Genomic DNA, 72,089 nt, shown 5'->3' with positions numbered 1-72,089 from the left:
TATTTTCCCTAAACATACTCCTCACATCGTAACAACGAGAGTTGCATTAATGTCCAAACTCATGACATCTCTCAACATACTTACACTCATGAGAAGAAGTTGTCGATGAGATCTTGACACAAGTCAGCTCCTTCCTCTTCACCACTATCCTCATCATTTTGTATTTCAGGATCCTCACCTGGTGGCTCATCATAGGCTTCATCCTGTGCAATATAAGGGATGTTCCGTTGTAGGGCAATTCTGTGGAGCATGCACTAGGCCTATGTGATTTGGCACACCTTCCTGGGTGAGTAGAGGAGGGCTCCCCCAGTCTTGTTCAAATATCTGAATCTGGTCTTCCGGAGCTCAAAAGCCTGCTCCACTGGTTCCTGTGTTCTTCTATGAGCCTCATTGAATCAGACTTCCACTGGCATAGTTGGATTCCTCAGCGAAACTAACAATCATTGATGGTTAGGACACATTGAGTCTCCTAGATGGAAGATAGACAGAAGTGCAACAATACGTTACACACATTCAGATTCTACTGTCTGACATCACCCATCCACAGTTAGGACAGATAAAATTTACCAACAAATCAGGCCCTCTCTGGTAGTAGTTGTGCCATCAGCTGGGGCATGTTGCTGTTCCACTGTAGGATGGAATCGTGAAGGCCCTAAGAACTGGGCACAGACGTTTGAGATGTGCCAAAGAGGTAGGCAGACAACATGCATATTGATAGAATGGAAGGGCTTCCTGTTACAGTAAACTTGTTCCCTGGCTTGAGGTGGTACTAAGGCCAAATGGGTGCCATCTATGGCTCCCACCGCATGTGGGATGTGACCAAATCTTTAGAAATCACCCTTTACACTGGCTAAATCCTCACTTCTGGGGAACTGGATGTAGGTGTCCATGTGTCTCATTATTGCTGAAAGCACGTCTCGTATTGCACCACTGAACATTGGTTGTGACATACCACCAGATGTACTTAAGAAACCTGTGGCCAGAAAGTGCGATACTGCCATAAGTTTCACAATCGGTGTGATACATGTAGGATAAATGATTTGAGGTAGGAGGCCACACTCCAACTGATGACATAAATTCTGTATTGTTTGCCTATTCAAGTGACATTTCTTGATAACGTCTCTTTCTTCCACTGTCTGAAGGTATGGAAATGGGTGGTACACTGAAGGTTGTCTTCTCCTCCCTTTCCCAGGTTACCTATGAGGAGAGTGAAAACAATTTTTAGCATTGAGCCAAAAGGCATGTGACAAAACTTGACTGCTTCATAAAGCATTTCACATATTTGACATATTTATTGTTTTCTGTTCAACATCCACCAATAATCCCTATTGTGGCCTTCACCTGCATCTGTAACAGAAATGTGCACATTATCCATTCAGAAATATAAACTTTGCACAATAATGAAAATTCATTAAATGTAGGCAAAAGCCATCAAACATAATATACAGTGCCCTGTGCATATTTTGCCTTGGTGCACCTTAATGCACTACACAGATGGTTTTTGTGCTGGAAATTACATGGGAATGGAGTATTTCAAATGTAAACATGTTAGCCCTCATTTGTAGTGGTGGTGATGCACTTAACAGTCATCAATACTATAGTTGCAACCACTAAGATGACAGATGCCTGACCTCGCATTTAGGACATTTCGAACGTCCGCCGCTAACGGAAGTGGACTGCGCAGTGGGCAGTTGCATCCATGGCAGACACAGCCATAGGCTAACATTGGTGATTGTGACTGTCGCAATTCAATGGATATGTGCATCTACGCTGATGGCCATGTACCATGCAGTATGAAAAATAACTTACTTGCTTCCTGACACTACTGCCATCAACACCTCTTCCATTTTAACTGCTGTTTTACACCTCTGACAGCAATCATGCCAGGCGAAGCTGTTGAGAGGGACCTGCTCTCTCCAGAGGTGCTGGAGAAACTTGTAGAAAAGGTCCTCCCCCTGTATGGTTAGCTTTATGTCTCTCATTCAAAAAGCCAAAAGGGGGAGTGAAGAGGTTTTGCTCAGAAGAGCGATGGAGGTGGAACGGCCTCCTCTAGTCAATGTATAAAAAACAAAAAGATCCACCCTCAAGCTGATACATAACCGTGTCCTCCCAGACTATGCATGTTTCCTACAGTGGTGGAAAGCACACAGCTTTGTGTGTGAGGGGTATTTTAACAAAGCTGTGTGCTTTCCAGCTTTATGGCTCACCAGAGCAGCAGATAAATAACCCACATACATATTTTACTCATTTCAACTCCATTCATTCCATTTCCGCAAGCTACAATGTGCCTCTGAGTCCCGGAGTGAAATCTCACTACTATTTTTGATGGCTAGATAGGACATGTCATGAGATGTGTGTACTTAACATCACCATAGTGATGTGAGTTATGTGGTAAGGCCTAGATTCTGCTTGTGGTGCTTTCACAGGTCTATGCATGTATACCTTTCATGGTACCTATGATTGATTTGCTTATTAGATCATACTAAATGTGCATCCAAATGTTTGGAGTTTATTGCATGAGTTGTGTATGCATACTCTAAAAAGCAGATGAGGATGATGCTAGTTAAATGTACAGTCCCACAGCTCATTCAGCTCAGATCAGGGCTCGGCGAACTGTTGTCTGCGAGCTAACTATACCTCACAAACCCCTTCAGAGTGCAACACTATGCCTATAGTTCTGGGCAGTAAATGTGCAAGGGCACACATACAAGATAGCCGCAAGTTCTATCAACCTTTTGTCCTTTGCCTATTTTCATGCTCATTCTGCCACAGTCTGAGTGAACAACTCTGGCTTGGAGTTATCTATGCCCCTCTTATTTGGAATTTGAGCAGTGAGCTCATTACTGTACACTACTTGCTCCCAGGCCTTACTGGGTGGAGGGAGGCTGTGATGTCACTGCTTGAGCTCTACCTCTGATGTTGGGCTGGCTGTGGTGATCACACCCAGAAGCCACGGCAGCACACTTCAGTTACTGGCACCGATAAACTGGGGAACCCATTGCCAGCCACCCATTGTAATCAAACCACAAGTCCCCTGACTCCACCACTGGAGCTACAGTACAGGTGCAGGGAGGAGGAGACCTATCACTCCCAGTGCCAGTAGTAGTACCTGTATCATGATAGGCAGCCCGCCAGGCAGAAATTAGCAGCGGGGAAAGCCTCGACACAGGCACTTTGTAGGGAGAGGAGCACAGCCCCCGACACCATCCCACTGCACAGGCATCTGGATGTCGCTGTTATGTAAGAGGAGCTGGAGCAGCTTGGGAGTAACACCAGTAAGCACAGCAACCTCCACAGAATACTGGCTTGTATATATCATTCTTTCTCAAAGCAGCCATACCCAAGCCATATACTCCAAGATCTGTCCCAGTGGTTATTTTTGTGTAGGGGTGGGTGAAACTCTGAGGAATCTTGCTGAGTTTTTATTTAACTCTGCAAGATTCCACAGAGTAAACTCTGCAAGTTCCACCCACTTCAAATTATTAGTTTAACCAAAGCAATTGTGAAGTTTTTGCACATGAATATACTGGGCCAATGGATATATAAGTAAAAATCTAATAAGCCTAGAGTTAACATTCATTTTTTATTCTCCCTCCCAACTGTGATGGGACCCTATCTTTGATATGTGAGTAGCCTCCAACACAGAATGTATTTGATGTGTTTTAGGTTGACTATGCTGCATTTTATGTGTCTTTTCCCCATTGAGGTGTTTGCTTTATGGAGCTTGTATTGTTCCCTGTAACTTGCAGTCAATGCAGAGCACATTGTACTTTACATTGTTTTGTAAATTTTATGTGGTACCCAGAACACGTTTTCTACTGTCAATCTTGGATCTGTTAAACATGGGACAATGTAGACCAGCATTTGAATATTGCAGAAACTTGACTCTGAAGCTATATGTTGGACTGTAATAATATTATATAGAATGCACTTAACCATTAAACTGCTGAGGCTTTTCCACCACAGTGCTGCGCCCCTTTTCACAATTTTGGGGTACTTGACAATTATGCTCACATAACAGTTTTTTCCAAATGAGGTATCCACCCCAAATTTAAGGCGTTTTTCCTCAACATCCTGGGATTCTAAAGGTACTGGGGATGGTGGGTTTCCCTGGATGCAGCCAAGAAAATAGAGAAATATACCTATATTTGGGTATTTTTGGGAACAATAGGAAATACCCTTTTTTCCAAAAACTGCATCTACAAAATGTTTGCTGTACTAGGATCATCATCATCCCAGATTTCATTAAAAAGGGCATTCATATAAAATAAAAAAATTACAACAGCTATAAAAAAAATTAAGAGGTAGTCCTTTTTTCATTATATTTGTGGTTTCAACCTACTTTTTGCTTGTGGTGGAAACAGGTGCTAGACCATGGGTGATCTCAACACTTTCCTAAAACATGAGATACCCAGAGCCAACAATTCAGTGGCACCTTACAGTGATTTTTCAGTTTGTACCCACTAATTAGCAATTCACATGGTAAAATATACAGAATGAAACATTGGTATGAAGAAAACCTATGTATTTCTGAAATGTACACAAGATACTGAGTTTAGTAATAGTGGTTATTTGTTGATCTCTAAATCTGTGGTTCCCCATACAATCATGTGACTCAGAGAGCATTCTACACATTGTTCTCATTCTTGCTCATCACTGGTTTACATTTGGAAGGCACAAATGCAGTGAAATTCACTTGGTAATACCAGGTGCTCTACTATTCTGTGTGCTCACATGTATCCCGATGAAGACAGTACCCCACTTGTGTGACTCTGTTCAGCACCCGTGGCATGAAATACCCCAAAATGCAACCTGAAGACATCATAATTCACCCAGAAAAATCCACACTTTTTTGCAATGCGCATAACTGTGGATTTAGGACCCTAGCTCAGCCAGCACAAGGGGAAATGTGCCAAACCCACACATTTCTGAAAACTAGACACCCATTGGTGTTCAGGGCAGCCTGACGTGCATGAATCTAACAAGGTTTTCTTACCCAGAAGCCCTTGCAACCCTCAAACCTTTCCTCATATTTGCGTGAGGAAAATTTCTGGAATCTGCTTTCCTACCCCTTAATGTTCCCCTATGACTCACAATAACAATAGTACCTTACTTGTGAGGGTGTACCAGGCACTTTGGGTAAGAAAGGGGCAACATGCAATATAGACAGGTTACATTTATCCACTAAAAAATGACACTTTTATTTGCAATTTGGGTAGCTGTAGATTTTGGACCCTAGCTTAGCTTGAACTCAGAGAAACCTACCAAACACTCAGATTTCTGAAAAACAGTCACTTGGTGGTGGGATGACTTGCATGGATCCCACAAGGTTTTTTTTTACCCAGAAGCCCTTGGAAACCTCAAACGTTTTTTCACATTTCTATGAAGAACAGTTATGGAATCTGCAGGGAGCCACACATTTCCTACCACCTAGCATTCCCCCATGTTTGCCAGTAAAAGTAATACCTTACCTGTGTGGGTGGAGTTAGCACCCATGACAGAAAGGGACCCAAATCCAGTTTGAAGATATCAATATTTCCTGTAAAAAATTACATAATTTTGCAATGGGGGTAGCTGTGGTATTTGGACCCAGGCTCAGTGGCCATCCTGGGAAACCTACCAAACTCAGACATTTCTGAAAATTAAACACCCAGGGGAGTGTAGGATGATTTGCCTCCTGTGGAATCTACAAAGGTGTCTTAACCACAATGCCCTGAAATCCTCTAACTTTGTGTAAAATACTGCATTTTTTTGTATTTCTCCCAGATACATTTCTGGAATCTGCAGGGATCAAGAAAAATGTCCTACCTGGCATTCTCCCACTTGTCAAGATAAAAACACTACCCCATCCTGGCGAACTCCCATTGACCCTGGTTTGATCTGTTCTGTTGTGGGCACTATGTCCAGTCACACAGATGGGGCAACAATTTTATCACAACAAGCGGGGGAGCGCTTGGTGGTATGAATTTGATAAATGCAAAGGGCTGTGGATAGCACAATCTCTAATTAGGAAACGTTCACATTAGCCATTTGCATCTTTACAGCCAGTAGAAACTAACAGAAAAACATTGATTTTAGAGATTTTGTTAATTTATTTTTCTTTTACAAAAATAATTGTATATAGTAATTTGTTTGTATTTTAGTGTGATAAAATCTACTGATGGCAATACAATATTTTTATGTTTTTATGGCTAAAATATAGCTGAAAACATGTAAGAAGGAGGCTAATACTCCTGAGAAAATAATGCAAAATTAAAATTAATTTTTTTTTTTTACTTTAGTTGTTCACATACATATTAGTATATGTACAATAATGTAAAACGCTTTTGGATGTTGATATAAAAATGTAAACATATATTAAAAAGAACTATACATTTTCCCTAAAATGTAAGATAGTACTTTTTAATATATTAAAACATCTATCATTATAAAATGCATCAAATAAATTTTTGCTTTCAGAGTAAAAAAATAAACATGCCTGATAAAATATTGTATTAAAACATGTGTGCATTGAAAATTAAATAATGTTGAAAAATCAACATATATATTATGAAAATACTGATAAAAATATGTAATACAATATCTAAAAAGGTATGAAATACATATGTGTATGAACATTGTTCAGAACAATGCATTAAAATGTGTGTGAAAATAAAAATACAAATCCATATTGAGTTTGATAAATGCATACCAAATGCAGAGCAGCTTGAGTCACAAATATGATTGTATATAAAACTATAAACCTTACCTTACAAAAAGAATGTGTCCTTCTTACATTTCAACAGAATTTCTAAAATATGATGTAAAGCATATAAATACAATTTAAATTTAAACAAACATCTATGCACATGTATTACACATACGCAGCTATAAGTCACAACATAAAAAATAAACAATAATCATAAAATCCCAATTAAAAACAAAAAAATAGAAACTCAATGCAGAAAGCTTTGGACTTTGAGGGGTGTAGATTTTCTATTCCCATTCTCATCTGAACAACATTGAAAGGGTTGGACATTGAGAAGTGAAGATTTACTATTCCTACTTCACATTGGGGAACGAGGGAGACTTTGTAGGCATTCACTTAATATATCTACACCAATAAAACAACATTTTTAGATGTAACAAAATAAATTAACAACTTATAAGATTTCAAATTACAATTTAAAAATGTGAACAATCAAAACAAATAACTAATCATTTCAAAAATCAATACTGACAATTGTATATAAAATGTATTAAAATGTCCAAAATATAAAAAAAACTACACTTAAACTACCATTTAAAAACCTAAACTTAAATTTTCAAGAAAAAGATAATGTTAAATAAATTATTAAAAATACGAATTCAAAATATCATGAAAAATTATAACTACATTATCAACAACATATTAACATATATATACACCAACAAAAGAACACATTTCATAATAAATATGAAAACTGCAATAAAAGAAAAATTCTTGAACATCAAAATATTTGCGATTTTAAAATAATTCCAAAATAAAAAACAAATCTATATTGACTTATTTACAAATAAATATAAAAAAACTCAGAACCCCAAACGTTATGGATCAAAACATGAAAATGTAAATTAATCAAACAAATAATTAAACAAAAGTAATCTAAGAACAAATTGAGAATAATGTAGTGTAAAAACCTACCAAACCAAATTCCCCTACAAACTCTACATTACACTCCTAAAATCTTTTACATGCTTTACAAATTGCAGAAATAAAAACATTATAAAAAGCCAAATATGAAAATACATGTAATTAAAACATAATTACCAATATTGACACAAGTGCTAAAAAAACTAAATAATTTTAAAAAACAATCAAAATAATTATAACTTGAACCCCACCCAATTCCTTTGTAAATCACAGATGCACATTATTACAATATTTTTACAACAACATTAAAGAATCACTAAATAGATGCTATTCTTGCCTTCGATGTTATAAACAATTATATTTTTCTAATCAAGTATAAATGCAATGATTTTAAAGAACCACAATATTTTTTATTTGATATTATGGTAAAACACCACTTAGACATTGGTCCTACCACATTGTGGCTCAAGACTTTCAGGTTACAACCAAATTAAAAGTAACCAGTAATTAGACACAGTAACATTGTAAAATGACATGAACAATACCTGGTGAAATAACATTACCAAGCCATTTCCAGGCAATTGTAAGTTCTTACATATATCATAGAGAATAACGTAACACAACTGCTGTTACCCCACCAAATTCTACGTTTTCCCAAATTCCAGCCTATTTTCACAGGTATTTTAACATCTGCGTTTTGCTGGTGTAAGTGTGCCCAGAAACACCGGGCTACTTGCAACCCCTGAACCAGTTTACTCTCAATGAGTTCACAACACAGATATATTGTAGGTTGCTCACAGTTTAATGAGAACACTCCAAAATCGCATTCTAGCCTAGAGTTGAGTTGTTAAATTGAACAGCCTAGAGTCGCGGTATAGACCATGCTGTTTCTCATGCACCAGCCAAAATAATAAAACCTCTGCTGCTGTTTCATTTCACAGTGACAGTCTTGCAATTTCCATTTTTAATTACTTTATATTTAAATAATCAAGGTCAATCAAAACCCATACACATTTTGAACAATTTGGTGTCAAGGCTCACACATGGTGTTAAACATTGATACTATCAGAATAAATGTGTCATCCTACTGAAGAACCTCTATTTTTGCCAAAAAAGAAATGCTTACAAAAAACTTTTAATTAGGTCACATGCTGATTTATCTCAGTATAAATCAATCCACAATGAAAGGCTGAAGCATCTCCAGATTCCAACATATCCATGGTGGCGCTCCATCTTTTATTTTAACATTCCCTCCACCCAATTGGTCTCCTGCTGACATTTAGTAAACTTATTCAAATCGAAAGCTACAAACATACTTTCATTGCAAATTACCCTCTCAAGACCCATTCTGAGACATCAACCGAGAGTAATACTTTTATCTAAGTCGATGTGAAATTTATATTATGCTTGTGAAATTCATGAATTTCTCTTAATGCAAATTTGTATCGTTTATGTACTCGCTACAGACAGGTTCAATGAGAATATGCCTGGCTGATGCCCATTTTATGTTCAGTATGAGATACAGGAAAATCTAATGTCACATCATTTGCATTAGTTTTACATCCCTACTCTTAATCTTATGATAAAATTACTCTTATTCTTGTTGAAAGTGCATTTCAAGTTCCCATTATGAAGCAGACAGTTTCAATGACTTTTCTATTCAATGCATGTTTTTAATAAAATGCAGAAGCTCATGTGACAGCATTAGTCATGCGATATGACTCTTGAATATGTTGATTGCACTGGATTTTTTTAGATAAGTAAATTATAAAATTGGTCATTACAAACTTCAAAGAGACTTCAGCACTATTTATCATCATTATGCTTCACAGGCCATGCGAGCATGCAGGCACGTTCCTGCACTAAATGTAGATCTGCATAAGTAGAAAAAAGTTATTTTGAATTATACTGACTTTGCCTCAGCGTCATTTTTTGGAGTCTCCAAAGTCCCCTCTGTTGCCATAAGCTAGAGCTTAAGGGTCCATTAGGATGTCGGGCGGTGGCACCACCGCGGTGCTGGCGGTGTGGAAAAATGCTTTTTTCCACCCGCGAGCAGCGGTCCTCATGTCTGCCATATTAGTATGGCCAAACATAGCCCATTTCCCGACCGCTGCGGTGCGACGCGCCCCGCCATCAAAGTGCGCGGTGGGAGCCAATGGAGACTCTCTGCCATGCGGAATGACGTCCATCCCGCTTCACAAATTAGGATGCCCCAAACAAGCAGGCGCACCGCAGCGGAGATACCACCCAACCAGAGACGGCGGAAGCACGACAGCGGAGCGCGAAACCAGAGTCACGGTCCACACCACCCAGTCACGACCGCCATGGACCCAGCGCTACACGTCTTTCCGGTGCTGTACCTGCTACATCACCAGGAACTCATGGACAGCCACGGACGCCGCCCCAGGTACGCAATAACACAAACACAACACACAACACACGGGCAGACACAGGGTCCAAATCCACATCAAACACACTGGTGGGGACAGGGACACATCCACAACGGCACGCACACATCACCCACCTGCCACCAAGTCACCCCTCTGCAACCTGGACACACATCTTCTGCGACCATGCAGCAATGTCTCGGTCACGTCACCGCAGCGGTGAACACAACGGAATACATGTGCACAATGCAGAAGGCAGGGCCAGCGTCAGGCATGGGCAGGGCACAAAGACCACAGGACCACACCCCTTCCCACCACACACAAGCACACCCCATGAAGGCACCTACCATGTGCCCCTCTTGTGCACCCCATGCACAGCAACAAGCCAGGTCAATACATTCCATGCACCACACAACAAGCAACCAGGGAGACACTGCAGGAGTGGCTGCACAGGAACACACAGCAAAGTAGCACAGGGCCAGGGAACACACACACCACCACAACACCACACTCAGGGAACTAAAATGAGGACAAGCACCAAATGAACACATACAAGGAGCTAACATCCAAATTGACACACAGCCTGCATAGTCACACATACATACCACAGACTGACAAACAGACACATCAATGAAGCACAACAAATAGGAAAACCAAAGTGGGCTGCACACAAATAGAAGGCCATGGAGACACACAACAAGCATGTGTACATCACAGGCAAGACAAGGAACAGAGAACAACACCCTCAGACCATCAAAGCACACATGGCTGATACAGTCAGTGGGACAAATCACAGACATCACAGTGCAACAACACAGGGAGACAGCAAGGCAAACCACGTAGAGGCACAATGGTGAAAGGAAGGCCATGAAGTCAAACTGTGAACACCCACACATATGTATAAAACTACTTCACAGGAGTACGCCAGCAGCACTACACACAGGGCCCATTGACACACCCCATGACTGACAAACATCAGTAGGAATCTACACACATAACCCCTCACACCAGCAGCACACAACACCAGTGTCAAACACACTGAAGGGTGGCAATACTTGCCAGGCATCATACACACAAACAATCACACACTCTGGGGGTAGCCACAAACATAACACACACACAGGGATGCCACAACAAATGTCTGCCCAAAAACAACAGACAAACACATAACCCAACAGAACCACAAGAGCAGACATGCCCTGTGCAGCTAAACTGTGGAAAGGCAATGAGAGCACAGACACAACAGGAGGGCACAACATTATCACTCAGGAACAATGCACAGCCAACATACCACAACACACACAAGAAGTGCGCCATCACAGAACAACACAGCCACATCAAACAAACAACAGATGCACAGGTGAAAAAATCACATAGCAAACACAGCAGGACATCGGGGAATGCACACCAGGCAAAGACAAGGCAACAGACACACACAGCACTGGATGCATAACAAGCTGTGTGTGCACACCAAGCATACCAGCCACACACAGACATCAGTGACAGAACAGCAACCCACACAACACCATACAGCAGAGCACAAAGACAACGGCACACCCAGGAAGTGAAGCAATAACACAGACAACACACATACATCCAGCACAACACCAACAGATGCACGAGTCTGGGACACAAAGGTGGAAACAACTTGACCAGAGGCCTGGGCAGCACACACAGTTGGACTGCATAGGAGCAACCATGACTGCCAAACAGCACCAGCACATCACATACAACTCATTGGGGAAATGCCCTGAGTGACACATTGACCCTGGACACAGAACTGCACCACAAAGCACAGTGTCACAAATGAAGTGATGTGGAGGCACACACACATGGAAACCAAGGGGACAGCTGACACCAAAGTGAAGTGTACTGCATGTCAGTAGGGGACATGGCAGGAGTGTACCATACACAAAGAGAGGGAGTGCAGACCCACAATAGGTAGGCATCTGAAGCAGAGATAGGGGATGGTATGACAATACACACAACATGCCACACTGGAGTCAAGAAGGCACCATGTGACAGCAATGCATGAGAAAACACAACCACAATGACAGTGTGGAACAGCAGGTCTGCACAGTCCCCACAAACAGCCACAAGACACATGGATGTGCAACAGAACACAACAATGACTCGCCAGTCACACACTCTGCATACTCACAAGTGACAAAAACAACAAGTAGGAGTCAGACAGAACTGCAAGGACACACCAACACACTGCACAGTGCACTACATACAACACACACATGTGCATACAACCACATCCACAGGGCTGAACAATCAAAACAACAGGCATACAACTCCTGGGTGGCACATGTGTGTAGTTGACAATGCAAGGTCATGCACACATCAACACTCTCCACAAACTCACCCCCTTCACACTGCACACTACCTGACCATCCAAGAGCACACATGGAAAGTAAGCCATGGGACTAGGATGACTGGCCATCACAAGATGACCACACACATACACCACTGGGCACACATAAAGGAAGAACACACATACATGATGACCCTGGACAGCCTGCCTGCAAAACTGTGTGCAGAAACCCACTCTGTGCCGGCAGTGCCCCCCAACATGACATGTGTACAATATAGCCAACATGAACTAATTAAGTAAATGCCAACTGCTGCACATTGTAAAATTACACCATTGCCCCCACAAGTATCTGGGTTAGGAAGAACTGAAGACCCTGTCACCCCAGAAAACTGATTCGTAAGTGAGCCCAAACATTGACCATGTTGAAGTGGCACGCAGAGCATGTAGCACAGTAAACCATATACACAAAGCAAAATAACTTTTTTCAGTAAGCACACTGACAAAATAGACAACAGGAGCAACTGTCTTTATTCACATATTTCACAGATAGGCACAGGCACAAAATGCAGAGCATATCCATGAGAAGCTGAACAGGCAAGGCCAAAACAGTAGTGAACAACAAGGCCAGTGGCCAGGGCAGAGTGCAGAGTAGGTCCATGAGAAGCTGCATAGGCAAGGGCAAAACAGCAAGTCCAGTGGCCAGGGCAAAGTGCAGAATATGTCCATGAGAAGCTGCACATGTAAGGGCAAAACAGCAGTGAACAACAAGTCCAGTGGCCAGGGCAGAGTGCAGAGTAGGTCCATGAGAAGCTGCACAGGCAAGGGCAAAACAGCAAGTCCAGTGGCCAGGGCAAAGTGCAGAGTATATCCATGAGAAGCTGCACAGGTAAGGGCAAAACAGCAGTGAACAACAAGTCCAGTGGCCAGGGCAGAGTGCAGAGTAGGTCCATGAGAAGCTGCACAGGCAAGGGCAAACCAGCAAGTCCAGTGGCCAGGCCAAAGTGAAGAGTATGTCCATGAGAAGCTGCACAGGTAAGGGCAAAACAGCAGTGAACAACAAGTCCAGTTGCCAGGGCAGAGTGCAGAATAGGTCCATGAGAAGCTGCACAGGCAAGGTCAAAACAGTAGTGAACAACAAGTCCAGTGGCCAGAGCAAAGTGCAGAGTAGGTCCATGAGAAGCTGCACAGGCAAGGGAAAAGCAGCAAGTCCAGTGGCCAGGGCAAAGTGCAGAGTATGTCCATGAGAAGCTGCACAGGTAAGGGCAAAACAGCAGTGAACAACAAGTCCAGTGGCCAGGGCAGAGTGCAGAGTAGGTCCATGAGAAGCTGCACAGGCAAGGGCAAAACAGCAAGTCCAGTGGCCAGGTCAATGTGAAGAGTATGTCCATGAGAAGCTGCACAGGTAAGGGAAAAACAGCAGTGAACAACAAATCCAGTGGCCAGGGCAGAGTGCAGAGTAGGTCCATGAGAAGCTGCACAGGCAAGGGCAAAACAGCAAGTCCAGTGGCCAGGGCAAAGTGCAGAGTATGTCTATGAGAAGCTGCACAGGTAAGGGCAAAACAGCAGTGAACAAGAAGGCCAGTGGCTAGGGCTAAGTGCAGAGTAGGTCCACGAGAAGCTGCACAGGCAAGGGCAAAACAGCAGTTAATAACAAGGCCAGTGGCCAGGGCTAAGTGCAGAGTATGTCCATGAGAAGCTGCACAGGTAAGGGCAAAACAGCAGTGAACAACAAGTCCAGTGGCCAGGGCACAGTGCAGAGTAGGTCCATGAGAAGCTGCACAGGGAATGTGTGCGACTGTACCTTTCCATGGTCAGCAACACAGTCAGGGGGTAACAATGTGCAGTACAGGCCCACCTGTGTGAGAGACAGGTGTGTGAGGGTGACTAACACTCAGACTTGGCTGTCAGGCAGACTGGAAGCTGGCTGTGCCTCGGGGACTGTCGGGGCACTTGAACAGGGAGAGAGCGGAACAGCTGAGGTAGAGCTATCAGTGGTTTGGCAAGCCGGAGGGCTCCTTGGACCAGGTGGTGTAGTGGAACGTGGAGGTGGAGTCATGCAGACGGGAGACACGGTGTGGCTGGGAGATTGTGGAGCGGTGCCCTTCCACTTCTTGGGGATCCTAAATGGCCTCACACCGAGATGGACTACAGGGGCTCACACAGCCATCCAGCCAAGCAATCACTGTCCTGACTACAGCATGAACAAACTTCTATGTCACTGTATGGCTGACAAAACAAAACAGGTCACTCATACATACATGTGCAAGGAGGCAAACCTGTGGCATTTGGTACACACACCCTCCCCCTGGAGACAGCATGTCAGGCAGTGCATGACAGTACCCCACACTCCCAGGCACATACTGCATCAGTCCACTACATGTGTGGCCCCCCTGCCCTACCGCACCACTGTTGAAGACTTACCATGACATTTGAGGCACCATATAGCCTTGGGTACTGTGTGAGCACCTAGTCCACCAGGACCTCCAGCTCCTCGCTCATGAAGGGACTGGCACGGATCTTCTCTGTCCTTGCCATCACTGTGGACATGAGACAACAGTGACGGAATTGGGTGGTGAGGGGTCTCAGGCAGCAGTCCCTGGAGGCAGCAGCAGGTGAGGGATCTCTGGCAGCAGGCTCTGGGAGCAGTGGAAATGTGAGGCTCACTTCTACACATATATATAGCCCCCGGGGGTCGTTTCAAAGGTGCCAAGCTTCAGCAATTGGTGGTCCAGGTCTGCCTCTTACAAATGCATCCAATGACTGTCTCTGTGGTGGTGGAGCATGCCTACCGCGATCTTCAGGGGCCCGGTGTGCGCTACCGCGATTTTTGCAGCGGAGCATGCCAACCGCCATTTCCACATGTCTCCATGCCTATCACTACCGCACATGTGTGAATAGGGGAAGTGGTGACACAACGCCGGGGCCAGGCGCCAGCTACCATGATATGGGTGCCATACATTGACACGAGGCACTGCCATTCAGGCGGCGGAGCATGCCAACTGCCATTTCCTCATGTCTCTATGCCTATCACTACCGCACATAAGTGAATGGGGGTGCTGGTGACACACCGCCGGGGCCAGGCGGTAGCTACCGCGTTATGGGTGTCATACATTTACACGAGGCACCGCCATTCAGGCGGCAGAGCATGCCAACTGCCATTTTCACATGTATCCATGCCTATCACTACCGCACATGTGTGAATAGGGGAGGTGGTGACACTCCGCCGGGGCCAGGCGGCGGCTACCGTGATATGGGTGCCATACATTGAAACGAGGCACTGCCATTCAGGCGGCGGAGCATGCCAACTGCCATTTACTCATGTCTCTATGCCTATCACTACCGCACATAAGTGAATGGGGGTGCTGGTGACACACGCCCCGGGGTCAGGCGGTAGCTACCGCATTATGGGTGTCATACATTGACACGAGGCACCGCCATTCAGGCGGTGGAGCATGCCAACTGCCATTTTCACATGTCTCCATGCCTATCACTACTGCACAAGTGTGAATGGGGGTGCTGGTGGCACACCGCCGGGGCCAGGCGGTAGCTACCGCGATATGGGTGCCATACATTGACACGAGGCACCGCCATTCAGGAGGCGGAGCATGCCAACCACCATCTCCCCAAGTCTCCATGCCCATCACTACTGCACTTGTGTAAATGGGGGGTGCTGGTGACACACCGCTGGGGCCCGGCGGTAGCTACTGCAATTTAGGTTCCAAACAATCGCAATGGCCACCTGGCAAACATCAACAGCGCACAGTGCCCACCTGGTCAATGGCACATCATTGTGCACACAATGCCAATGTTCCATTTACTCCACTGATGGCTACACATACCATGTTTGTGTGTGTGATTTTGTAGATTGGCCTGTACTCACTCACATGTCACTTATGGTTTTGATAGTCGTGTAGGCGGGACAGTGTTGTTCTGGACTCTACAATGTGGACACATGTCAATGTGTTGAGGTGCAGTGACAATCACAGCGATGCTCGTCTCAATGAAAGATGATCTCATATCTGCTCATGCACACATTCGTCATTCCTGCGCGGACTGTGGTCATTGTGTGGTGGATGTGTGCCAGATTGTAATGACGCATTAAGGTGTGACAGGTACAGCAGCTAGGTATTAGACAGTGGGTTTGATTTGTTACACAAACGCTGGATGCTATACTCCCAGGCGTGCCCATGTGAAATGTGGCCATCTCCCTATGTGCATTCACATTGACCAAGGTGGTGTTTGAGGTACTTGTCTTGTGTAAGTTGACAGGTGTGCCCTTTGTGTAGCTGAAGGTGTCCCTACATGTAAGCTGGTCTGTTAGTCAACATTGATGTCAGTCATTGTTGTTGTTGTGTCATCCAGAACGTGATATGCTGTACACATCTCATGATGTATTGCATTGAAATGTGTCCACTATCATCTCAAATAGGAGGAGGCCAAATTTGATTCGTCACTTGACGGTGCTGGAGGACATGGAGGATGTGGCGATCATATGGAAATGCCGTCTGGATAGAGCCACCCTGAAAACCCTTTGTGATCTGTTGGAGCCCCACCTGCAGCCTCGCCGGACATATCCAACAGTTTTCACCCCTACTTATAAGTAAGGGTGGGCGAAATTTGCGAAAGTGCCTTTCGCAAAATATCGCCAAACGGCAAAAAATCTCCACGATCACGTGAAATTTCGCATGATCGCGGAGATTTTTGTGTGCTGCTGATTAATGCGTTACTGAATTTGACCTTCAACTCGGGCACCTGCTTTATTCATATCTGTAAGACTTACAGATATAAATAAAGCAGGTGCCCGAGTTGAAGGTCAAATACAAGTGCTTCCTGTTGGGGTTTCATTTTTGTGACAGGAGCATCGTGCCAGAATGAATCCTGCCCTGCATATTTACCCAAGAAGATGCCACCGTTTTGTGCAATACCTCTACTCAACTGGAGTACTTTCTACTGGCTAATCAGTAAGTGCTACCTCGTTGGGCAAATGTATAGTGCTTTTCCTACACTACAGCTGCGTAAAGGGCCAGAAGAGTTGTCTACAGCGATATGTGTGTCTGTAATGTTGCCACAGCGTCGACGGGCACCGGGGTCCCTCGAGTGAGCTGTCCATCATAGTGGGGGAAAGGGCGGGAAGACGATGCACACCGCTGGGGTGGGGGGTGTGGGGCCAAACAGGAGAACTTCCATGCAGTTTACATGCCTCTTGTTTATAAAGGGCCAGAGATGGATCAGAGCAGCGGATGAGGAGACAGAACCTCCTGGTGTCAGGAACTACACGGGGATTGCGCTCGAGAAACTCATGAATGCTCAGAGCTCCATCAAGGATGACAGCAAATTGTAGATGGTAGATATGGGGAGACAGCGCACCTGCCTAGCCTCGACCGTGCTTGCGAATGTTTTGTGCTGATTAGTACAGTGTGTTACTGAATTTGAGCTTCAACTCGAGCACCTGCTTTATTTATATCTGCAAGTGCTTCCTGTTGAGGTTTTATTTTTGTGACAGGAGCATCGTGCCAGAATGAATCCTGCCCTGCATATTTACCCAAGAAGATGCCACCGTTTTGTGCAATACCTCTACTCAACTGGAGTACTTTCTACTGGCTAATCAGTAAGTGCTACCTCGTTGGGTAAATGTATAGTGCTTTGTTTTCCTACACTACAGCTGCGTAAAGGGCCAGAAGAGTTGTCTACAGCGACCATGTGTGTCTGTAACGTTGCCACAGCACCGACGGGCGCCAGGGTCCCTCGATTGAGCTGTCCATCATAGTGGGGAAAGGGAGGGAATATGATGCACACCGCTGGGGTGGGGGGTGTGGGGCCAAATGGGAGGGGCTTCCATGCAGTTCACATGCCTCTTGTTTATAAAGGGCCAGAGACGGATCAGAGCTGCAGATGAGGAGACAGAACCTCCTGGTGTCAGGAAATACACGGAATTGTGCTCGAGAAACTCATGGATGCACAGAGCTCCATCAAGGATGACAGCAAATTGTTGACGGTAGTAGATATGGGGAGAAAGCACACCTACCTAGGCAACAATTTCCGTTCCCTTGCGGATCGCGGAAGTTTCGACATTTTCGCGGTCCGTGTGGAACGCGAACATGTTGAATTTTCTCAATTTCCGCAAGTGGAACGGAAATTGTCGCCCACCCTTACTTATAAGGTAATGGCGGCCCTGCATTTTTTTGCCACTGGATTGTTCCAAGAGACAGTGGCCAGTGCTGGTGGGATGTCACAACAGATGTTCAGCATGGTGCTGCGTGATGTACTTTCCGCCATGGTGATATACAAGGACAGATACATCCATTTCCCCAGGGTTGCTGAATTGCCAGCTGTGAAGGCAGATTTCTATCCCCTTGGATACGTCCCCAATGTTGTTGGTGCCATTGATTGCACCCATGTCGGGCTTGTGCCAACACAGGCAATTGAGCACATTTACAGGAATTGCAAGCATTACCACTCCATAAATGTGCGGGTGGTGTGCCTGGCAGATATGATCATCTCCCACGTGTGTGCCAAATTCCTAAGCTTGGCCCATGACTCCTACATCCTGCGGAACAGCATTGTGCCCTAGCTGATGGCTAATCTGCTTCCTGAGCGTGCATGGATTGTGGGTGAGTATGCCAAGTCGTATGGCATGCTGGGTGTGTGACCTGCTGCCCTCAGCCTCAGCGACATTGCAATGTCTATTTGTGTTTGTGATACCTACGTGACTTTGCATATCCCAACCGTCCCTGGTTGCTGAGCCCACTGAGGAATCCCAGGACCCCAGCTGACGTCCGCTACAATGAGGCACATGGAAGGACACGTCATGTGGTGGAGCGTACTTGTGGTCTGCTCAAGTCACGTTTCCACTACCTGTGAGACAAGACTGGAGGTGCACTGGCATACTCGCCCGGGAAGGTGTGTCAGATTGTAGTGGCATGCTGCATGCTCCCCAACCTAGCCATTCGCAAGGAGATTCCCCCGCTCCTGGATGATGGTGAGGACCCAAGGCCCCAACCTGCACACCAACCCTTGTCCAGTGATGAGGGCAGTGGAGAGGAGGAAGGTGTTCACCTGCGTGAACAGCTCATCACATGCTGCTTCACTTGAAGGTGGGTGATAATGTGGAACATACCCATTGTCTGCTGATATTGCTGTTGTCGTGAAGGGGCATGTGAGAATTGTAACAGCAACCAGTTGTAGACTCAGCGGTGGTTGGCAATGTTTCTGGGCAGGTAATTTGGGAACATCTACAGGACGTGTATGTTGACACTTGTTGCCCATTGTGACGTGTGCATGCTGGGTTATCCTGATGGTAGGTGTTGTGTGATGTCTGTGATGCCACACCCAGACCAGTGAAAGTAGTTCTGTTGTGTTTCCCTAGGTGCCTTCAACTTCTCCTTGCCTACATACAGCCCATGTCCCTGGTACATTGTGATCATGTTGAAGACTGTACATCCTGCAATAAAGACAGAGCAGACATGACAACATGTGTGTAAGGATATTTAATTTGCAATGGTGAGATGCGAGGGGGGGGTGGAGCAGTGAGTTGACAGTTGTGCTAAATGAGATAATCGAGTAGTCACCACATTGAAGTGGTGACCCAGTCCAACAGACAGATGCCATTCACAAGGCAGTGTGGGGAAGGACAGTCCAAAAAGTCAATGCAGTGGTGGAGAGGGTTGCCATCATGGCTGGCTCCGTGACTGGCATCTGGCAGGTGCTTTCCCTCCAGATACTCCCAGGGTCTTCTTAGGACGTCCCCTTCGTCGTTTGGTTGGGAGGCCCTGCTGCAGGGCCAGTGGGGTCTGAGGACTCACCCCTCTCTTTGGGCACAGGGGAGGATGGTGAACTGTCATCCTGCGGCCCACCAGAGGGAGGTGGAGGTGTTGTTTGTGGTGCAGGCCTGTCCCTCAGTACCGCCACTTGCTGGTGAGCCTCCTGGTGTCTGTAGGTGACCCTGCCCTTCCCACCTACCCTGCTGCCACAGACCTATTGCCTCACCACTGTGGGCACCCTCATCCTCTCCTTGCCCTCCTCTGTCAGTGGTGTGTGCTGGTCATCCTCTCGGACAGGGAGGGTGTTGCAGGCAGCACTGGTGGTGGTGGTAGTGGTGGTGGTGGCGGGGGTGGCCGCACAGGCCATGACAGCAGGGGTCTGTTGTGAAGTTGTTATTGCCGCAGATGTGGTGGGGGGACGATGGGGTCCTGGGACCTGTTGCTCCTTGGCACACCAGATGGGCCGTCTTTGAGCTCATCATCCATGGAATGCTGGGAGTCAACATCTGAGAGTTCATGTACCGGGGGGGGGGAGACTAGCTCTGCAGGTTGCTGGTGTTGTCCTCTGCAGTAAGTTCTTGGTCACCTGTGGGTCAGATGGGAAATGGTCATTGTGCGCACCCGGCAAGCTTTGTGTTAGCTGTGTGTCATTCACTTTTTGTACACTGCACAATTGACAGATTATCATATTGTTTACTATGTGCACTACTGTGCTTCCTGACATGATGCAATGGTACATGCATTACTTGTCCATGGTGTGAGGTGTCAAGGCATACCATGCGACCCGTGCACAATTAATGATTACAGGGACTTATTGCCATCTAGTGCCTGGCACAACATGTTTTTCATTGAGGACTCATTGTTGATTTGTCTGACCTGGCAGGAGTCACATCTGGCCATGGACTTGCCATTGTCATCTCCTGCAGACCTTTGTCCTGTCATGTGCATATTTTGATTTGTACCACCACACATGCTTTCATATTTTTTGAATGGTCCTTGTTGCACTTGCCCCATGGAGGTGCTGTGCATGATTGTGCCCTGACTTTCTTCTACATGTGCATTGGTGTGTCACACTTTGGTAGCTGTGACAGTTTCCTTAGCTTGCCTATGTGCACACTGTGCTTGGCAATGGGGTAGGTGTACCTCTTTGTGCAATGAGAGGGCTGGTGTTGTCATATGGCAACATTTAATTTGTGAGGAATGGGTGGGTGCACATACTGGCTACTTACCTGTAATGTGCCCACATTTGGGTTTGTTATGTCACACATATGTGTGTGCATGGTGGAGGCTTACATCCTGCTCAGTGGGGTCACAGGACAGAATAATATGTCTACCTACCTGGAAGTGTATTTGGTGTACTGCAATGTCTTCCAACTGCTTCGGGGTGGGGTGGGGGGAGGGCTCCATCCTGCTGAGGTGTGGGCCAGGGGGCATTTGGGAGTAGTGGTACGGGCCTCCCACCAACACACACCCTCATTGTGAAGATGGCTACCTACCTGTAAGTATGTTTGGTGTACTGCAATGGCTTCCAACTGCTTCGGGGTGGGGTGGGGGGAGGGCTCCATCCTGCTGAGGTGTAGGCCAGGGGGCATGGTGGGAGTGGTAGTGCAGGCCTCCCACCCCAAACACCCTCATTGTGAAGATGGCTACCTACCTGTAAGTTTGTTTGGTGTACTGCAACGGCTTCCAACTGCTTAGGGGTGGGGTGGGGGAGGGCTCCATCCTGCTGAGGTGTGGGCCAGGGGGCATGGTGGGAGTAGTGGTACAGGCCTCCCACCCGCACACACACTCATTGTGAAGATAGCTACCTACCTGTAAGTTTGTTTGGTGTACTGCAATGGCTTCCAACTGCTTCGGGTGGGAGGAGGGCTCCATCCTGCTGAGTTATAGGCCAGGGCGCAAGGTGGGAGTGTGTAACGCCCTGAACGTCTCAGGATCGTTTAACAGACACGACAATGAGGACGCAACCACTTGTGAAGGGTTAGTTCTTTTAATGAAGGCAAATAAAATACAAAGAACAAACAAAAGTTATAGTCACTGGAATCCTCCAGGCTAAGTACGTTACCAGCCCACAGCACGGATGGTCCTAACCGTCCTCTGCATATACGCCGATCCCGGCGTATGCCAACAGAGGGCAGAAATGAAATGGCCGACAATGCCAATCGGTAGGCTGTGAGGGGCACGAAGAGTGTTGGGGAGAATCGAGGAGTCAGGGAAACACCCAGCCGGGGTCTCTACCTGAAGGGAGCAGCCGCTCAACCTCTTCCTCAGACTGCACCGGGACGCTGAGTCACCTCCTGGTGATGCGTCACCGATACCCCAATCACAAGCAAGAAGACTGAACCGAGAGCAGCCGCTCGATCGATCCTGTGGACTTCCGAGTCTGTAACGCGGCAAACACCTCCTGGTGTGCGTTACAGCTGGCAGTCCCTGTGTCTCTGGTCGGGCTGGGAGTTACGACTCCAACCAGCAAAAGCGCCACTGCGCTTGGACTCAGCCGAGTCAAAAAGCGAAGCTCAATGGTTGACCGGTAGAGCTTCCGGGTCCTTCACAGGTGACGATGGGGCAAGACACGGCCCAGGGAGTAACGACTCGACCTACCTCCGTTCTTGCCTTACTGGAGCACCACTCCGGAACACTGCTCTTCACGAAGCAGGTACGTCGGTGTAAACACAATATCCGACAGCCTTGTACCTCCCGGTTCCTCCCTTTATAGGGCGTGTTTTCCTTGAGTTATGTAACAGCTCTCCTGTTTACATAAGGGCGTGTTTCCCTTGAGTTATGTAACAGCTCTCCTGTTTACATAAGGGCGTGTTTCCCTTGAGTTATGTAACAGCTCTCCTGTTTACATAAGGGCGTGTTTCCCTTGAGTTATGTAACAGCTCTCCTGTTTACATAAGGGCGTGTTTCCCTTGTATGACAGGAATTCTTGACAGTACATCCTCCCTCTCAGCGGCTCCCCACGGGTCCAGCGCTGGCAGGAAAACGCCGATGGAACAAGGAGACCAAGCGCGGAGCATGAACCCCTTCAGCCGGTTCCCATGAATGCTCCTCCGGGCCATAGCCTTTCCACGCAACCAGGTACCACAGCTTCCCCCTGCGCCATTTGGACGCCCGTATGCCCGACACTTCATACTCCACCTCCGACTCCACGCATACCGGCCTAGGTGTCCCAGACGGCTTGGAGGGTGCTGGTTTGAGCAATGATACATGAAAGACAGGGTGTATCCGCAATGACTGGGGCAAGCACACCTTCACGTTCACGGGACCCATACACTTGGTAATTCGATAGGGGCCCATGTACTTGGGATGGAACACACTGTTCTTTCGAAACCTCATGTTTCTTGTGGATATCCAGACGTAGTCTCCAGTGCGGTACAGTGGCCCGGGCCTTCTCTTCCTATCTGCCGCAGCCTTGTATCTTCTCTTGGCCTCTATTAGGACAGCCCTTGAGCGCATCAACGTGTCTTTTATGTGTGCCACCCTGTCCGCTGTGGCGGGAATCCTGTCCTCTCTGAACGGATGTAGAAATGGCAAGAACCTGGGATGTTGGCCATAGTTGCTATAGAACGGAGATGACTGTGTGGAGCTGTGAGTGGCGTTGTTATAGGCTATCTCTGCAACCCATAGCAAGTCGACCCATTCTTCCCTGCCCTGGTCCACAAAACATCGCAGATACTGTTTGAGCGTTTGGTTCAGGCGCTCGGTTTGGCCGTCCGTTTGAGGGTGGTAGCTGGTGGACAGGGCGGTCTTAACATGCAGCGCAGTGCACCAAGTCTTCCAGAATTGCGCAGTAAACTGCGACCCCCGGTCCGACACGATCACCCCAGGTAATCCATGCAGTCGTACCACATTCTTTAGGAGTAGTGACGCCAATTCCCCGGCCGTAGGGACTCTCTTGCAGGGGATGAAGTGCCCCATTTTCGTCAAGTAATCCACCACCACCAGTATTGCCGTCATCCCCTGGTCTACCGGTAGGCCCACCACGAAGTCCAGTGATATGCTATCCCATGGTCTATCCGGGGTCGGAAGTGGATGTAAGAGCCCTTGGGTTCGGCCATGGTCGGCCTTCATGGTAGCACACGTAGGACACTCCTGTCCCCACCTCCTGACATCCACTCTCATGGTTGGCCACCAGAAATGCCGTCCCATGCTAGCCACCGTTTTTTCAAAGCCCAAATGACCTGCGCATGGAGAGTCATGGCACCAGATGAATGCTTGTTTCCTTAGCCTAGGCGTGGGTATCAATAGGCACCTGCCCTTCAGGGGTATCCCGTCCTTCAGCTGCCATTCTCTGTGACTGAGGAGCCACCTCCGCCATGCGAATGACCTGATCCCTCTCTTTATTCCCCTCAGGAAAGTATCCGGTTGGATAACCCCCAATACCATCCTCGGGGAAATGATGGAACGCTCGGTTGCAGGCAATGGTTCCTTAACTGCAGATTGACGGGACAGGGCGTCCGCCTTCCGGTTTTCCGTCCCCGGCCGATATGTGATGCGGAAGTTGAACCCCGCAAAGAAGATCATCCACCGCAGCTGCCTGGGAGAAAGGTGTCTAGTGGCCGTCATGAACTGTAGGTTCCGATGGTCCGTGTACACCGATACCACATGTCTTGCCCCCATCAACCAATGCCTCCATTCGGTGAAGGCGTCCTTGATTGCGAGAAGCTCCTTCTCCGCAATATGGTAGTTGCGTTCGGCGTCGTTGAGTTTGCGGGACATGTACGCAACGGGATGAAGCACCCCTGTGTCGTGGTTGCGTTGGGACAAGATAGCCCCCAGCGCCACATCCGACGCGTCCGCTTCCACCACGTAGGGGAGATCCGGATCGGGGTGAGCCAACACCGGCGCCTTACCAAAGGCGCTTTTCAGGGCCTCAAAGGCTTTGTTCGCTTCAGGGGACCAGACAAACTCCTTGGACTTCCTCAGTAGCTGTGTGATTGGGGCCACCACTCCTGAAAATCCATCTATAAACCGCCTGTAAAAGTTGGCGAAGCCAATGAAACTTTGGACGTCCTTCACGCTTTGGGGCACCGGCCATTCTTTCACCGCCTTGATCTTTCGTTCTGCCATCTCCTGTCCCTCTGGACTCAGCATCACTCCGAGGAATTCCACGGATGTGACGTGGAAGTCACACTTGCTGAGTTTACAAAACAGCATGTTTTCCCTCAGCTTTTGGAGCACAGCTTTGACGTGGTGTACGTGCTCCTCCACACTGGACGAATAGATGAGGATGTCGTCGATATATACGACCACGTAGATATCCAACTCCTCTCTGAATACCTCATTCAAAAAGTACTGAAAGGCTGCCGGGGCGTTGCACAGACCGAACGGCATGACGAGGTACTCAAAAAGGCCGAACCTGGTCTTAAAGGCGGTCTTCCACTCGTCTCCGTCCCTCATGCGCACCAGATGGTATGCCCCTTTCAAATCCAACTTGGTGTAGATCCGAGCTTTCTTGACCTGTTCCAGAAGTACACTGATGAGAGGCAAGGGGTACCGATTTTTTATGGTTATCGCATTCAATGCCCTAAAGTCCACACAGGCTCTCAGCTCCCCATTAGCCTTCGGGATGAAGAAGAGTGGCGAGGCGGCCGGAGACTTGGACGGGCGGATGAATCCTAGCTTGAGGAGTTTATCCAGGTACCCCCGGAGATGCACGTTTTCAGGCTCCGTCAGGGCATACAGCCTGCCGCTGGGAACGCTGGCCCCTGGCACCAGGTCGATCTGGCAGTCAAACTGTCTATGTGGTGGTAGCACTTCCGCCTTCACCTCATCAAATACATCCTCAAAACTGTGATAAGCCTGGGGGAGAGCCACATCTTTTTCTGCCGCTGTAGCCACCGTCTGACTCCCGCTCTCATCTGCGTCAAGGGATTCCGTTCCTATTCCACAATGCAGGATGCAATACGGTGACGTCATTTCGATGCGATGTGTTGGCCAATCCACAAAGGGGTTGTGTTTCTGTAGCCACGGCAATCCCAATATGACGCCATATTGGGGCGCTCGGATGATGTTAAAATCTATTTGTTCCAAATGGTTCCTCCCATATCTCATCGGAAGGACCCCCGTGTGCTGTCCGATGGGCCCCGTCACCAATCGCCTTCCGTCTACCGCATAGACGTCTTCGGGTACTGCTTTGGGAAGAAGCACTAGCCCTAGCCTGCATGCCTCGTTGTGGTCCATAAACATGCCAGTGGCCCCTGAATCCACCATGGCCACAACGGGTATCCACTGGTCATGCACTCCCACGTGCACCGTGATAAACAGGTGTCGTTGTCCCTTAGTGACCGAGTTGGAAAGTGAAGGGATGGATGAGTGACTCCGAGATGCCCCTTCTCTGGTCTTGGAGTCCTCTAGTTTTCCGCCGGTATGTCCACCACGGCTGTTACCGACCGGTTGGCCCGATAACGTGACGTCTTCGGTTTGGCAGGGCATTCACGTACGTAGTGGCCTTTTTTGCCACAATATAGGCACAATCCTTGTTTACGGCGTGACTCTTTCTCCGTGGCTGTGAGGCTCGCTCGTATTGCGCTGATGTCCATGGGTTCTCCCTTGGATGCGGTGGAAGTTTCAGGACTTCCCACCGTCACATAGGATGGAAGGGATTTTCCTTTTCTCCCATGATCCCCCTTTCTTTCACTTAGCCTATGTTCCAGCCGTAATACCAGGTTGATAAGGCCCTCACATGTCTTGGGTTGAGGGTCAATATGAGCCACGGCGTCCTTGAGCTCATCGCACAGCCCTTGATGGAAGAGCGCCGTCTGTTTAGCAACAGGCCACTTGGTTTCCGCAACCAGCCTTCGGAACGCGTTGAGATACTGCACCAGGTCGTTGGATCCCTGTCTCAACTCAAGCATTTCACGGTCCGCCGTGTACGAGTCAGCCCTTCTGTCGAATACCTTCAGGAATTCCTCGCGAAAAGCACCCCAATCACATAAGAGGGGGTCGTCCCTGCTCACCAGAGGTACGGCCCATTGTGCCGCGTTTCCAGCCAAATAGGATATAAGGAAAGCCACACGAGCCTGACTCGTGGGGATCGCCTTTGGTTTGCACGATAAATGTAGCGCCACTTGTGTGAGGAATACCTGCACTGTGTTAGGATCCCCACTGTACCTCTCTGGTGTTGCCAAGGGGATGGCTACCGGCATTTCCACTACTACCGCAGGGGTCTGGTTCGTGAGGGAGGTGCTGGGCGTGAGCGGGTCCAATTGGATAGCATCCAGTCTGGCTTTTACATCGGCTGTTTCTTGCCTAGAGGCAGCCACTTCAACTTGCATGGCCGCTAAAGCAGCCAGCACATCATCAAGTGTTGCCATGTCTGTTATCGACCGGGAGACAGTTAGTGTTATTAAGGTCGGATATTTTGTAACGCCCTGAACGTCTCAGGATCGTTTAACAGACACGACAATGAGGACGCAACCACTTGTGAAGGGTTAGTTCTTTTAATGAAGGCAAATAAAATACAAAGAACAAACAAAAGTTATAGTCACTGGAATCCTCCAGGCTAAGTACGTTACCAGCCCACAGCACGGATGGTCCTAACCGTCCTCTGCATATACGCCGATCCCGGCGTATGCCAACAGAGGGCAGAAATGAAATGGCCGACAATGCCAATCGGTAGGCTGTGAGGGGCACGAAGAGTGTTGGGGAGAATCGAGGAGTCAGGGAAACACCCAGCCGGGGTCTCTACCTGAAGGGAGCAGCCGCTCAACCTCTTCCTCAGACTGCACCGGGACGCTGAGTCACCTCCTGGTGATGCGTCACCGATACCCCAATCACAAGCAAGAAGACTGAACCGAGAGCAGCCGCTCGATCGATCCTGTGGACTTCCGAGTCTGTAACGCGGCAAACACCTCCTGGTGTGCGTTACAGCTGGCAGTCCCTGTGTCTCTGGTCGGGCTGGGAGTTACGACTCCAACCAGCAAAAGCGCCACTGCGCTTGGACTCAGCCGAGTCAAAAAGCGAAGCTCAATGGTTGACCGGTAGAGCTTCCGGGTCCTTCACAGGTGACGATGGGGCAAGACACGGCCCAGGGAGTAACGACTCGACCTACCTCCGTTCTTGCCTTACTGGAGCACCACTCCGGAACACTGCTCTTCACGAAGCAGGTACGTCGGTGTAAACACAATATCCGACAGCCTTGTACCTCCCGGTTCCTCCCTTTATAGGGCGTGTTTTCCTTGAGTTATGTAACAGCTCTCCTGTTTACATAAGGGCGTGTTTCCCTTGAGTTATGTAACAGCTCTCCTGTTTACATAAGGGCGTGTTTCCCTTGAGTTATGTAACAGCTCTCCTGTTTACATAAGGGCGTGTTTCCCTTGAGTTATGTAACAGCTCTCCTGTTTACATAAGGGCGTGTTTCCCTTGTATGACAGGAATTCTTGACAGTGTGGTAGTGCAGGCCTCCCACCCCCAAACACCCTCATTGTGAAGATGACTACCTACCTGTAAGTTTGTTTGGTGTACTGCAATGGCTTCCAACTGCTTTGGGGTGGGGGGAGGGCTCTATCCTGCTGAAGTGTGGGCCAGGAGCATGGTGGGGGTGGTAGTTCAGGCCTCCCACCCCCAAACACCCTCATTGTGAAGATGGCTACCTACCTGTAAGTTTGTTTGGTGTACTGCAATGTCTTCCAACTGCTTTGGGGTGGGGTGGGGGAGGGCTCCATCCTGCTGAGGTGTGGGCCAGGGGGCATGGTGGGAGTAGTGGTACAGGCCTCCCACCCACACACACCCTCATTATGAAGATGGCTACCTACCTGTAAGTTTGTTTGGTGTACTGCAATGGCTTCCAACTGCTTCGGTGGGGTGGGGGTGGGCTCCATCCTGCTGAGGTGGGGGGCAGGGGGCATGGTGGGAGTGGCGGTGCAGGCCTCCCACCCCCAAACAGCCTCCGTGGCAAGATGGCTACCTACCTGTTAGTTTGCTTGTAGTGGGACAATGGCTCCCAACTGCTTCTGGGTGGTATGGAATGCTACATCCTGCAGAGGTGTGGGCCAGGGGGCATGGTGAGAGTGGTAGTGCAGGCCTCCCACCCCAAAACACCCTCCCAGGGAAGATGGCTACCTACCTGTAAGTTTGTTTGATGTACTGCAATGGCTTCCAACTGCTTCTGGGAGGGGTGGGGGGAGGGCTCCATCTTGCAGATGCTGTGGGACAAGGGGGTCTGGTGTGAGTTGTAGTGCTGTCTGCCTGTACACATGCCCGCATGGTAATGTTGGTTGCTACGTTTGGGGTGAATGGGAGTGGGTGAATGTTGGATCTGTGAGACATGTTTTTGTGAGTGTGTTGTGCAGATGGATGTAATTTGTCCTAGGTGGTGTAGCTTTGTAGTTGTGCGAGACTGTACATAGCAGAGTGGTGGTAGTCATTTGTTTGTACTTACCAGCCTCCACTGCCCTGGCCACTCCTGTGATACTCTCTGGCTGCAGTATGGCAAGCACCTTCTCCTTCCATGGTGTAAATGGTTTTTGTGGAATGGGAGGGCCACCGCCAGTCCTCTGAGCCAGCTCACAGTTCTTGCTCCTCCTTTCCTTGACAACCCTCTTCAGATCATGCCACCGCTTCATGATCTCCTTTTTTGATCTTGGGGGGGTCCCTACTGCATTGACCCTTTGGACTATCCTTGCCCACATTTGTGTCCTTGTGGCTAATGGTGTCTGTTGGACCAGGCTACCAAAAAGCTGTGGTTCCTCTCTGACTATCTCATCTACCATGACTGTCAACTCACTCTCTGTGAATTTGGGCATTTTATGTGTGGCCATGGTGTGTGGTGTGCAATGGGGTTGTGGGTGCAGGAGTGTGAGTGGTGGGTGTGGTTGTGATGTGTATGGTGTGTGATGTGCAGGGGGGGTAGTTGTGCAGGTGTGGAAGTGGTGGTGGTGCTGTGTGTGGTGTGGCTAGTGATGTTGTGTTCTTTGCCTCTCCTTTCAGCTGGGCTGTGTATCCCTTCTCTCATGGAGTATTGCAAAGGATTGTGGTCAGGGAAGGGGATGGTTTTATACTTAGCTATGTGGGTGTGTCCAATTGGGGTATTACTGTCAGGTGTGTTGTCCTGGGAACTGTATTTTTTTTTTTGTCATGTGGTTGTGTCAGTGGGGTGTGTTTTGTGTATTTGGGGGGCCATGGATAGATTTCTGTGTGCACTTTTTGGCCTTATTGTTGATTTTTTGCTTCGTCCGCCATATTTTTCATGGTTCGTCCGCAGCGGTGGCTTTGCTGCAGCCCTTCCGCAGGCTCTCCCAGTCATCCCTTTGTGTGACCGCGGCGGTCGGAGATAGCGGTACGTACCGCGGGACCATTGGGGATATCCTAATTTCCCGTGCGGTGTCTCCGCTGTACTTACAGCAGGTTGGTGTATTTCCGCTGCGTATCTGACCGCCGTGGACGGATTTGGGCTATCTCCGCCCGCTACGGGTGGTTTTTCTAGGCCCCGTTCCACCTCGGTGGGTGTTTTTTGACGGTTGAACCTACTTTGGCCGCCGGTTTTCCACGGTGCCGGCAGGCGGTTGTTTTCCGCTTCCATGGCGGTCGGGATGCTTTTCCGACCGCCATCCTAATGGGCCCCTAAGTATTTGCTTTGAATCTGCCACCTGGGCACTCAAGTGAACAAACAGCTCTAAACTGATGACACTTGTGGTCTGTCGTCAGAAATGTTTGTGTGACATACACAGGGGCCTACCTATCAATAGTGCAGCACGTGCGGTTGCCCTGAGGCCCATGGTTGTCAGGGGCTCACTTCACCCTAATTAGTGGCTATTTTCTACTCCCAACCTATGTCCTTGCTTTCATTAGGGTCCATAGTGCCCTTGCTACACCACTGAGACACCATTTAGGCAAACAACAGCAACAAACAAAATCACTGCAAACAATACAAAACAATGATTCGCAAATGCTCAGTTTTGTTTCAAACCTATTCTGCTGTATCCACGAGGAAACCAAGTCACGAATTAGTGTGCATGTCAGCAAAAACTGGGCATACTGTCACTGTACAAATTTCCCAACTAGATTTATGCGAAGATCTGTTGGCAGTCAATAATGCCTTTTTCTGGCATGTTGGTAGTCAAAATGCCCTTCTCTGACATATTGTTGGCCCCTGTGGAGTAACTTGAAGATTCGTTTTTGGCTGAAACAATGCAAAATTTGTTAAAAAATGAAGTGCCAAGGCCTTTCTCAGAAGGTCACTGCAGCCTGCACCACGCAATGCCCCATACAATACTGCCAATGACAGTACCAACATAACACCTAACCATCACACTCCTACAAGTGTGACAATTCAGGCCAAGCAAAGCTATAATAATGCAGTGAGAGGCTGGTATTGTTCATTTTAATGCCATTTAACTTAATAAACACTGCCGTCCTGCTTATCTCAGACAGCGCCACCTTGTGGTGGATTACACTAAAGCCGGTGCTGACAATTGACTGCAGGTGCTGAGCACCGGAAACCACCGGCTCAAACTAAGCCCTGGCTGCAAACCAGTGCTTGAAATGGCCGGTACCCACCGGTACGGAGTACCGGCACTTTTTAATTTTTGCCTCTTGAGTACTGGAACTTCTCCTAGGACAAGGAGAGTACCAGTACTCATGGGGGGCCTTGACACAGGTGGTGCGCTTCATTTTCTACTGCCTAGACAGCACTTTTCACAGGACCCGCTCTGCTTCTGCTATCCTGAGCTGAGTTGCACAGGAGCGCCAGAACAGCAGCTCTTCTCACCTTGACACAGCAATCTTGTTGTGCTTCTCTGGAACTCTTCCAGCATCATGGGGTGGCTCCCACGCCGCACGGCTCGCCAGCTGTAGGCGCGTCTCTGCCCCGGTGCCACAGGTTCGTCCCTGACCTCGGTGCCCCCTCGCTGCTGCTCGTTTTCTTTCCCCACTGTTGCCCTCATTTGTGTGATTTTCGTGACTGCATTTTATTCTTTCTTTCTGTTAAGTAGATTTGTGCTTTGTTATTATTGTACCCCTGGTGTGCCCCCCCCCCGCTCCCCGCTTCCCACTGCTGCTCCCTCGCGGCCCCGCCCCCTTTTCTTTTCTGTAACCCCATTGGCCGCCCGCTCCCGCCTACCAGCTGCTCGTCCCTCCCACTTGGCCTCATATCGAGCCCGCGCAGCGCAGTCGAGTGTGACCTGTCCACAGGACACCCCCCATGCAGCACGGCTCGCCAACTGTAGGCGCGTCTCTGCCCCGGCGCCACAGGTTCGTCCCTGACCTCGGTGCCCCCTCGCTGCTGCTCATTTTCTTTGTCACGTTCCACCTTCCTGGTTTCCTCGGAGCTGTGCTGATGCTCAATAGGGTCCACCTCATGACTGCCCCAAGTCCGGAATATAGAATAACGCGGACTAGTGAAGTAGTCAAGCGAGGGAAGGAAAGGGTAGGGACAGCAGGGAAGGAGATCTGAGAAGAGAAAAGAACACAATCAATATTTGTTGTTGGAGAACAGCCTCGTGAAGCAGACATAGGCTAACAGGTGAGTAATAACTCTAGCTCTACACACTACCTGAAAAGAAAGAAAACGAAGCTGTTTTGCCCGAAGAGAGAAGAGGGTGGCTACACTGGTACAGCCTGTAATGTAACCAGACGAAAGAACATATCACATATACTGGCAACACAGAGTATAAGACGCAACTTAACGAGTTTCCTTCTCTCATGAATGAAGGGGAGGAGTCTCCTTACGTACCCGAAGACATGTGTAACTCTGTTTGTAGAGCAACGCAGTGACCTCCTACACCCCTTCTATCTTTCTCTTTCCTGGGCAAAAAGGATAGAAAACGAGCAGACGCATTTGTTAACTCAATCAGCAGTAATCGTACATCACAATCTGTACATTTATGGTAAAGAATAACCCTCTGACCCTGACGGGGTCAACAAGCATTGGCATCTGCTGAATGCCTTAGAGAATGTAATGTTTGAACACACGATACGGAAATCACGTCTTTCCTCTACCGGTGTGTCTTACAAATAATGGTGGCGCCGGCAAGGTTTGCACAGTAAGAACGCCTTGACAGAGCCCCAGTCTTGCTCTCTCACCACAACTGAGTAAACAATAATTACGAGGGATACTTGGTGTCTCCCGCTAGGGAGTCTTACTTTATACAGGTGTGGAGTAGAGTTCCCCAATGGCCCTCCACGATGCCTCTTGTCTGAAGAGCGGACGGCGGTGTTCAAATGCCTGGGGCGCTGGAGATGTTCCTCTGCAAGAGATGCGGAACTGCCATCTCACCAACAGAGGAACAGGATGCAAACAACGGAACGCTTTAGCGTTCCTCTGCACGAGACTCGGAAAGGAGGTCTCACCAACAGAGGAACGGGAGGCAAACAACGGAACACTTTAGCGTTCCTCTGCACGAGACTCGGAAAGGAGGTCTCACCAACAGAGGAACGGGAGGCAAACAATGGAATGCTTTAGCGTTCCTCTGCACGAGACTCGGAAAGGAGGTCTCCCCAACAGAGGAACGGGAGGCAAACAACGGAATGCTTTAGCGTTCCTCTGCACGAGACTCGGAAAGGAGGTCTCACCAACAGAGGAACGGGAGGCAAACAACGGAACGCTTTAGCGTTCCTCTGCACGAGACCCGGAAAGGAAGTCTCACCAACAGAGGAACTGGCGAGGAAGGGCTTTTTAACAAGGACCGGGAACGACGAAGCTGGATAGTACTCACTGTACTCATGCGGGAATCCAGACCGCTGGCCGTCGTGTTGATACTTCCTCGGAACGCCGAGACTGCTCTCCACTGAGGGAATAACCAGCACTGAGTGTTCTTCCGGTAGCGTAGATATCGGAAATGCGCACAGCGTCAGAGTCACGTGTGACGTGCCTCGAGCTGTGTATCCGGGGAAGTGTAGTTCTTGAAGTTGTTTTAACGGGATTTATGGGCAGTCAGTGATTACCGGGTGCTCGGCCTGACATTCTTTCCCCACTGTTGCCCTCATTTGTGTGATTTTTTGACTGCATTTTATTCTATCTGTTAAGTAGATTTGTGCTTTGTTATTATTGTACCCCTGGTGTGCTCCCCCCGCCACTGCTCCCTCGTGGCCCCGCCCCCTTTTCTTTTCTGTAACCCCATTGGCCGCCCCGCTCCCGCCTCCCAGCTGCTCCTCCCTCCCACTTAGCCTCATATGGAGCCCACGCGTACGCGCAGCGGGCACTCCGATTGTGCGCCGAAGGCGCGCCAAAGGCAAGCCCGTCTACGCCCATCCGCGCCTGGACCCCTGGTCCTCAGCGATGCCAGCGCACCCGACGAACTTACGATGCCGCCAGCCTCCACGCACTCAACTCCGGCCGAAAGCCCGCCTGCTACCGAGCCACCCCGAAACGCACCCACGGACCCTTCACCTGCCAAGCCTGCCAATTCACCTGCCTCCGAACCTGCACCGCACCCATCAAGCCGAGCACCAGCAACAACAACCTCAAGTGCATCCTGCTCAACACACGCTCCGTCCACAGGCACGCCGTCGAACTCTGGAACCTCCTTGTTGGAGGGAGGACCACCAGGGAGTCGGAGGGACTACTCCGGGCACCTTCCTACCGCAAAGTTATAGCCGAGCGCCGCTGAGAAGCCTCCTAGGAGAGGTCCTTCTCCTATAATCGTACTAGGCCCAGAAACACCACCACACAGGACTCCGTATCAGTTGCTTATCTTGGTTCTTTATATAAAAAAAGGAGCACGTTCAATATGTACAGTGGGATCGAGAGATCCAGTAAGAGTCTCAATGTCTTGGAAGGAATAGGGTAGCGGGACAGTCTCAGTACCAACCAGGTACGGGAGGGCTCTGCGCCAGACCTTGGATGCTGGTCTCAGAGCGGCTCCGATGTGGAGGGCCGCGACGGCGTCAGCAGGGCTCGGGTGGTAGTTCCGCTTGGGTCGAGCCGCGACACAGTCAGTAGGACTCCGGTGGTAGGTCCGCTTCGGTTGAGCCGCGACGAGGTCAGCTGGGCTCTGATGGTCTGTTGCAACAAGGTCGGGCCGCGACGGCGTCAGCAGGGCCCCAAAGGTTCGTGAAAGTCTTTTAAGCACGATGGAGCCGCGTCGTCGTCAGCAGGGCTCAGCAGGTAGTTTCAGGAAGAGTCTTTCTCCGTAGGGTCAGCAGGGCTCTTGACTCCAGGATACAACTGTCATCTTGTTGTCGGGTCGCCCCAGATATAGGTCTTGAGCCCTTTGATGTCCGGACCCTTGCGCCCAGGAGGGCGGAGAGGCCGGGTAGGGCGCGGCCAGACGCCCAGCAGGAGAGGCGCCAGGCCTCAGAGAGCTGTGGGACGGTCGCACCTAGGTGTGGAAGGACGGTTGGGGGTCCCATCGATACTGCCCTCCGCCGGGAGTGGGAAGGGCTCACGTGGTATCCCCCGGGCCAGGGGTGGGCGCCTCGATGTCGGGCCTCGCTGGGACCGAGGCCGGGTAGAGCAGAGTCACGGAGGTGGTCACGTGGAGTGACGTGTAATCCAAGATGGAGGAGCCCCGAGGTGCATGGGACCTCGTGCAGCTGAGCGAGGGGGAACAGGACCATGCCACGAGGCCGGCTCCAACACGCGTCCCCCCCAGCTGAAGGCAGGGAGAGTCACCCATCTTCTTGGGGGTTCTCCTCGCCGAGGCGGAAGAATCGGGACAGGCCGTCAGCATTGGCGTGGTCGTTGCCGGGCCGGTGTTCCACGGTGAAGTCCATCCCTTGCAGCGAGATGGACCATCGCAACAGCTTGGGGTTCTCGCCCCGCATTTGCATGAGCCACCGCAATGGCCGGTGGTCAGTCTGGACCCTGAAGTGGGTGCCGAAAAGGTAGGGCCGGAGCTTCTTGAGAGCCCATACCACAGCGAAGGCCTCCCGCTCGATGGTGCTCCACCTCTGTTCTCGTGGCAGCAGTCGGCGGCTGATAAAGGCCACAGGTCGGTCGAGGCCCTCGGCGTCCATCTGGGAGAGGACCGCCCCGACCCCGTACTCGGATGCGTCGGTCTGCACCACAAATTCCTTGCTGTAGTCAGGGGCCTGTAGCCCCGGGGCAGCACACATGGCCACATTGAGGGCTTCAAAAGCGGTCTGGCAGCGGGGCGTCCAGTGCACCACCTTGGGCTGTTTCTTGGAAGTGAGCTCCGTAAGGGGGCCCACAATGCTGCCATAATCCTTAATGAATCGCCGGTAGTAGCCTGTGAGGCCTAAGAAGGCCCGGACAGCGGTCTGGGTTGCGGGGGGCTCCCACGCCTGGATGGCATCGACCTTCAACTGGAGGGGCGCTACCTGGCCACTCCCCACCTGGTGGCCCAGATAGGTCACAGATCCTTGACCGATCTGGCACTTGATGGCCTTAATTGTGAGCCCGGCCCTTTGGAGAGCGGCCAGGACTTTGCCGAGGTGTCCCAAGTGCGCGGCCCAATGGTCGCTGAAGACTGCAATGTCGTCGAGGTAGGCCGCACTGAAGGTTTCTAGCCCGGCCAGGACCTTGTTTACCAGCCTCTGAAAGGTCGCTGGGGCGTTCTTCATACCGAAGGGCATCACCCGGAAGTGGTAGTGCCCATTGGGGGTGGAAAAGGCGGATCGTTCCTGGGCGCCGGGAGTGAGCTTGATCTGCCAGTACCCAGCGGTGAGATCAAAGGTGCTTAGGTAGCGGGCGGCCCCTAAGCGATCGATCAGCTCGTCTGCCCGGGGCAGGGGGTGGGCGTCGGTCTTGGTGACTGCGTTCAGGCCCCGGTAGTCTACACAAAATCGGAGTTCCGGAGAAGTACCGGGGGCGGCGGCCTTCGGCACCAAGACCACCGGGCTGGCCCACGGGCTGTCGGAGGGCTCAATGACTCCGAGGGCGAGCATCTTGGCGACCTCGGTCTGTATGCAGGCCCGGACTCGGTCAGGTACTCTGTAGGCACGATGTCGCACAGGGGGGCTGTCCCCGGTATCCATGTCGTGTACGCACCAGGGGGTCACCCCGGGCGTGAGAGAGAAGAGGGCAGCGAAGGGTTGCAGCAGCCTCCGGCAGTCATGGCGCTGTTCTGGGGTCAGCGTGTCGGAGAGGTGGACTCCCTCTAAGGAACCGTCTTGGCCCGAGGACCCCAGGAGGTCGGGCAGGGGCTCGGAGTCGCTTTCGCCCTCATCATCAGTAGCCAGCAGCAGGCTTAGTTCAGTTCGGGCAAAGTGGGGCTTGAGCCGGTTGGCGTGCAGGACCCGGAGGGGGTTCCTCGGGGACTCCATGTCGACTAGGTAGGTGACGGGGCTCTTCCTCTCAACCACCTTGAAGGGCCCGGCCCACTTGTCCTGCAGGGCGCAGGGGTCCAAGGGTGACATGACCCAGACTTGCTGGCCTGGCTCGAACTCGATGGTCGAGGCGTTTGCGTCATACCAGCGCTTCATGTCTTCTTGGCTGGCTTCGAGGTTGGCTTCTGCCAGGGCCCGGAACTTCCGAGTCTGGTTCCGCAGGGTCAGGAGGTACCGGTAGACGTCGGGGGGGGGGGCATCTGGGACGTTCGCCTCCCAGCCCTCCTTGACCAGGCTGAGGGGCCCTCGGACGGGGTGCCCATACAATAGTTCAAAGGGGCTGAAGCCCAGGGATTTCTGCGGTACCTCTCGATAGGCGAACAGGAGGCAGGGCAGCAGGACATCCCACCTCCTCCGCAGGGGCTCTTCCAGACCCTGGATCATCCCTTTTAGGGTCCTGTTGAACCGCTCGACCAGTCCGTTCCCCTGGGGGTGGTAAGGGGTAGTGAATCTGTAGGTGACCCTACATTGTTGCCAGAGGGATTTCATGTACTTTGAAATAAAGTTCGTACCCCTGTCGCTCACCACTTCTCGGGGGAACCCCACCCTGGAGAAGATGCCCATCAGGGCCCGGCCCACCACTGGAGCTGTCACAGTGCGGAGTGGGATGGCCTCCGGGTATCGGGTGGCGTGGTCGACCAGTACCAGGATGAAGCGGTGTCCTAGGGCGGTTCGGGGGTCGAGGGGCCCCACGATGTCGATCCCCACTCGTTTGAACGGGGTGTGGACGGCTGGAAATGGTTGGAGGGAGGCTTTAACTCGACCCCCAGTTTTCCCGCTAGCCTGGCAGGTCTGGCAGGACCGGCAGTGGTGGTCCACGTCTCTCCGCATTCGGGGCCAATAGAAATGGGTCAGTAGACGGCTGTAAGTCTTGTCCCGCCCGAGGTGTCCGGCGAGGGGCACGTCATGCGCCAGGTTCAGGAGGAACTCCCGGAACCGGAGGGGAACCACCAACACCCGGCCGGCTCCCAGCTCGGCGACTTTCTGCTCGCTGTATAGTAAGTCATTGTCCCAATAGACCCAGTGGGTTCCCGTGGGGTCCCCCGAGGCCTGGGCGGGCGCTTGCTGTCGGGCCCCCTCGAGGGACGGGCAGGCCTTCTGTTCCTGCTGGAACTGTTCGCGGGTGGGGCCCCCATCGTGGCGCCACTGAGCCAGCTCGGGGATCTCGCTGAGGGAGGCGGCCTCGTCGGGAGACAGTTCGGACGGCCCGGCCTCATCGTCGGGTTCCTCCGTGCCGGAGGAGGGTGATAGTTCTGGGCCCGTAGGCTGGTCGGTGGCCGCGACAGCGGCGGGTTGGGCGGTCATGGACCGGGTGGTGGCGCAGGCCCACTCAGGCAGCCCTAGCATCCCCAGATGCTCTCGGCGCTCCACCTGGGCCCAGGGGGAGCTCTCTAGGTCATTCCCCAGGAGGCAGTCCACGGGGGCGTCGTCGCGGACAGTCACTTTTAGGGTGCCGGACACTCCTCCCCACTCGAAGGGGATCCTGGCCATCCGGCACATGCTTTCGGTGTTGTCCGCGGTCCGGACCGGGCATAGGACATGTGGCAGGATTTGTTCGGGGGTCACTAGGTTGCAGCGGACAGCGGTCACGCTAGCCCCATTGTCCCAGAGGGCTTCGGCCCGTCGTCCGTTGATGGTGACCCACTGCTGGTACTTCTGGGTGTTGCTTGGGATGGCTGCTCGGGGCACCATTTCTCGGGAGCCCAGGCAGACTAGTGACATGGCAGCTGGTTCCCACTCGGGGGACCCGTCCTCGCGGTTTTCCTCCTCTTCTTCTCCTTCCCCCAGGGCAGCGGCGGCTATTTGTCGGGGAGGGGGCCCAGCGGTCCCGTTTCGTCGGTTCACGGGGCAGGCCGGGTCGCTCGCATAGTGGCCGGTCTGCTGGCAGCCGAAGCAGGTCACTGGTGGTCGGGGTCCCGGTCGGGCGATGGGGGTCCCCCTTCGGCCCAGGGTCGGGGACGTGTGGTTGGCGGCTTGGCCTCGTGGCGGGCTTCTGGGCGGTCCGGCTGGGAATTCTCGGCTGCGGTGGGATCCCCCTCCTCTGCCCCGCTGGCAAGGGGGTCCCGTGGTACTCCGTTGGTAGTCCCCCACGGGGTTCCGGGGGACCCTTGTGTTGACCCATCGGTCTGCTTCGGCGGCGAGCTTCCGGGGCTCGGTCAACTTACTGTCCAGGAGGTGTTGCCTTAGTTCTACAAAGCAGTTGTTGGCGAGGTGCTCCCAGACAATGAGGTCGAACAGTTCATTGTACGAGGTGACCTTGCTCCCTTTTATCCACCCTTCAAAAGCCCGGCTGAAGAAGTCCACGTACTCGACCCAGGGGGTACCGGGGAGCTTCTTGCAGTCCCGGAAGCGCTGCCGGTACATCTCGGCTGATAGTCCGTAGCGGGTGAGTAGGGCTTCCTTCATGTGATCGTAGGAGGTCATCACTGCGTTGGGGAGTTGCAGCAGGGTATCACGGCCCTCGCTGAGGAACCTCCCCCATAGGCCGGCACCCCAATCCTTCCGGGGTACCCGATGGGAGGTCATGGCTACCTCGTAGGCTCGGAACCACTGCTGGATGTCGTCGTTCTTGTAGTACTCTTTGAAGACATCCTTGGGGATATGAACCTTTGGCTCGGTCAGTGGCAGGGCGTCCCGGGCCCCGGGGGTGCTGGTCTCCCCCGTTTTGGATTTCAGTTCGAGTTCTTTGAGGCTCCTCTCGTGCTCGAGGGTTAGCCGTCTCTCTTCGAGTTCCCGATGCCGTTTCTTTTCCTCGATTTCCTCTTGCAGCCGTAGTTGCTCCAGGGCTATTTTCTTCTCTGCCAGCTGGAGCTCGCCGTCCAGCCGGAGTCCTGCGAGGTCCATTTCGTGTGCCCGGACCCTCTCCCGTTCTCGTATTTCTTCGTGGGATAGGCGGGCTTCGGGGATGCCTTGCCCCCCATCTGTCGGGGTTGTGGTCGGCAGGTTTTCGTCCCGGGCCGAGGTCCCTTCGGTGCGGGGTGGAGTGGCCTCGGCTTCGGCCCAGGCTTTCAGGGCTTTCTGCATTTCTTCCTTGGTGCCCAATCCTGTGGTTGGGATCCCTTTGTCTTTGCAGAATTGTTTTAGTTCTTTGTGGGTGTATTCTTCCAGCTTTTCCAGCTGGAAGGTTGCGGCCACGGTTGCTTCTTGGCCGTCCATGGTTCCCTTTTTCTTTTTCCGTCTGGTTAGGTAGTGGGTGCGTTACTTGCTTGTACGATTGCGTCTGGCTCGGATCCCGTCGCTGGCCACCAAATGTTGGAGACAGGACCACCGGGGAGTCGGAGGGACTACTCCGGGCACCTTCCTACCGCCAAGTTATAGCCGAGCGCCGCTGAGAAGCCTCCTAGGAGAGGTCTTTCTCCTATAATCGTACTAGGCCCAGTAACACCACCATACAGGACTCCGTATCAGTTGCTTATCTTGGTTCTTTATATAAAAAAAGGAGCACGTTCAATATGTACAGTGGGATCGAGAGATCCAGTAAGAGTCTCAATGTCTTGGAAGGAATAGGGTAGCGGGACAGTCTCAGTACCAACCAGGTACGGGAGGGCTCTGCGCCAGACCTTGGATGCTGGTCTCAGAGCGGCTCGGACGTGGAGGGCCGCGATGGCGTCAGCAGGGCTCGGGTGGTAGTTCCGCTTGGGTCGAGCCGCGACACAGTCAGCAGGGCTCCGGTGGTAGGTCCGCTTCGGTCGAGCCGCGACGAGGTCAGCTGGGCTCTGATGGTCTGTTGCAACAAGGTCGGGCCGCGACGGCGTCAGCAGGGCCCCAAAGGTTCGTGAAAGTCTTGTAAGCACGATGGAGCCGCGGCGTCGTCAGCAGGGCTCAGCAGGTAGTTTCAGGAAGAGTCTTTCTCCGTAGGGTCAGCCGCGATCCGATCAGCAGGGCTCTTGACTCCAGGATACAACTGTCATCTTGTTGTCGGGTCGCCCCAGATATAGGTCTTGAGCCCTTTGATGTCCGGACCCTTGTGCCCAGGAGGGCGGAGAGGCCGGGTAGGGCGCGGCCAGATGCCCAGCAGGAGAGGCGCCAGGCCCCAGAGAGCTGTGGGGCGGTCGCACCTAGGTGTGGAAGGACGGTTGGGGGTCCCATCGATACTGCCCTCCGCCGGGAGTGGGAAGGGCTCACGTGGTATCCCCCGGGCCAGGGGTGGGCGCCTCGATGTCGGGCCTCGCTGGGACCGAGGCCGGGTAGAGCAGGGTCACGGAGGTGGTCACGTGGAGTGATGTGTAATCCAAGATGGAGGAGCCCCGAGGTGCATGGGACCTCGTGCAGCTGAGCGAGGGGGAACAGGACCACGCCACGAGGCCGGCTCCAACACTCCTCGACACAACATCACCAGACGTCGCCTTCCTCACAGAAACCTGGATGAACACCTCCTCAGCCCCTGACATCGCCATAGCCATCCCGGATGGCTACAAGATCACCCGGAGGGACCGCGTCAACCAAACCAGAGGAGGCATCGCCATCGTCCACAGGAACACCATCCGCATCACGACCAACTCCGACGACACCCTCACCGCCGCCGAGCACCTTCACTTCAAGATACACACCGACCCCAAGACCACCCTCAGAGGCACCCTCATCTACAGACCCCCGGGACCACGCACACAATTCAGTGAAGCCATCGCAGACTTCGTCAGTCCGCACGCCCTAACCTCCCCAGACTACATCCTCCTAGGAGACCTCAACTTCCACCTCGAGAACAACAAGGACCGCAACACCACCGCCCTGCTGGACAACCTCGCCAACCTCGGACTCAAGCAACTGGTGAACACCCCCACCCACTACACCGGCCACACGCTTGACCCCGTCTTCTCCTCCAGCAAGCACATCTCCTTCAGCCACTCCACCGCACTACACTGCACAGATCACAGCTGCGTCCACTTCAACTTCAGAAGAACCACGACCCACCACCACCCACAACAGGTTCCCCACAGAAGCTGGAGCAAGATCACCGCCGACCAACTCGCCACCACCCTCAGCCAGAACCTGCCCACCAACACGACGGACCCTGACGAAGCAGCCCGCAACCTCACACAGTGGCTCACCAACGGCGCCGACGAACTCGCACCACTGAAGAATCCTCCCAGCAGACCCGGCAGCAGGAAAGCCTTGTGGTTTACCAACGACCTCAAAAACTCCAAGAAAACCTGCCGCACCCTCGAGAAAGCCTGGCGCCATGACCAGACAGCAGAACACATGACAGCCCTCAAGAACGCCACCCGCAAACACCACCAGCTGATCCGCACCACCAAGAAGACAGCATTCAAAGAACGACTGGACAACAACACCCACAACTGCAAGGAACTCTTCAGCATCGTTAAAGAGCTCTCCAACCCCAGCGCCTGCAACAACGACATCACACCCTCGCAAAACCTCTGCGGCTCTCTCGCCGCGATCTTCCACCGCAAGATCACCGACATACACAACAGCTTTGGCGCACTGACCACGCACCCAACCACTGAACCAGCGCCCCCCACCACCACCCTCTGCACCTGGACCTCGGTCAGCACCGAAGACACCACTCGAACGATGAACACCATCCACTCCAGCTCCCCAACCAACCCCTGCGCACACCACATCTTCAACAAAGCCGACTCCATCATCGCACCCCAACTCTGGGACATCATCAACAGCTCCTTCGCATCCGCCACCTTCCCGGAGAGCTGGAAATATGCCGAGTTGAGCGCCCTCCTGAAGAAACCCACCGCGGACCCCACGGACCTCAAGAACTTCCGCCCGATCTCACTCCTCCCTTTTCCTGCCAAAGTCATCGAGAAGACCGTCAACAGACAACTCTCCACCTTCCTCGAGACCAACGGATCCCTCGACCCCTCACAGTCCGGTTTCCGAGCAAACCACAGCGCCGAGACCGCCCTCATCGCAGCCACCGAAGATATCAGGTCCCTGCTCGACAACGGGGAAACTGCTGCCCTCATCCTCCTGGACCTCTCAGCAGCCTTCGACACCGTATGCCACTGCACCCTGATACAGCGCCTCAGCAACACCGGAATCCAAGGAGCGGCACTGGAGTGGATCATCTTGTTCCTCGACGGAAGAACCCAGAGAGTCCGCCTCCCCCCGTTCCGATCCGCGGCCACCGAAGTCATCTGCGGCGTTCCGCAAAGATTCTCACTCAGCCCCACCCTCTTCAACGTCTACATGAGCCCCCTCGCAGCCATCGCATGCCAACGAAACCTCAACATCATCTCCTACGCCGACGACACCCAGCTGATCCTCTCCCTCACCAACGACCCCACCACCGCCAAAGCCAACCTCCAGGAAGGAATGAAAGACGTCACAGAATGGATGAAGATCAGCCGTCTGAAACTGAACTCAGACAAGACGGAAGTCCTCATCCTCGGACCATCTCCCTCCGCCTGGGACGACTCCTGGTGGCCCCCTGCCCTGGGCACCGCCCCCAAACCAACGGACCACGCATGCAACCTGGGCTTCATCCTGGACTCCTCCCTCATGATGACCAAGCAAGTGAACGCCGTCTCGTCATCCTGCTTCAACACCCTGCGCATGCTCCGAAAGATCTTCCGGTGGATCCCCACCGAAACCACGAAGATGGTCACCCAGGCCCTCGTCACCAGCCACTTGGACTACGGGAACACCCTCTATGCTGGAACCACAGCCAAACTCCGGAAAAGACTCCAGCGCATTCAGAACGCCTCAGCATGACTCATCCTGGACATCCCTCGCCGCAGCCACATCTCGGCCCACCTGAAGGACCTGCACTGGCTCCCCGTCGACAAGAGGATCACGTTCAGACTCCTCACCCACGCACACAAGGCTCTCCACGACACGGGCCTGAAGTACCTCAACAGCCACCTCATATTCTACACACCCACCCGCCAGCTCCGATCCGCCAGCCTCGCCCTCGCCTCCGTCCCACGATCCTGGAAATCCACATCGGAGGAAGTTCCTTCTCCTACCTGGCAGCCAAGACATGGAACTCCCTCCCCACTCACCTACGGCTGACCCTGGACCACCCTGGAAACAACTTAAGACCTGGTTGTTCGAGCAGTAGCGACCCCCCCCCCCCCCTCAGCGCCTTGAGACCCTTACGGGTGAGTAGCGCGCTATACAAATTTTGCTGATTGATTGATTGATTGATGGGTGTTTGTTTACCCTTTGATTCTGCACAGTAGAAGTTGAGAGTCCATCCTAAAACTAATGGAGAGGGCGTGGGGCGCATTCGTCAGGGCAGTACAGCTTTTTAGCCATTGTTTTAAATGACTGAAATTGCTAGTTCATCAGCAATTTAAATTAAGCATTTTTGCTTGAATGTAACCTGCCCTTGCCACCAACTTTACGATTACCTTCAAACAAAAAAACACTTTTAAGGCAACACAATTTTTTTTTTGCTTTGGTGCATTTAAACTGCTTGTTTCGTATGGGAAACCAGGTTTAACCCAAATGCGACAGACAGCTCCATGGAATGCTTTAGACTTTTAGACAGTTATGGATTTTAGCTGGTAATGCTTTTGCATGCTGGGACTCTTAGTTCTCCTTTCTCATTATAATTAAGGGTTTCTAAAAATTCCAGCATGCAAAGCTTTGATGGCAAAATAAAGAGATAGTTTTGAACATACCCTTAATATTATTATTAGGGCCATAACCAGAGGACAGATACTTCCGATTTTTTAACTTTGCACTTCGATTTCTTGCATATAAAGCTTGGAAAGGTTGAAAACCTAACCCCGCCCCTGGCACCGCCCCTAGTCCCGCCCCACACTCCACCCCCTAGTCCACCGCTCTTTTTGGTGAGTACCTGCACTTATTTTTTTCCTTTTAAAGCACTGCTGAAAACAGTTTGTAAAGTGTGATGATGTATCTTCCTTTGTAGTAGGGGATGCAGTTTCTTACCATGTCGTTCCTTCAGTGGCATATCTATCACTGGTGCAGCTTGTGCAGTGGCACCGGGGCCCGAGCGACCTACCTAGTGCTGTATTTTACAACTTGAACCGCAGTCAAGAAACCCATTTTCTGTGCTTGCAGTAGTGCCCACTCCCCCATTAACACACCGCTGCCACCATTACATCATAAATTGCCCCTTTAGCACTGTCAAGGTTTGAATGTGAATTATTTAGTAAAGGCAGCTATTGTAAACACATCAAGGTTTCCCTGTCATTGGGCTGAAGACATCTGCTGGTTCTGCAGCGTAAACGGATTTATGTATTTTGTCACAACTGTAACAGTGGACATTCTAATTAGACAATTACAAACATATCACTTATTTGACAGCCATTGTTGCTGTTTATCCACTTCACAATGTAAAAACTGCAGGATATGTTTTCATTATTATGGACTCTATGTGCTCCCCGAGGGGCACTGTCTCTAGCAGATGATGTATGTAACAAGGATGAAGCGTGTTTCAGTGCTGTTGTTAATCTACAACCCCCACAGACACGTGGAAGAGCATTTACATCTTGGTGGAGGTTCTGCAACAATCGCTACTGCAGAACGGTGTTACTGGTATCTTCTCGAGACATTTAATGCAGTGCTCTTTGTCCACAGGGAGGGGATCGTTTATTCATTGCAACCCCAGGAAAACAGCTTTGTAATGAGAACACTCCCAGGCGATTTTCCGCTGAACAAAAAGTTAAGCAAGGCACCTCGAGATGATTGATTGTGCAACATCGAGGTACTTGCTTCAAAACTATTTCTGGTTGTTCCAAACAAGAATAGAAAATAAGCTGTGTGCACAATAGGTTTGAACAAAATATGCCTGCAGCTTCTGTAGTCTCTGAGAACGCTTCTCTGCAGTAATCATTAACCTCACCACCCGATACTTGAAACAAGCATTGGCAATGCCAATAGGTGTAATTTATGAATGCACTGTCAAGCCAGACCTAAAAATCCATGTAGGTTAATGACTGCCTTTCTCCCATCTGTGCTGCTGCTGGAGAAAAACCCCATAAATGATCTAATTATCTAAGACTTTTAAATAGTATTACAATGTCATATACTGTCCCTGAAAGTGCAACCTCAAGCAGCTGGAAAGATAAACAAAATAATCACAGATGTGTCGTAGGCAGGCACTTTTCTGTGGAAGCATACAACTTCTTCCAAATCGAAATATGATCTGTCATTGCTCCCAATATATGGGAGAAGCCAAAGCCCCTTTCTAGCGATGCTCACATAATTGTCTGGTGACAACTGTGCTGTCAAGCCCGACAATAAAAAACAAAGGGGCATATTATCAAGCCAGGCGATAAAATTATTGTCACTTTAGCGGCAGAAAACTGCCGCTAAAACGGCGATAATGGGCTTGATAATATGCTCTATGGAATTCCAATTGAAGCTCAGGTTAGATGTCCTTCACATCTAACATGGGCTTCAATTGGAATTCCGTAGAGCATATTATCAAGCCCATTATCGCCGTTTTAGCAGCAGTTTTCTGCCGCTAAAGCGGCGATAATTTTATCGACTGGCTTGATAATATGCCCCATAAACACTACAGATAGTCAGTGGAGCTTGAACAGTTTTAAGAGTGGGGATGCTTGCCACCAACATCAAGCTACTAAAGAAATGTATTTCTGTGGTGCCTTTTACATCTATATTGTGTACCTCTATATTATCTGTGAGTATGTATTTTGTAAATCTGAAGTATGAAAATGCTTTTGAGAAGTTATTTCCAAACTGGAATTAAAAACCTTGACAAATTAATGTTTATTAAATAACTGCATGACTAAAATGTAGTCATTTAATTTATTCACATTTTTTGTATTAAAAATGTAAAAGACACCCTTACTGGAATTTGAATATTACATTTTTAATACATTTATTTAAAACATATATGCTTTAATATTTTATTAAAAACAGATTAATGTTTTTAATATACGGTATTCATTCATTTTTAAAATTATAAAGCATTTAATTTTTAATGGAATCTTATAGCTGCTGTGCTACTGTGCATACTGCAAAATACAGTTTGTGAATAGGTCTCAAAGAGTGTAAAGTAGAGTTACAGAGTTGCGAGACAACGTTCCTGTTCTCTTTTTGCCCTGATAAATAACAATATCCTCAAGAAGATATTTCGGAAAAGTAACTAGAGAGCCTGACATAAAGCAAGGAGAAGCACCCTATCACCCAGGGAGCAATGATGCATATGAGAATCGCTTTTAAGGGAAGATTAACAATCACAATGTTATATGTCACTAGTATCCTACTCATTTAGGTGCACTCATCAGAAAGAAGCCATTTTCAAACTTGACCCCAATGAAGTTGATCTTGTACTTCTGGTCTCATTGATGGAGACATGACTACAGATTTGCTCGATGTCTTTTCTGATCAAATAAGTTTTCTAGAAGATTTTGACCTCTAAGCAGTTGTCAGAGATGGGGCATTCTTGTTTCTCACAAAGTTCAACACATAGCAGACTTCATGAGAGAACCCTTGAAGGAAGAATTTAGGAAATTAGAGGAGCCGTGGCTGATTTTGAGCATCGACTCTTCTGAGTGGGTGGTCAATCATTCAGGTCACTAAGATAGCTGGTGGCAGTCTTAAATAATTGGGTCAAGCACTTGACTCTGTCCAACCACTCTGAAATGTTGAGTGTGATAGATGATACTAGTTGTTTTATTGGAATCACGTTTGTTAAGTATTTTGCCAGCTTGCTAAACCCATTATGGAGTTTTTTAATAAAAAAAGTGTTCATTATGAATGTCAGAAGATTGGCAAACTGTTCACAAAAGTAAATTTGAAGATTAGCAATACATCTGTTTTGGAAAGATTGGTTTTGTCACAGCTATTATTCTTACAAGTAATGCAAGCACTTTGGGCTAGGGGGCATTTTGACCCATACTATTAGTGGCAATTAAATATATTTTTTTCACGTCTCAAGCCGCGAAAGGCCCTGGGCAGAACTAATCTATCATGGAATTGGATTCTCTAGCATTTTATTGGGCCAGAGCACATTTTAGGTTCTTTTATGGGGACTGCAATTCGCATGAATTTGTCACAAACTAGTGACCTTTATTTATATTGTCATGCAAAGGGTCTGAGCATACCACTTGATAGGTGCTTCAGTGGTCATTAACTTGGAGGGCTACGAATTTAAAAATTAGAATCTGCCAAGTTTCAGAAATAGTGATGCAGATTGCCTTTTCTGTTACCACTAGAGAAGATGGAAGACGATGAGAAAGATGTGGAGGACATTGTGATTTCCTTGAGTTGGAAGGGACTAAACATGAAGAATGGGTTGATTGTAATTCAAAAAAATATGTTTTGAAAGCTGTTAAAGAGATGGTTGTATGGGGGTTTCCTAACAAAGAGAGATGAATTGATTGTGAGAAGGCATTTTTGGAGATAAGGAAAGAATTATGTGTGGACGGCAAGCTTTTATTGCAAAGGAAACATTAATTATTCTAATTGACTTGTGAAATTGAATTCTTCAAACTAATTTGTGGAATTGATGGGCATTTATTCTGGAGTTTAGTTTAACTAAAAATAGAGCTTGAGTTTGAAACTGGTGGCCAGGTGTTGCCACAGAACGCATCCTTTAGGCAGTCTGGTATAGATTTAGGCTTATGAGCAGGCATCCATTATCAAATGGATAAGCCCCCAACAGGCCCTGAAACAACCTACATGATGGGGCCTGCAACCAGGAGTCTACTGATGAACTCCAACTGTAAAATGACATACCACATACAAAACCCCATGGCGAGAGAGGCGCTATTTTGAACTCCGAGCTCTCCAAATTCCATAGACCAGATGTAGCAAGTGCTTATAGGTGATTGAGGTCAGGGTGTGTTCACTGGTATGTCATGTATGGAGTTAGATAAGCTTGAGGGTAGAGAGGAGTGGAGGAGAGGAGAGACAGGTAGCAGTGTAAGCAGAGAAGATACAAAGAGGAGCAGAATTAGAGAGTTTTGAAAGTCTGCAGCCTTTATTACCCAAAAATGGTTTAAACATCCCAAAAGTGTCCTTTATGGAAGCCATTGTACTGGCAGTTCTTTCCATGTGGCTTTGGATTTCAAAACCCTATCCTAAACCTTCTGAGAATAATTTTGAAGCACCTCTCACTAATAAGACAGATACAGGAATAATCCGCATTGAAAGTACAGGCCCAGTTCCCCCTTGTCAACAGGTTTCTTTTTCCTTCAATTGAGTGACTGGCCTTCAGTGTCATGAATGTATTGACTGTAGATAATAAGAGGGAAGGGTGCTCCTGGAAGTTGCCTATGGCCAAAGTTACAAATATATTTTTCAGGTGTTAATCCTCCTCCTCTTTCTCATTCAATTTTTACCAGACTGCAACATCTGAATGCCATCCTATTTACAGGGCATTGCTATAGAGTAATTCATCTCAAATTGGTCCAGGAAAAGGATGATGAGGAGGGAAGTGGTTTTTGTATTACTTGAAGACAAAATGTGGTATCCACCAGCCCTCATACCACTCCCAGTGAATAAGCAAAACCAGGTTGCTAGTGTAGGTGTCATGACTAAACACATAGAGGACTCTACAGATAATGACTCTTTAAATATGTCTCCAAAAACACATTCTGAATAGCTTTCAAATTGGATGCTTGCCATAGAACTACACTCCTTGGGAAAAAATAACCCTGTTATGACACATATGTGATCCTTGGAGGGGTATTCATTTGATACGCTTGCCAGGGTCATTGGCCTAAGAGATGGCCAACATAACTAACAATTGTACTGTTAGCCACCACTCAATAAATGTTGGCTAGGTGGAAAGGACCTTGCACAGTCTATGAGAATGTAACTTCTGTTACTTATGCTGTCTCTGCCATATTCACAGAGGCATGAACAAATATACTGTGTACAGTTGTGGTAGAGAAACAAGGGACATCCTATCCCAAAAGTCACTGCAACAACTCCAACAGATGTGGCAAATGTACATAATTATGTTTCTCCTTTAATCATAGAAGACTCTTTTACAAAGTCACAAATTAAAGAACTATAAACAAATCTTATCACAACAATAGCCCTTGTTGATTTCAGAGAAACCAGGACTGCTTGTGTAATAGAAAAAACTGTACAGGCCTAAGAGAATACTGTACTGACACAATGACCCTATTGTATTTCTGAAGATCAAAGATGTCAAGATGGGTGTTCCAAACATGATAAGCAGTGGCGTAGTTCAGACTTCATCTAGCCTCTGGAATTTTCCCATAGTCTTAGTTTTAGAAAATTGATTGCCATGTTCAATGTAATTACTAACGTATTGGTCAGATGATCGGACAACCAGGTCAAGCTCAATAACTTACAGTTATGGATCCTCAAAAAGAACTGTTAGTAAATCACACCAGCCCCATCAGATTGAGAGACAACAGGTTTTCCACCCCATCTATCCATTTACAGTTCTTCCTTTAGGGTTACATGAAGTGTTGACAACTTTTCAGAGAATGACAAACACTATTCTATAACTTCATCAGAATTATTCTTTGGTATGCTTGGATAGTGTAATTATTTAAAGCCCAGAATGATCCTTGCATCTACAACATCTCCGATACATTCTGTTGACCATAAACAAATCAGGACTCCATGCTAATGCTAAAAGGAGTATAGATTTTAGAGAAAGAAGATTTTAAACACCGGATTAACAAAGTTTATTGGAGAAATATCCATTCTGTCCCAAAAAAAACCTTTGGGCTTTCTTAGGTTTCATCCGTTATTATTGTTGATTCACACTTTATCACCATATTGTCTCTGCTCACAGAGGGCCTGATTCACAAAGGTAAACTTAGAAGCTTGGTCTAAACTTAGACCAAACTTCTACGTTTACAGCCTCTGCGACATAAAAATAGTACTCATAAATTACCTTTGTGAATTTCAAATTTGGGAATCAGGCCCAGCGATTTAAAAGAAATTAATTTCTAATAGGTTGCCTGATTTTTTTTATGGAGGCTTTGGAAGTGCCTGCTACTCTGACATTAATCCTATGTTTAGATCCCATCCTATGCTGTCTCTGTATTTCATAATGCTTTATTTTGCAAAGAGATGCCTCAGGTATTGTTTAGAACACTCTTTAATGTGTATCTGTAAGAAATTACAACATATGGTGGAAATCATTCCACATTAGAGAAAAAGGGCCTGGTCATCAAGGCGACAGTTCCATTCAATCTTTTGCACCACACACCAATCATACACATCTTACGTGACTGGCAAAGAATAGTGATCTGAAAACTTGGATCCAAAGAACATTACTTGCCAATGTTGGAGCTTTACTTTATAATTGCCTGATGATAAGAGATTCTCTGGCAGGCTTGTTTGACTGCTAACACTGCCAATCTTACAGCATAACACGCTAGAGGAGGAGTACGAGACACCTGTCAGTTGTCCTTTTTTTTTAAAGGGTATATTTCATCTTAGAGCTAATGTGATCTAGTGGGTGTGATTCTAATAATATTGGGGTGAACCTGACATCTTTAAATCAACATTGAGCAGAGAATTAGGGATGTGTGTGCTGCACACTTTAGGACCTTTATCATTCCTATGAATACCACCATCTAGGAATAAATGCTTCATGTCACAGTGGCAAACCCATTCAAAGATAGTCCTGTTATATACTCTACTTTGGTCAAATCAAATTTAATACTCTTTTAGAAAGTCATTGGAGAAGCCATAATTACCAGGGAAATAATTTTCCGCACAGACTTATAGCATCTTCTATTTCAGATTATGTAATGTCCACATCCAACTTGTCTGTATCAGTATCACATTCTTTTGAAATACTTTTGGAAAAGGAAGCATTTATGCAGCCTTTGTTGATCTTAAGTCTGCTTTCGACGTGGTATCAAGGTCTAAATTGTGGAGAGTACTGAAGGAGCTCGGTCTGCCCCCTGACCTACTTTTCTTAATTGTTCACCTCCACGAACAAAACCATTCCCAAATTTGCTGGGAGGTGCAAGGAAACAAGACTGACCGGTTCCCAGTTGAGATGGGAGTATGTCAGGGTCGTGTTTTAGCGCCTACATTATTCTCACTTTTTATTAACAGCATTGTTCGTTTTTTAGCTTCTTTTTCCACAGATGCCCCAGTTTTAGCAAACACAAAAATTCCCATATTAATGTTTGCGGATGATACGCTCATACTGTCTAAAACACCGAGTGGGCTACAGCGTGTGCTGCTGCATTTTGAAGAATGTTGTTCATTCCGTGGTCTAAAAGTCAATAGCTCAAAAACAAAGTTCATGACCTTTAACCAACATAGGTCATTCAAGGGGGGCATGGTTATGGATGGGCAACCCTTGGAGCAGGTTGATGCATTTACTTATCTAGGTATCACTCTGCATAAAGGACTCAGCTGGAGGCCGCATATTGTCACCATGGCCCTAAAGCACAGGCAGTGGCCGGAGCCATGATTAAGGAACACAAAACATCACCAACTAAGCCCCTTCCCCGTCACTGCAGATCTGTAGTTCTAAGATACTGAGCTCAGCTCTGTATGGCGCCGAGCTATTGGGGCTTCGAGAAACTGCATTACTTAGCCGTTTCTGAGAATAAGTTCCTGCATGGGATCACAAGCCTACCACAAAGCAACCCCTTGCTCCCACTGCGCTATGATTTAGGCAGAAAAGCTATAGTAGACCTTGCAAGACTACATCCTATTCTCTACTAGCGTAGAATCTGGCGTACCCCAGAATTGGCCATCTTTGTGGAAGGTCTCAAACACATAATGGAGGTAGACCACTTCCACAAGATTGGCTGGCTATGTGACATCATGTCCTTACTAACTAGCATGGGTATGTCATTATTGTAGGATGATCCTAGTGCCACAGAGTTCCCGCCGAAAAATCTAATTAAGCAAAAGTATTGGGAACTGATCGTGCAAGAAGCAAATAGAATGAGTGATGCCACCTCACTGACAGGGAAGATCTTACAAATAAAACAAAATCCATCTATTGAGGACTACTGGGATGTAATTACTAAGCCGCTAGATCATGAAATGTATATTTAAGGATTAGAGCAGTCTGCTTACCCTTGAAGTCCTTTACAGCTGCATGGTCTACTGCAGCCTACGACAAATGTCCAAATTGCACTGATACTGAAGAATCATACACATATGTGCTGTTTTTCTGTCCGGCGTATACTGCACCCCGCAAAGCCTGGTTGGTGGCACCCATTTGTAGGAACATGGGTACTCACCTGTCGAGTGTAGCAATGAGAATATTGTGTTCTGATCCATCAGTCCTGTACGCAATTAGATCTAAGCTTCTTTAGTACATTGATAAATGAAGACTCCCACCGCTAATAATAATAAGCTAGATTTTAATGCTGGGACACTTTTAAAACTATGTATTAATTAGTAGCATTAATTTTGTCTATTAACATAGAGTATATGCTCTTTTATTGTGTTTGATTCTCTCTTGTTATTCAATTTTTTTAAATATTGTATTGATTTACCATGTAAATTTGTTTTTATGTGAATTGCTTTTATGACATTTGTCGAATAAAGCTTATGTTGACCGACTGAAATAATTTTCTCTTCCCTTTTTTCTTATTTCCAACATTGCATTTTTGTCCTTAACTCATATCCTTGTCCAAGTTGACCTCTGTTTAATGACTTTATTACCTAATAGTTGATCATGTGTCTCTTGTTTGCTCCAAAATGTTTCTCAAAGAAATAAAGCAAATGATGCAAGTTTGGTTTGCTGCATATTCACTTTATATATATATTTGTTATATATATTTATATATTTTTGGCTCAATATTTTATTGTCTGCATTGAATTTCTTCAATACTCTCCGTTCTCTTCCTAGAATCAAAATTCCCATTCCCTGCTTTATTTTTTCTTAGAGGCATAATGATAATATAATTCTTCCTACTTATGTTTTTAAATAGTGGCTAATAATGTTAAATACTGGCACAGATCTATAGCCCAGCCACTTTGTTTCCTTCCATAGTTGCAGCACGAGAGCTGTTTCTCTTAAGGATTCATTTGGCCTGCAGTTGTTTGGAACCACGTTAAATTATTTTTGTTTCATTTATCCCCTTTTTAGATTATTGTGCTTTACAATAATGTACAACTTACATGCTAAGTACATATCCATTTCTCACATCTTGCAGAAATTATTTGCAAACTCTAGCACCTCAATCTGATTTCCCCTAAATTCCTCTATCTAGGATTCTTGCCAATATTCCAATTCTTGGATATAGTCCGACCATATTAGTAGGAAAAAAGGTGATGATTTTATGCAAATATTTTTATACTAAACATCTCATTGCAGGTTTAAACAGGTGATCTATCACCACTCAGAAAGCTAGCAAAGGACCCTTGAAGGACAAAGGACCCTTGAAACACCACACAACATGTTCATCTTCATCAGTCTTCTCAGCTGCAAGTAGCTTATGAATCACTGCTTATTTTCCTTTGTGTCCCAAGAGATAGTACATTGTTCCTTCAAAAGTTATAGTTATTTCCCAAACTTCATCAGGTGAGAGAAACAGACTTGCAATCCAGCATCAGGTATGCTTCATCCGGGAGGTAAGAGGGCTATGAGCTCTATGCTCACCCCTTCAAGCTCCTCTAACCGCAGGAATGGAGAGCTAAAGCACCCTCTCTTTGCCATTTCTTTGCCTCTCTTTTGCTAACTCTTTTCATGATGTTGTTTTTTCCACAGAATGGCTGTGAAATGAAACACGATCCAGCTGTTGCCAGGGTTCCCAACACTTCCGTCCAAAATATTCACTTCATGAACTTAAGCTCCTTTGATGTTTTACTAGAGCCCTCATACAGACAGTATGATGATGTCGAAAAATGCAAACTGGAAGGTATTTTTTGGTACCATGTGTAGTATTTTGTCAGCTGAAATTGATTTCAATTAAAAAGCACACTAGACTGGAAAACAAAATGATTATATTTTATGAAAAGAGCCCTCTCAAGTTTGCAAAAGAATGGTGACAACCAAACTTTTCAAAATAGGCATGCAGCATATTATATCAATCAATCAAATCAAACTTTATATCTGTTCAGCAGAGGATGTCAGTTACAAATGTACCCTATGCTTTAATACAAAACACCTGAAATGTCAAGTTAAAAACAAATTTGCATGCTCAAATAACATCAAATTTTGTATATGGACATTGTAAGCCAGATAAACTCCAGCACGATTCACGAAACCATTTACAATCATATACCTATGTTTGCAAAAGAGAGTCTCTCCATTAATTCTTGTTAGGTATCCACAAAAGGATAGTGTCAGGCTTAAATTCTATTACTACTACATACTAGATGTGTGGACAACTTTTTCCAACTTTAGCAGTGGGCAGATATTTACTCTAGTAAAAATGTGAAATAAATCTCCCTCCAAAGTGGCAAGGGGGACAGAACACCCCCAAACTTGTTGGCAGACTGGGGTTCTTCTCCATGGGTAATAATGTTTCTTCCATGGAAAAAAAGAAGTAAAAAAGAATGCGCTTTTGTTGAAAGGGATACTATTACCTAGAGTGAAGTTGCACCATGGATACAATTTTTGGACTGAGAAATACCCGATGGAACAGGACATCGCTAGTTACATGACTGGAAGCAGTGGTTGATACCATGCTGTAGCGGGACCCGCAGTGCTCTGTCGCTGGGCCCGCATGGATGAGCGCAACCACCCCCAGCACTAATAACAACACGTGCAATCTAGTTACTGGGTGTGGGTTGGAAACCCATGTGTGGTCCAGTCCATTTATTAAATAGCCTATGACCACCCCTGGCCAGAGGATAAGCAAACAGTATTTCTGGGGCATTAGGCTCACCACAGGGGTGGGCTATGATGGCTATTACACCCCTTCCCAACTTGGTGATGATCTTGGCTGATGCACGCAGCATGTAAACTTTCTGAGTCTCTGACTTGGTGGTGGATTAGGTCTGAGGTTACACCGGTGGTGGGGGGAGTGTTCTCTGGCCTCCTCTGGGTCCAGGCTACCTCGGGAGATGGTGTTTGGACTAGCTGCTGAAGAATTAGGGCTGTGGGCCATGGTCAGCCTCACTTTGGATTTCAGTAGTTTGTGGGGCTTCCCTTGTTTCATCTTCCTCATCTGTTTCTGGTTCTGGTGATTCATGAAAGTTCACTTGGTGAAACCAGGATAAATTTCTGGTGAGTAGATTTTTCCTCTTTTCGGCCATGATCATGGTACCACTGACACGGCTGACAGTCCAGACACCAGTTTCAAATGGCTTTCGGAACTTCCATCCCAGTTGACGCTCTCTGACTAACACTTTATCTCCGGGTGAGATTGTGCGGGGCCCAGCTTGCTGCTTCCTGCTTGCATGCTAATCGGTTTGAGTTTGTCTAGGTTGTGCACTCACAGGGTCATATGGTGGTGGAGTCCAGTCTGGGTGAACAGGTATGGTGTCCCGCGTTGGCCATGGAGCATGAGAGACTACGGAGAACGCTGACTGGTACAGTGTGGTGTTACTCGGTACACCCTAGAGCATAGGTACTCACAAACTTTCTCTCGGGGGCCAAATTTACAGTGTGGTTTGTGGCTGAGGGCCGCACCGGTGGGGGCGGGGGCAGTGGGGTAGGAGGCGGGGCTAGAGCAATAAAAAAACTGTGACCATGAGGTTGAACACAGGCCCCTGCAGCGGACGCCTTCGTCCACTGAGCCACCAGACCCGGCATTCACACATATCTATCTATCTATCTATCTATCTATCTATCTATCTATCTATCTATCTATCTATCTATCTATCTATCTATCTATCTATCTATCTATCTATCTATCTATCTATCTATCTATCTATCTATCTATCTATCTATCTCTCTATCTCTCTATCTCTCTATCTATCTATCTATCTATCTATCTATCTATCTATCTATCTATCTATCTATCTATCTATCTATCTAGCTATCTCTCGCTCCGTCTCCCTCCCCCTCTCTCTCTCCCTCTGTCTCCCTCACTGTGTCTCCCTCTCTCTGTCTCCCTCCCTCTCTCTGCGTCTTCCTCCCTGTCACCCTCCCTCTCTCTGTCTCCCTCCCTCTCTCTCCGTCTCCCTCCCTGTCACCCTCCCTCTCTCTGTCTCCCTCCCTCTCCCTCCCTCTCCCTCTCTCTGTCTCCCTCCCTCTCCCTCCCTCTGTCTGTCTCCCTCCCTCTGTCTCCCTCTTGTCTGTCTCAGTCTGTCTCCCTACCTCTCCCTCCCTCCCTCCCTCCCTCCCTCCCTCCCTCCCTCCCTCTATCTCTCTCTCTCTCTCTCCCTCCCTCTGTCTCCCTCTCTGTGTTTGTCTCCCTTTCTCTGTCTCCCTCCCTCCCTCTCTCTCTCTGTCTGTCTCCCTCCCTCCCTCTCTCTCTCTCCCTCCCTCTCTCTCTCTCTCTCTCCCTTTCTCCCTCTCTCTCTGCCTTCCTCCCTCCCTATCCCTCCCTGTCTCCCTCTGTCTCCGTCTCCCTATGTCTCCCTCCCTATGTGTCCCTGTCTCCTTCTCTATCTCTCTCACCGTCTGTCTCCCTCCCTCTCTCCATCTCCCTCCCTCTGTCTCCCTCTGTCTCACTCCCTCCCTCTGTCTCCCTCTCTCCGTCTCCCTCCATCTGTCTCACTCTGTCTCACTCACTCTGTCTCCCTTTCTCTCTGTCTCCCTCTCTCTCTCCGTCTCCCTCCCTCTCTCTATCACTCTCTCTCTCCCCCTCTGTCTCACTCACTCTGTTTGTCTCCCTTTCTCTGTCTCCCTCTCTGTCTCCCTGTCTCTTTCTCTCTCTCTCTCCGTCTGTCTCCCTCCCTCTCTCCATCTTTCTCCCTCCGTCTGTCTCCCTCCCTCTGTCTCCCTCCCTCTCCCTCTCTGTCTCCCTCCCTCTCTCTGTCTCCCTCAGTCTCCCTCTCTCTCTCCGTCTCCCTCCCTCTCTCTCTCTCTCTGAATCACTGTTTGTCTCCCTTTCGCTCTCCCTCCCTCCCCCTCTGTCTCCCTCCCTCTCCCTCTGTCTCCCTGTCTGTCTCCCTATCTGTCTCCCTCTGTCTTCCCCCTCTCCCTCTCCCTCTGTCTTCCTCCCTCTGCGCACTCTGTCTTCCTCCCCCTGTCACCTCACCTGCTGCTCTCACTCCCTGCTGTCCTCCTCACCCTTTGACACCTCACCCGCGCTGAGACAGCTTCCGAGAACACACACAGCCCCCGCCGCACCCAAGTACTTAACAGGTGTTTTAAAAACCATTCACTTGTTAATGAGGCTTTATTGTATTTCACCTCTTCTTAGCGCCCCTGCATCAGGGGCGCTAAGAAGAGGTGAAATTCAACAAAGCCTCATTTACAAGTTAATGGTCTTTAAAAGAAATCGCCCGGGCCCCAGAAGCTCCACGCTGCTGCAACCGGCGATGTAAAAAACACACAGCGTAAGGTCCGCGGGCCGCCACGGAAGGCTTGCCGGGCCGCCGCCGGCCCGCAGGCCGTACTATGAGTACCCGTGCCCTAGAGAATCTTTGAAGACTGACCTTGGGGTTGGTCCCCTCTACCATGGCAATTCTCCGTGTTTTGTTCAATGTTCGCATGAATCATTCTACCTCTTCATTTGCTTGCGGCCACTGTGGCGTGATGAGGCTTCTTCCCAGGTTTTTAGGTAGGTCTCAGAATTCCGCTTCTTGGAATGGTGGACCGTTGTCAGTTTATAGTTCTTCTGGCAGGCCGAACAATGCAAAGGCCTTTTCCACGGCAAGGGCTACAATGGTGAATGCTGTTGATTCAACTATCTCAACAAAGGGGTTCTTCGAGTAACCGACGACCATGACTGTTGAACTTCAATCTGGGAAACTCCTGAGGTCAAGGATCACTTTGGCCCAGGGTGCAGTGCAGGGTTCTTTGGTCAGGACGGGTGTGGGCACTTCTTGGGAGCGGGTGAGCTGGCATGAGGGGCATTGTCTTACTACGCCATCAACAGCTGCTTCTAGTTCCGGGAACCAAACCTTTTCTCTTATGCAGGCCTTCATTTTGCCTGTTCCTTGATGTCCCCCATGGGCTACATCAGTTGTTTGGTGTTGTAGTCCTTTTTGGATCACCAGGCATTGCCCTCTCAGAAGTAGGCCATTTGTTGTAGCACTTAACTCATCTTGAACTCTCCAGAATTTCTTTAGCGTGTCCTTCTCCAGACCTTGCCATTCATTGGCAACTCTTAGGAAGTTGCGCCATGAACCGTTCGGTCCTCCATTTGGTAGTGTTGCAGTTGGATGGTCCACTGCTCAATCTAAGGCGGAGTGTGTGTTGCAGTCCCACGGAACAAAGTGATGAGCACTTGATGGTCAGTGATCACCTTGAATGGTTAACTGCAAAGGTAAAAGTGGAAGTGCCTGCATGGCCACTTGATGGTGAGCACTTCTTCTATCTGGGAGTATCTTGCTTCTATAGGTGTTGGTGACTTGCTTGCAAAAGCTAGGGGAGCCCACTTTCCAGGTTCTAGTTCTTGGGTAAGTAGCGCTCCCAGGCCTACTGGGCTGGGGTGGACCAGTAGTTTGGATTGACTCACAGTGTAAAAGTAGGCCATTGTGTCTTTGCTTAGTAGGGCCATCTTCACTCTCTGGTACGCATCCTCTTCTTTTGGGCTCCACTGCCAGGGGACATCGACCTTGGTTAGAACTCTCAGTTACTCAGCTATGGTGGTTAACTTACGAATGAATCTCCTGCAATAGGTGACCATGTGTCAAGAGTCAATCAAGAAGTTCCCAAAACTTCACAGGAGCAGAATGAAGCCTTTTCCCTGTGCCTCTCTGAGATTCTCCCCACACCCCCTCATTGAACTAAAAAGGGGGGGGTGAAGGATTTCCCAGTGGGGAAAGGGGATGGGGATAGAGAAGAGACAGTCTTGTCTTCTTCTTAAGGTGTCCTCAATGACTTCTAGTGCTTCTTAGCGTTTATATTTTTGAACACTGTAAAACAAATGCACACATTAATTCATACTCAAAACTTATTATGCTTTTGAATTATTTTACCCTTCTAAAGAACATACCCTTAATTCAACTGGCTATTGCGCCTCTTCCGTTAGTCTCTATTTTCTGTATTTGAATATTATTGTCTTATATGCAAATTAGATAATCTCCAATGACTGCTCTTACGTGTGTGGAAGCTAACTTAAGATAACAATGGTGGCATCCATTTTGTATAATTTGACATTGTGATAATTCAATGATGATGGGAATTATATACAATATATTAATTGTTGATTTCATGAGACAGTCTTGAAAAAGAGTTTGCGCTTTGCTTTTAGTAAGTTGCCTGTAACGCGACACATTGCAAGACTCGCACAAAGAGTACATTTCCATGTTACTGCATTCTGGCTTCTAGCAACAGGCCATGTAGGCCTCAAAAGTGTGTTCAGGCTAGGGCTGGGCGTAGTTCGTGAAGTAGCACTTCGCGAAGCTACGCAAAGTGAAGTTCGCACTACGCGAGCTACGCGTAGCACTTCGCGAACTGCGTAGTACCTTGTTCGCACTGTGCCAGATGTCGTTTTCAATGATTGCACAGTGCGGACAAGCAACCGGCACTGTGCAATCATTGAAAATGGCATCTTGCACAGTGCGAACTGTAGTTTTCTGCTGCTCGGGTAGATTTTTACTCGAGCTTCAGCTTTCTCAACGCGAACTGGTAGTTTCTCGTCGCGAGCGGTCGCGAGCATACGCGACCACTCGCAATGAGAAAACTGACCTCCTCGCGTTGGGAATCTTGCCGGGAGGTTTATTTTCCATGCTCGCGATCGCCAACTTGAAGTTGCTGATCGCGAACAAGGAAAAAGTCTCGCCGGGATGTCATTTTGCTTGCTCGCGGTCGCCAACTTGACGTTGAGGACCGCGAGCAAGCAAAAAATGACCGCAGCACTACGCTACGCGTGTTCGCACTGTGCTACGTGCAGTTCGCGTAGTGCGAAGTAGCGCGAACTTCGCAAACTACGCGAGCGTAGCGTAGTGCTTTGCCCAGGCCTAATTCAGGCACATCAGCTAATGTAGACCATTGTGGTTACATTTGGGTGTAAATGTAATAGTTAACTGTCTGGCTATAAGATATAGGGGACTTGTCATGTGCACATAGAATGATTTCCAACGTATTCTTCTGTAACGATGTACTGTAAGTTTTTCGAGCACAAAATGTTTCTTCACCACCTGCCGGGACATGAGGGCCTAGACATGACCTGTTAGGCAGACAAATTATATTTAAATGTTGTGGTCTGTGTCTATAAATGCTTGTGTTTTACTTCTGCTATTCGAGCACTTAGCACCCAACTGAGGCTCTCGTGCACGTTAAATAATAGTCACTTTATTTTACTCAGGTGGTTGTGACTGGTTTAGGATTTTGGGTTCTACAGATTTTTTCAGTTTCCACATTTGGTGAGAGAATGCAACTCCAGAATGCACACCTTCTGCTGTGGCTGGCTGCTGCCTTCCCCTTCGAGCAGAGGTCTGAGGTCCGACCACGACACTTCCCTGCCTTCGCGGTCTATCTCACTTCATCCACTCTGGCCTTGATGCTGCCACTAACCGTGAGTAGATGTCATATCTCTGGGATGCTCTTGCTCCATGTTTCCCCAGGTTTTCACTGCGCATATTGTTGTCTTTTGCGAGCCTCACCCTCCTCCTCGTTGTTTGTTTTTTTCTGCATTGTGTGATCTATGTATTTTTGGGGTTGTCGCCACGCTGTCAATGACGGCTCTGTTGGTGGCTGTGTCTTTTTCTGGTGTGCACTTCTGGTGCTGGGCCAGTGCTGCCCCATCTTGTTGCCTCTAGCCTCTGGCAGACACGGTTGCCGTTTCCCTGCAGGTTTCCTTTTGGTTTTCCCTGGCGGTGGGCCAGTTACAAAGGGGAGGAGGATTTGTTTTGGTCTCACTTTTGGGTTTCCTCTCATGTACATCTTTTGATTGGGCTGTCTTCTGTTTAATTCCCGTCTGCTGTCGTTGCCACTGGGTGACCGTTGGGACACAGGCCTCATTGATTTTGCACTACTGGTACAGTTCTCTCCGTCTATGCTGTCTGACCATGTGTTCCCATATTGACTCAGGTGCGTTTCAATTAGTATTTTCTTGCTGAGCCGTTGCCTTCACCAGGGAAGTGGAGAGGGCAAATATTCTGCATTTTCCATACCAACAGTGACTCTCAGATTCTAAGCAGTCCTATGTCTGACGGTGGGTCAGAGAGAGAGATGTACTGCAGTTCCCTGTCTTGCCAACAGAGACACCCCAGCCAGGGGCCGAAGGCTTCAACTGTGAGTAACAAAAGAGGTTGGTGGGCATTCCGGACGGGACATCACTAGGTGAGTGCTGGAGGATGTTTCCCCTCCTCAGATTTTGGGTGGTAGCAGGTATTGCTTCGCGTTGTAGTGATATCAGGTAATGCTCCCCAGGTCTTGGGTTGATGCAGGAATTGCTTCCCGGTTTGGCACTGGTATTGAGTGCATGACGATATCGTAGGGGGCTAGCAGGTGGTGCTTCCCCCTGTTTGTTGCAACAGCTATTTTTCCCATTCTTCCACTTGGAGTCTAGAACTATTTTTACTTCAAATTCCTCTCCGTCTTTCTTTTGAATAATCTTTGGAGGTGTACAATTCCTGAGACTAGGTGTAGATCTTTTTAGTAGTGAGACATAAAATACTGGTTACATCTTTAATGGTGGAGGTAGTTTTAACCTATAAGTCACTGGACTTATCATCTTCTCAATGATGAAGGGGCCAATGAGACCAGGTTGGAATTTCTGATTTCCGCTTAACCCCTTCGCTGCTAGGCTTTTTCCCCCCTGTGCTAAGCCTTTTTTTTGGCTGTTTGGGGTAGTTTGGGGTAGTTTGCGCTTAGGCCCCTGTAACATTTTGACCACATAAGGTATCCACGCCAAATTTGAATCCTTTTCTTCCAACATCATGGGAATTCTAAAGGTATCCAGGGTTTGTGGATTCCCCTGGAGGGGACCCAGAAATTAGCCAAAATACAGCTACATTTTGATTTTTGGGGGAAAAATGGGAAAAAAGTGCTGCAAATGAAAGAGTCTGGGTTTTTCCCTGCAAATGGTATCAAAAAAGGGTTTGTGGGGCTGAAATCACTATTTTCCCAGCTTTTAGGGGATGACAGACTTTTGTCAGAAAACCAACATTTTTTACACAGTTTTGGCATTTTTCTGGGACTTAGCTAAGGGTGGGCGTAGTTCGCGAAGTAGCACTTCGCGAAGCTACGCAAAGTGAAGTTCGCACTACGCGAGCTACGCGTAGCACTTCGCGAACTGCGAAGTAACATGTTCGCACTGTGCAAGATGTTGTTTTCAATGATTGCACAGTGCGGACAAGCAACCGGCACTGTGCAATCATTGAAAATGGCATCTTGCACAGTGCGAGCTGTAGTTTTCTGCTGCTCGAGTAGATTTTTCCTCGAGCTGCAGCTTTCTCAACGCGAACTGGTAGTTTCTCATCGCGAGCGGTCGCGAGCATACGCGACCCCTCGCAATGAGAAACCTGACCTTCTCGCGTTGGGAATCTCGCCGGGAGGTTTATTTTCCATGCTCGCGATCGCGAACAAGGAAAAAGTCTCGCCAGGATGTCATTTTGCTCGCTCGCGGTCGCCAACTTGACGTTGAGGACCGCGAGCAAGCAAAAAATGACCGCAGCACTACGCAACACTACACTACGCGTGTTCGCACTGTGCTACGTGCAGTTCGCGTAGTGCGAAGTAGCGCGAACTTCGCAAACTACGCGAGCGTAGCGTAGTGCTTCGCCCAGGCCTAGACTTAGCATATTTTTGCTATTTTTTCTGCTTTCCTCCCCCTTCCAGTTAATGGTAGAAATGGGTATAAAAGCAATAATGGATCCTGGAAAGCTATACATTTTAGAAAAGTTGCCAAAATTCTGAATTCAGCAAGGGGTCATTTGTGAAGATCCTTCAAGGTTTCTTTATAGAAACTAACAGTTAAATATAGGAAAAACAGCCTTTTATGTCAACGTTTTCACCTGTAACTTCTTCTAATTATAAAATTTTTTTTAAAGCAATATACCGTTACATCAGCTGGACCTTACTGATTGTGGGGATATATAGGACTTGTAGGTTCACCACGAACCTGACGAACCCAGAGCCAAAAACTGAGCAGCGACTTGCAATGTTTTTTTTTATTATGTACCGGGTATATAGCAATTATTCTGGGAAAATGTATACAAGGAAAAATCGGTATGAAAGACACCTATGTATTTCTGAAATGGGAACAAAATATAGAGTTTATAAACAGTAGATATTTGCACAATTCCGAAATTGGGAATACTCATACTAGCATGAGAATTATCGGTCATTTTTCAAAATGACTTATTTTTAACACATTGTCTTTCATTTGGAAGGGGGAAATACATCGAACGTCAATAGGTAATAACAGTTGCTCTACAAATCTGAATTACCCTACGTCTCCTGATAAAAATGGTACCTCACTTGTGTGGGTAGGCATAGTGCCCAGAACAGGAAACGGCTCAAAACGCAACATGAACACACCACATTTTCACAATGAAAAATTACCCTTTTTTTTGTAAAGTGCCTAGCTGTAGTTTTTTAACCCTAGCTCTGCCGGCACCTAGGGAAACGTAGCAAACAAATACATTTTTTTAATCTAGACACCCAGGGGAATCAAGGATGGGGTGACTTGACTGGCTCTTACCAGGTTCTGTTACCCAGAATCCATTGCAAACCTAAAACATTGTCCAAAAAAACACATTTTCATCACATATCTGTGGTGGAAAGTTCTGGATTCTGCGTGGATCCACAAATTTCCAGCCAACCAGCATCCCCCAAAGTCATCCGTGAAAAATGGTACCTCATTTGTGTGGGTAGGCCTAATGCCCGCAACAGGAAACGGCGCAAAACGCAACGTGGACACACCACAACTTCACAGTGAAAAATGACCCTTTTTTGGCAATGTGCCTAGCTGTAGTTTTTTAACACTAGCTCTGCCGGCGCCTAGGGAAGCCTAGAAAACCTATACATTTTTGAAAAACTAGACACCCAGGGGAATCCAGGAAGGGGTGAATTGAATGGCTCCCACCATGTTCAGATACCCAGAATTTCTTGCAAACCTAAAATATTGTCAAAAGAAACACATTTTCATCACATTTCTGTGGTGGAAAGTTCTGGAATCTGCGTTTATACACAAATTTCCACCCACCCAGCGTTCCCCAAAGTCTTCCGAGAAAAATGGTACCTCACTTGTGTGGGTAGGCCAAGTGCCCGCAACAGGAAACGATGCAAAACGCAACATGGACAAACAACAATTTCACAGTGTAAAATTCCCTTTTTTGGCAAAGTACCTAGCTGTAGTTTTTTAACCCTAGCTCTGCTTGCACCTAGGGAAACCAGGCACACCTATACATTCTTGAAAACTAGACACCCTGGGAAACCCAGGATGGGGTGACTTGACTGGCTCCCACCAGGTTCTGTTACCCAGAATCCCTTGCAAACCTAAAAAAATTGTAAAAAAACCACATTTTCCTCATATTTCTGTGGTGGAAAGTTCTGGAATCTGCGTGGATCCACAATTTTCCACCCACCCCGCATTCCCCAAAGACTTCCAAGAAAAATGGTACCTCACTTGTGTGGGTAGGCCTAGTGCCCGCGAAAGGAAATGGCGCAAAACGCAACGTGGAGACACATCAATTTCACAGTAATACATTTTTTGGCAAAATTTCTAGCTGCAGTTTTGGAACCCTAGCTCTGCCGGCACTCAGGGAAACTTAGCAAACCTATACATTTTTGAAAACTAGACACCAAGGGGAATCCAGGATGGGGTGACTTGACTGCCTCTCACCGGGTTCTGTTACCCAGAATCCCTTGCAAACCTAAAGAATTGTCACAAAATACACATTTGCCTCACATTTCTGTGGTGGAAAGTTCTGGAATCTGCGTGGATCCAAAATTTTCCACCAACCTCACATTCCCCGAAGTCTTCTAAGAAAAATGGTACCTCACTTGTGTGGGTAGGCCTAGTGCCCGTGACAGGAAATGATGCAAAACGCAACGTGGACTCATCAAAATTTCACAGTGAAAAATGACCCTTTTTTGGCAAAGTGCCTAGCTGTAGTTTTTTAACCCTAGCTCTGCCGGCATCAAGGGAAACCTAGAAAACCTATACATTTTTGAAAACTAGACACCCAGGGAAAACCAGGATGGGGTGACTTGACTGCCTTTCACCAGGTTCTGTTAACCAGAATCCCTTGCAAACCTAAGATATTGTCCAAAAAAACACATTTTCCTCACATTTCTGTGGTGGAAAGTTCTGGAATCTGCGTGTATCCACAAATTTCCAGCCAACCAGCATTCCCCAAAGTCTTCCAAAAAATGGTACCTCACTTGTGTGGGTAGGCCTAGTGCCTGCAACAGGAAACGGTGCACAACGCAACGTGGACACGCCACAATTTCACAGTGAAAAATGACCCTTTTTTGCAAAGTACCTAGCTGGAGTTTTTTAACCCTAGCTCTGCTGGCACCTAGGGAAACCTAGCAAACCTATACATTTTTGAAAACTACACTATTAGGGGAATCCAGGATGGGGTCACTCGACTGCCTCTCACTAGGTACTGTTACCCAGAATCCCTTGCGAACCTAAAAAATTGTTTAAAAAAACACATTTTCCTCACATTTCTGTGGTGGAAAGTTCTGCAATCTGCGTCGATCCACAGATTTCCACCCACCCCACGTTCTCAAGAGTCTTCGGAGAAAAATTATACCTCACTTGTGTGGGTAGGCCTAGTGCCCGCGACAAGAAATGGCGCAATATGCAACGTGGACACACCACAATTTCACTGTAAAAAATGACCCTTTTTTGGCAAAGTGCCTAGCTGTAGTCTTTGAACCATAGCTCTGCCGGCACATTGGGAAACCTAGCAAACCTATACATTTTTTTAAACTATACACGCAGGGAAATCCAGGATGGGTTGACTTGACTGGCTCCCAAAAGGTTCTGTTACCCAGAATCCCTTGCAAACCTAAAGAATTGTCACAAAATACACATTTGCCTCATATTTCTGTGGTCGAAAGTTCTTGAATCTGCGTGGATTCACAATTTTCCACAAACCCCACGTTCCCCAAAGTCTTCTGAGAAAAATGGAACCTCACTTGTGTGGGTAGGCCTAGTGCCCGTGACAGAAAACCGTGCAAAACGCAATGTTGACACACCACAAATTCACAGTGAAAAATGACCCTTTTTTAGCAAAGTACCTAGCTGTAGTTTTTGAACCCTAGCTCTGCTGGCACCTAGGGAAACCTAGCAAACCTATACATTTTTGAAAACTAGACACCAAGGGGAATCCAGGATGGGGTCACTCGACTGCCTTTCACCAGGTACTGTTACCCAGAATCCCTTGCAAACCTAAAATATTGTCCAAAAAAACAAATTTTCCTCACATTTCTGTGGTGGAAAGTTCTGGAATCTCAGTGGATCCACAAATTTCCACCCACTCCACGTTTCCCAAAGTCTTCCGAGAATAATCGCACCTTATTTGTGTGGGTAGGCCTAGTAGCCGCAACAGGAAATGGCGCAAAACGCAACGTGGACACACAACAAATTCACCATGAAAAATGACCCTTTTTTGGCAAAGTGCCTAGCTGTAGTATTTTAACCCTAACTCTGCCGGCACCTAAGGAAACCTAGCAAACCTATACATTTTTGAAAACTAGACTCCCTGGGAAACCCAGGATGGGGTGACTTGACTGGCTCCCACCAGGTTCTGTTACCCAGAATCCCTTGCAAACCTTAAAAAATTGTTTAAGAAATCAAATTTTCCTCTCATTTCTGTGGTGGAAACTTCTGGAATCTGTGTGGATCCACAATTTTCCACCCACCCCGCGTTCCCCAAAGACTTCCAAGAAAATTTTTACCGCACTTGTTTGGGTAGGCCTAGTGCCTGCGACAGGAAACGGCGCAAAACGCAACGTGGACACACATCAATTTCACAGTGAAAAATTACTCTTTTTTTGGCAAAGTGCCTAGCTGTAGTTTTTGAACCCTAACTCTGCCGGCACTTGGAAAACCTAGCAAACCTATACATTTTTTAAAACTAGACACCAAGGGGAATCCAGGATGGGGTGACTTTACTGCCTCTCACTGGGTTCTGTTACCCAGAATCCCTTGCAAACCTAAAGAATTGTCAAAAAATACACATTTGCCTCACATTTCTGTGGTGGAAAGTTCTGCAATTTGCGTGGATCCACAATTTTCCACCCTCCCCACATTCCTCGAAGTCTTCAATAAAAATGGTACCTCATTTGTGTGGGTAGGCCTAGTGCCCGTGACAGAAAACGGTGCAAAACGCAATGTGGACACACCACAAATTCACAGTGAAAAATGACCCTTTTTTGGCAAAGTGCCTGGCTGTAGTTTTTTAACCCTAGCTCTGACGGCATCAAGGGAAACCTAGCAAACCTATACATTTTTGAAAACTAGACTACTAGGGGAATCCAGGATGGGGTCATTTGTCTGCCTCTCACCAGGTTCTGTTACCCAGAATCCCTTGCAAACCTAAAATATTGTGCAAAAAAACACATTTTCCTCACATTTCTGTGGTGGAAAGTTCTGGAATCTGCATGTATCCACAGATTTCCACCCAACCAGCATTCCCCAAAGTCCTCCGAAAAAATGGTACCTCACTTGTGTGGGTAGGCCTAGTGCCCGCAACAGGAAACAGCGCAAAACGCAACGTGGACACACCACAATTTCACAGTGAAAAATGACCCTTTTTGACAAAGTACCTAGCTGTAGTTTTTTAACCCTAGCTCTGCTGGCACCTAGGGAAACCTAGCAAACCTATACATTTTTGAAAACTAGACTACTAGGGGAATCCAGGATGGGGTCATTTGTCTGCCTCTCACCAGGTACTGTTACCCAGAATCCCTTGCAAACCTAAATAATTGCCGTAAAAAACAAATTTTCCTCACATTTCTGTGGTGGAAAGTTCTGGAATCTGCGTGGATCCACAAATTTCCACCCACTCCACATTTCCCAAAGTCTTCCGAGAATAATGGTACCTCGGTTGTCTGGGTAGGCCTAGTGCCCACAAAAGGAAATGGCGCAAAACGCAACGTGGACACACCACAGTTTCACAGTGAAAAATGAGCCTTTTTTGGCAAAGTGCCTAGCTGTAGTCTTTGAACCCTAGCTCTGCCGGCACCTAAAGAAACCTAGCAAACCTATACATTTTTTAAAACTAGACACCAAGGGGAATTCAGGATGGGGTGACTTTATTGCCTCTCACTGGGTTCTGTTACCCAGAATCCCTTGCAAACCTAAAGAATTGTCAAAAAATACACATTTGCCTCACATTTCTGTGGTGGAAATTTCTGGAATCTGCGTGGATCCACAATTTTCCACCCTCCCCACATTCCCCAAAGTCTTCGAGAAAAATGGTGCCTCACTCATGTGGGAGGCCCAATGACCCACAGCAGGCAAGGGCCCAAAACGTATTGAGGCAACATCAAATTTGCCTATCTCAAAACGACCTGGTTTTGCAAGGGGGGTCACCTGGGTTTTTGGTCCCGTGATCTGCGGCCATCTAGGGAAACCTACAAAACCCACACATTTCTGAAAACTAGAAACCTAGGGGATTCTAGGAAGGTATGGCTTGCGTGGATCCCCCAATGTTTCCTTACCCAGAATCCCCTGCAATCCTCAAATTTAGCTGAAAAAATCACTTTCACAAATTTTTTTGTGTGGGAAAGTTGTGGCTGACACAAATTTCCAACGACCCACGTTCCCCCGGGTCTCCCCATAAAAATGGTGCCTCACTCATGTGGGAGTCCCAAGTACCTGCGACAGGCAAGTGCCCAAAACATATTGAGGCAACATCAAAATTGCCTATCTCAAAACGACCTGGTTTTGCAAGGGGGGTCCCCTGGGTTTTTGGTGCCGTACTCGGCGGCCATCTAGGGAAACCTACCAAACCCACACATTTCTGAAAACTAGACACCTGGGGGATTCCAGGGAGGTATGGCTTGCATGGATCCTCCAACCTTTCCTTACCCAGAATCCCCTGAAAAACTCAAATTTAGCTGAAAAAAGCACTTTTTTCACACATTTTTGTGTGGGAAAGTTGTGGCATCACCGGCTGACACAAATTTCCTACCATCCAGCGTTTCCCCAGGTCCCCGGATAAAAATGGTGCCTCACTCGTGTGGGAGGCCCAAGTACCCGTAACAGTCAAGGGCCCAAAACGTATTGAGGCAACATCAAAATTGCCTATCTCAAAACAACCTTGTTTTGCAAGGGGGTCACCTGGGTTTCTGGCCCTGTGCTCGGCAGCCATCTAGGGAAACCTTCCAAACCCACACATTTCTGACAAATAGACACCTGGGGGATTCCAGGGAGGTATGGCTTGAGTGGATTCCCCCCGTTTCCTTACTCAGAATACCCTGCACATCTCAAATTTAGCTGAAAAAATCACTTTTTTCACACATTTTTGTGTGGGAAAGTTGCGGGATCACCATGCCGACACAAATTTTCTACCACACAGTGTTCCCCCGGGTCTCCTGATAAAAGTTGTGCCTCACTTTTGTATATACAGTTGTTTTAACCAGAGATTTCACAAAAAATGAAATGCACTGTTAATAATTGAAAGGACAAGAAACTGAACCATTGACTCACAGCTTGTGAGCTGTAAAGCCACGACAAGGCACCAACTGCTACACAGGCCATTCATACACCTTTCATACATGTGACACATACCAGACGCGGGCCCAGCACATTACAACACTCACACCAGCAGACAGTGCCATTCAAGAGCCCATCACTTTCACACGCATGACACAGCAACCACACCAGCTCACGGATTGCATGGAGTGGCGTTTAGCTAGCAGTGTGTGTAGTGACCACAGCAAGTCACTACTCACACACCGCCAGCCAAGCGCCCGTCCACGCACACCGCCAGCCAAGCACCAGTCCACGCACACCGCCAGCCAAATGCCAGTCCACACACACCGCCAGCCAAGCACCAATCCACGCACACTGATGGCCAAGCGCCAACCCACTCACCGCCAGCCAAGAACCATTCCACGCAACACTGACAGCCAAGCGCCAGTCCACGCACACTGCCAGCCAAGTGTCAGTCCACGCACACCACCAGCCAAGCGCCAGTCCACGCACACCGCCAGCCAAGCGCCCATCCACGCACACCGCCAGCCAAGCGCCAGTCCACTCACCGCCAGCCAAGCGCCAGTCCATAAACACTGCCAGCCAAGCGCTTATCTATGCACACCGCCAGCCAAGCGCCAGTCCACGCACACCGCCAGCCAAGCGCCTATCATTGCACAATGCCAGCCAAGCGCCAGTCCACAAACACTGCCAGCCAATCGCCAGTCCACTCACACCACCAGCCAAGTGCCAGTCCATGCACACCGCCAGCCAAGCGCCCATCCACGCACACTGCAGCCAAGCGCCAGTCCACTCACTGCCAGCCAAGCACTAGTCCAAGCACACTGCCAGACAAGCATCAGCACACCGCCAGCCAAGCACCAGCCCACGCATACCGCCAGCTAAGCAACAGCCCACACACACCACCAGCTAAGCAACAGCCCACGCACACCACCAGCCCACGCACACCACCAGCCAAGCACTAGTTCACGTACACCGTCAGCCAAACGCCAGTCCACAAACACTGCCAGCCAAGCGCCAGTCCACGCAGTGTTCCACAATCAGAAATGAGAACCTTCGGAATTCCATGTATCTTTTCTAAATGCAAGTTAAACTGTTTAGCCAGTTCTTTTGCACAAGGAATGTACTTTAATGGGGCAAAGTGAGCCATCTTTGTGAAGGCATCTACCATAACCAAGATTGTGTTGAAACCCTGGCTGGATGGCAGGTCTACAATCAAATCCGTTGTCACAGTGTGCCAAGGATGAAGAGGAATTG

This window comes from Triturus cristatus, chromosome 11 (genome assembly GCF_964204655.1).
Source record: "Triturus cristatus chromosome 11, aTriCri1.1, whole genome shotgun sequence".
Lineage (NCBI taxonomy): Eukaryota > Metazoa > Chordata > Amphibia > Caudata > Salamandridae > Triturus > Triturus cristatus.
The sequence above is the reverse complement of the archived record's forward strand: the minus strand, read 5'-3'. Positions refer to the sequence as shown.